Source organism: Aquarana catesbeiana, linkage group LG01 (genome assembly GCF_042186555.1).
Source record: "Aquarana catesbeiana isolate 2022-GZ linkage group LG01, ASM4218655v1, whole genome shotgun sequence".
NCBI classification, from domain to species: Eukaryota; Metazoa; Chordata; class Amphibia; order Anura; family Ranidae; genus Aquarana; species Aquarana catesbeiana.
Window position 1 is genome coordinate 771,016,652 of NC_133324.1, and position 72,089 is coordinate 771,088,740.

Here is a 72,089-nt window from a genome sequence, read left to right on the forward strand (position 1 = left end):
ATATGGTATTAGTGTTTTCATACACCCAAATGTCCCATATGTAGACATGCACTCATTGCACTATAGTAGGGGGTGACTGGCATCACAAACTTTAAAGATAAGTTCAAACAAGGTTTATTCTGCAGGCCAACATCTCCAGACTACTGATAATGTTTGCCAAAAACGCACAGTCTTGAAAATCATGACGATAATTAAAAATCAGTGTTTGATGGATGTATAATGTTTTGTAACATGTGACAATAATGTTTAAAATTTTTGGAGGCTTAAAAAAATAATATTAATAATAATTATGCACAAAAAAAGTTTGTAAAACTATTTCTTTACTTTTTAAAAAAAAAAACCCACTTTGCAATAAAGTTTGAATATTGCATATTTGGTCTGTTGTACTAGTTTTTTTACAAGATAGATATATCACAATTGACGATGTTGCAGGTTATATAGTTGTTGGTATGTACTATTTGGTGTGACCTTTTGATGTGACCGTTCTTTGACATGAATATTTAGCTTCCGGGTTAAATGTTTTTCACCCATGTGCATTAGCAACCATCAGTTTTTTTACGTACGAAAAATGCATTAACCTTGCAGTTTATCGTTCGTTCGGCAGAAGTTTTCCAAACTTGTCGTTCGTTTTTTTGCCACAAATACGTCACAATCAATTACTGATTTGTGCCTATTAACTGGCCGAATAATGAACAAACTGTCCAAATTACAGATTTTCAAATAATTTTTCGTCTAGTATTTGGCCAGCAATAGTTAGTAGAGTTCAATATTAAGTTGGTCCATCCTTTGCAGCTATAACAGCTTCAACGCTTCTGGGAAGGCTGTCCCCAAGGTTTAGGAGTGTGTCTATGGGAATGTGTGACCATTCTTCCAGAAGTGCATTTTTGAGGTCAGGCACTGATGTTTACGAGAAAGCCTGGCTCTCAGTCTCCGCTCTAATTCATCCCAAAGGTGTTCTATAGGATTGAGGTCAGGACTCTGTGTAGGCCAGTCAAGTTCCTCCACCCCAAACTCGCTCATCCATGTCTTTATGGACCTTGCTTTGCGCACTGGCGTGCAGTCATGTTGGAACAGGAAGGGGCCATCCCCTAACTGTTTCTACAATGTTGGGAGCATGAAATTGTCAAAAATGTCTTGGTATGCTGACACCGTAAGAGTTCCCTTCACTGGAACTAGGGGGTCAAGCCCATCCCCTGAAAAACAACCCCACACCGTAATCCCCCTTCCACCAAATGATTTGGACCAGTGCACAAAGCACAATTTCAAAGCCGCATGTTAGTGCAACTTCGGGTGCGACTTGAAAGACATCTGTGCCACTTCATGCACAGATGTCTATTAAAGTCGCACCTGAAATCACCAAAAGTAGTGCAGTAACTACTTTTTCAAATCATTGCGGCACCACAAAGTTGGCATTGCACTGATTGGAACAGTGCCATTGCCGGCAAAAGGCTGCAACTTGTCATGTGATTTGACCTGCCAAATCGCTCCAATGGGAATGAGGGCTAACTGTATTTTTTTTATAGGAAAAAAGGTCTTGCAAGCCACTATGGATCAATGCCTATAAATAGAGGTGACGGTGATATCCAGCTGCAAACGCAGATCACGTTTCATAACCGTGCATATAGTGAAAAAATATAGGTATGTGCGTTGTGCTAGGATAATATACATATATATAAATATCTACAATGAGTGCTCGTATAAAATTCAAAAACAAATAATATATTTGTATGTAGAATCATTGTGTACTTTTACATTCATATATGCACTTTGATTTCAGCGGTATTATATTATATATGCACATTGCACTTTAAATTAACAACACAGTTTGTCACTTTAGAATTTATTATCACTGAATGGTATTATTATTTTTCAATAATTTTTTTTTTTTTTTGGATATATTATTTGTTTTTGAATTTTATACGAGCACTCATTGTAGATATTTATATATGTGTATTTTTTTTTAATGTATCATGTATCTTAAAAAGAACATTTTTTTTCTGTCAAAAATTTTACCAGTAAAAAGTGAGTTTTCTTGAAACAATGGAAAATGTAATTTAGTTACAAACATAGGAAGGTTTACTAACACTGGTACACACAGAATCTGATGCAGCTGTGCATAGTGAACAATCAGCTTATAATTTCAGTTTGTTCAATGAGGCTGGGTTCACACTTGTACGACAAACGCTCCGACATTGGGAGCTCATACCACATGACGTGCGAAAATCAATGTTTCCCTATGAGAGCCGTCTTAACTGGTCCGACTTTGAAAATGCTCCCTGCACTACTGTGGCCTGACTTTGATCCTACTTCAGCCCATTGAATGTCACTGAAGTCGGATCAAAGTTGGATTGCAGTCTTAACTGATCCGACTTTGGCAAGTGACTTGTGCTCTGATGATCTTGAAGGGGAACCCCACGCCAAAATGTAAAAAAACGGCATGGGTTACCCCTCCAAGACTATACCAGACCCTTCAATCTGGCATGGGTTTTAAGGGGAAACCCTCATGCCGAAAAATGGCGTAGGGTCCCCCCAAAATCCATACCAGACCCTTATCCGAACACACAGCCTGGAAGGTCAGGAAAGGGCGTGGGAATGAGCGAGCACCCCCAGAACCATACCAGGCCACATGTCCTCAACATGGGGGGTGGGTGATTTGGGGCCAGGGTTGTCGGGAAGAGGCCTTTGTCCCCATCAAAATGGGGGGAAGGTGCTTTGGGGTGTGGGGCGCAGGGCCAGGGTTGTCGGGAAGAGGCCCTTGTCCCCATCAACATGTCGGCAAGGTGCTTTGGGGTGGGGGGGCTGGCCCCCCCTGCCCCAAAGCTCCCACCTCCCCATGTTGAGGGCATGTGGCCTGGTATGGTTCAGGATGAGGGGCCCTCACTCCTCCCCACCCCCTTTCCTGACCTGCTGGGCTGCGTGCTTGGATAAGGGCCTTGTATAGATTTTGGGGGGACCCCATGCAGTTTTTTCAGCGTGGAGGTTCCCCTTAAAATCCATGCCAGACCGAACGGCCTGCTATGGTCTTGGAGGGGGAACCCATGCCGCTTTTTTTTTTAATTTGGCGTGAAGTTTCCCCTAAAGATTCATACCAGACACAAAGTGCCTGGTATTGTCAGGTATTGATCCTTGTTCATTGATCGTATGACTGTCATGTCGTATTAGTGTGAACCCGGCCTTAAGCTTTGACAATGCAACCTAGAAGCTGATTGGTTTCTATGCGCAGCTGCACCAGATTCTGTGTGCACCAGGTTTAAGTAATCTTCCAATAGTATTCTAATCAGGGGCGGCCCGTCCATCAAGGACGCACGGGCGCCACCCCCTCTCTCCAGCCACCCCCTCTATGACTAATAGAGAGATTCATGCATTGCATGAATCTATCCATGGCCGCTGCCATCACCCCCTATTCAGCCCTTTTTCGAATGCCGGGCGCCTGAATTACAGTGGCGGGGGGTGTATTTTTGAAGCACCTGATTAGAGCCATAGGCTTTAATAGGCTTCAAAAAAGGTGGACTCGAAGCGCAAAGCATTGCGCTCGGAGTCCACCCAGGTGTGTTAGAAAAGCAAATGAATATTCACTTTTCTAACACTGAACCATCTCTCCACCAATCAGGAAGCGCAGGTCTGTTACCCGTCACCTGATTGGCTGAAAGGACAGGCATTGCTATTGGATGCCTATCAGGAGGAGGGGAGGAGATGCATGGAGGACACAGCTCACCGCTGCAAGGTCCCACAGCTCGCCGCTGCCACCCGCTGCCTGACCCACCACCAAGATAGGGTAAGTGCTGGTCAGACGGCAAGCAGGCGGGGGGTCACAGTGGCAACTTTTGATGGGCACCGTGGCAGCATTTGATAGGCACAGTGGCAGCATTTGATGAGCACAGTGGCAGCATTTGATGGGCACAGTGGCTGCAATTGATGGGCACAGTGGCAGCATTTGATGGGCACAGTGGCTGCTTATGATGAGCACGGTGGCAGCATTTGATGGCACAGTGGCTGCAATTGATGGGCACAGTGGCTGCAATTGATGGCACAGTGGGGCTGCAATTGATGTTTTTTTTTAGTATTTTTCATAATTTTTTCAGTTTGTTTGCTCCCCCCCCCAAAAAAAAAATGTTGAGCACCAGCCACCACTGGTTTTAATATAAAGTAGCAACTATTGTAGGAATTCAATAAATCACATCCAGGAATGGCCCACTAAAATGGCATGTGACCGATTAAAAAAATCCTGCCACCCTTTTCTGCAGCTATACTGACCCCTGTTTTAGATTCAGGTAGTTCTTAATAGTGCCATTTTTTACAAAGTGGCGCTATTAATGAACCAGTTACCTCCATTTCATAGATAACGAACTTCAAGGTAATTAAGACCAACTCTAAATTGGAGTACAAAAGCAGGGTATCTGTTTCTCTATGTTGTGTAACAGTGTAACAACCTGTTGCTGGTTGTTAAGGGCACTGTTGGTTTCACAGTGAGTGGAGCTTGATGGGAAAGTTGAGGGATTGGTTCCCTAGCAGGGTTACTCTTACCTTCTGATTGACAGCAGGAGGTGAGTGGATTCTATAATCAATAGCAGGCTTTCTATTGGCTAAAGATCAGTTCACTACCTTCTGTTAATACTAAGGGATCAGTCATCTGCTGGAGAACAAGTGCCTGTGAAATCCTGATTAGGCGCCGCTCACCCAGCTTTAAAACTCTTCGGCACTGCATTGTCTGTGTGACAGCTGCAATTGCAGGAGGGAGCACAGCTGCATTGAGGATGGAGTGTTCATATGGACACTTTGGTCTCAGTGCGTCTACATACACTGTAGCCCAGTGTTAGCCCAAGTAAAAACAGCACAGTGGCTAAGTGGTTTGCACTTCTGCCTAGCAGCACTAGGGTCGTTGGGTTGAATCTCAACCATGGCAGTACTTGCTTGGAGTTTGCATGTTCCCCCTGTGCCTGTGTGGGTTTCCTTCAGATACTCCAGTTTCCTCCCACACTGCAAAAACATACTAGTAGGCTAATTGGATACTGTCTAAATTGGTCCTAGTATGTATTAATGTGAGTTAAGGACCTTAAATTGTAAGATTCTTGAGGGCAGGGACTAATGTAAATGTGCAATATATACAGGTGCATATCAAAAATTTAGAATATCATCAAAAAGTTACTTTATTTCAGTAATTCAATCCAAAAAGTGAAACTCCTATATTATATAGATTCATTACACACAGAGTGATACATTTCAAAATTTCTTTTTTTTAGTTTTGATGATTATGGCTTACAGCTAGTGAAATCTCCAAATTCAATATCTCAGAAAATTGGAATATTGTGAAAAAGTTCAATATTGTAGACTCATGGTGTCACACTCTAATCAGCTAATTAACTCAAAATACATGTAAAGGTTTCCTGAGCCTTTAAATGGTCTCTCAGTCTGGTTCAGTAGGTTACACAATCAAGGAGAAGACTGCTGACTTGACAGTTGTCCAGAAGACAGTCATTGAAACCCTCCACAAGGAGGGTAAGTCACAAAAAGTATTTGCTAAAGAATCTGGCTGTTCACAGAGTGCTGTATGCAAGCATAATAATGGAAAGTTGAGTGGAAGAAAAACAATGTGGTAGAAAAAGGTGCACAAGCAACAGGAATAACCGCAGCCTTGAGAGGATTGTGAAGCAAAGACCATTCAAAAATTTGGGGGTGATTCACAAGGAGTGGACTACAACTGGTGTCAGTGCTTCAAGAGCCACCACACACAAACGTATCCAGGACATGGGCTACAACTGTCACATTCCTTGTGTCAAGCCACTCCTGAACCAGAGGCAATGTCAAAAGCGTCTTACCTGGGCTAAGGAGAAAAAGGACTGGACTGTTGCTCAGTGGTCCAAAGTTCTCTTTTCGTATGAAAGTAAATTTTTATTTTCATTTGTAAATCAAGGTCCCAGAGTCTGGAGGAAGAGTGGAGAAACACAGAATCCAAGTTGCATGAGGTCAAGTGTGAAGTTTCCACAGCCCATGATGATTTGGGGAGCCATGTCATCTGCTGGTGTTGCTCCACTGTAATTTATCAAGTGTAAAGTCAGCGCAGCCCTCTACCAGGAAATTCTAGAGCACTTCATGCTTCTCTCTGTTGATCAGCTTTATGAAGATGCTGATTTCATTTTCCAGCAGGACTTGGCACCTACCCACACTGCAAAAAGTACTAATACCTTGTATACTTTCAATATTTTTTATTGCTAAAGACCAAAAAGATTTACAACGTGAAGCATTGCAAACATAATAAACATCATCCGTAACAAATTAGGATTTGAACATTTAGAACAATTTTACAATTAAGGGATGTGACTTTCGACAAGTATATCAATTAGAGATCATATCCACAGGTCAAGAAATAATTCTCAGGAGTGGGGAAAACTCCCGCTCCCCCCAGAGAAGAAGGCATTCCTGCCAAGAGGAGCACCCTTTTACTTGACCAGATCTAAATGTATTAGCACTCATATGATCATATAATTTGAAAAAAGAAGAATGAGAAGAAAAGTTGAGAACTAAAGAAAAGAAGGGAGAAGTAGAGAGTCAGTCAGCTTTGAGAAGATACAGGCATCCAGGGATGATGGACATCGTATTCTTTAAACCGGTTCATAGGGGTTGATGTATGTATATACTCCAAGGTTCCCATACTGCTTCATATGCTTTGGAGGAGGCCAAAAGAGAGCCAACCATCTTCTCCTGGACCATTATCCAAGATATCTTTCATTTTGCTGCTAATTTTGGCTGTTTCCATGCAGAGGCTATAGTAATTTTAGCACCTATCAGGATAAAGTGAATGAGTTTCAATAGGTTTTTAGAGCATCCAACTGGCTTGCTATTCAGCAAGGCAATCTTGGGAGTTTTAGGTATTGCCATACAGGTGACCCTGTGCAGCAAACCAAAAATCCTACTCCAAAAACCCCTAATGCAGGAACATTCCCACCAAGTATGGAAGAGTGATCCCACATGGCCACACCCTCAAAAACAAAGAGGGGATGTGCCCAGGAAGATTTTTGCTAATCAGGAGGGCACCCAATACCATCTTGTGATGATTTTAACACATGCCTCAATCAGGGAAATATTTACAATTTCTATAAATGCTCTTTGGAAAAGTCTGTGCCAGGTGTTAATCTCCCAGTTGATCTTCAAATCCCACTCCCAGCTCAGTGCATATGATGGCTTTCCTGAGCTCTCTGCCAAGGCTGCATAAATCAGGGAGATGCCACCTCTCTGGTCCATAACCTGGGAACACCACTGCTCGTAGGCTGTGAATCTAAGGGGATCGGGTTTAGATCTCCACAGAGTGAAGAGATGGTGTCGATTTAATGTAGTCTGAATCTCTCAGATTGGGGTATTTCAATTTTATTAACGCAATGGGCCCCAATACCCTGTTTAATAATTATGGTATCACTGTGCTTGATTGTCCAGCAAACTTGACTGACCTAAACCCCTTAGAGAATCTGTGGGGTATTGTCAATAGGAAGATGAGAGGCACCAGACCCAGCAATGCAGACAAGCTGAAGGCCACTATCAAAGCAACCTGGGATTACATTGCACCTCAGCAGTGCCACAGGCTAATCGCCTCCATGCCACACCGCATTGATGCAATAATTCATGCAAAAGGAGCCCCGACCAAGTATTGAGTGCATACTGTACATGGGCATACTTTTTCAGTAAGCCAACATTTCTGTATTAAAAATCCCTTTTATTGGTCTTATGTAGTAATGAGCCTGATGTTCAAGTCAAACATAAGTTTCGACTTGAACATCGGGTGTTTGCCTATTCACCGAACATCGAACATTATGTGGTGTTCAGAGCAAATTCGAAAGCCGTGGAACACTGTTAAAGTCTATGGGACACTAACATGAAAAACCAATAGTGCTAATTTTTAAGGCTTATATGCAAGTTATTGCCAAAAAAGTGTATGGGGACCCGGGGACATGTACCAATGCAAAAAAAAGTTTTAAAAACTGCCGTTTTTTCAGGAGCAGTGATTTTAATAATGCTTAAAGTGAAACAATAAAAATTAAATATTCCATTAAATATCGTGCCTGGGGGGTGTCTATAGTTTGCCTGTAAAGTGGCACAGCTTTCCCGTGTTTAGAACAACCACAGCAAAATTAAATTTCTAAAGTAAAAAAAGTAATTTAAAACTATTTGCGGCTGTAATGAATTGTCGGATCTCAGCAATATAGATAAAAACCATTGAAAAAAATGGCATGGGTTCCACCCCAGTCCATTACCAGGCCCTTCAGGTCTGGTATGGATTTTAAGGGGAACCCTGCTCCAAAATATAAAAATGGCGTAAGGGTCTATACCAAAATCTATACCAGGCCCTTATCCGAGCATGCAACCTGGCAGGCCACAGGAAAAGGGGGGGGGGGGGAAGAGCTCCCCCCTCCTGAACAGTACCAGGCCACATGCCCTAAACATGGGGAGGATGATTTGGGGTCCCCTCAAAGCACCTTATCCTCATGTTGATGGGGACAAGAGCCTCATCCCCACAACGCTTGCCCGGTGGTTGTGGGCGGGGGACTTATTGGAATCTGGAAGCCCCCTTTAACCAGGGGACCCCCAGGTCCCGGCCGCCCCCCATGTGAATGGGTATTGGCTACATCATACCCCTACACATTCACCAAAAAAAGTGTCAAAAAGGTAAAAATGACAGTAGACAATTTGGGAAATCTTTAAAAAAAAAAAAAAAACTGTCCATTCATCTTCGATCACAGTGTCAGTTGACCTGAAAAAAAAAACAAAACAAAAAAATGCAACAACTCTCCCGCTGACTGAAGCCTCTTCGCGATGACAGCTGTTATATAGCTCAGGGTGGGGCCACGCGGTGACGTAAATGGATGACCCCACCTTCCTCTGATGTCTGATGCCCCCCTGCCCACAGACCCCCACAATCACCAGACAAGGGTTGTGGGGATGAGGCCCTTGTCCCCATCAGCATGCGAACAAGGTGCTTTGGGGGGACCCCAAAGCATCCTCCCCATGTTGAGGGCATGTGGCCTGGTACGATTCAGGAGGGAGGCTCTCTAACGTCCACCCCTTTTCCTGCAGCCTGTCAGGTTGCGTGCTCAGACAAGGGTCTGGTATGGATTTGGGGGAACCCCTATGCCATTTTGTTTTTAATTATGGCGAAGGTTCCCCTTAAAATCCATACCAGACCTGAAGGGCCTGGTATAGATATTGGGGGGAACTCTACACCATTAAAAAAAAATTGCACAAGGTTCCCCTTAATATTCATACCAGACCCAAAGGGCCTGGTAATGGACTAGGGGGGGAACCCATGCTGTTTTTCAATGCTTTTTATCTATATTGACCAGGATCCGACAATTCATTACAGCCGTGAGCAGTTTTAAATGGGATTTTTTTCCTTTAGAAATGTCATTTTCCTGCGGTATTGTTCTAAATGCGGGTGTACCAGTAAATACAGTATCCCATGAAATTTGGTATCACTTGCCTCTACTGCGCATGTGCCGGTTTCAGACAAATAAAACCGAGTGCAGAGCTACTGCCAACAAACACAGCTTAGTTATATTAACTCCTCACACGCTGATGGATCGGCTGCATCATGAAGACACAGCGACATGAAGACACAGCGAGACACCTCGGCTACATCTGATTGACAGTGGGGGACACGACAAGGGGTCACAGGCTCACGGGGGGGCAGTCTGGATGTCACATGGGGGGCCACTCTGCATGTCATAGGGGGGCCACAGACTGGATGTCGTAGGGGGGCCAGTCTTGATGTCACAGGGGGGGGCAGTCTTGATGTCACAGGGGGCTGAATGTCACAGGGGGGCACAGGATGGTTGCCACAGGCTAGCTGGATGTCACAGGCTGGCACAGGCTGCACTGGCTTGATGTCACTGGGGGGCACACAATGGTTGGCACAGGCTGGCTGCATGTCACAGGGGCCACAGGCTACACTGGCTGGGTGTCATGGGGGCCACAGGCTGCATGGCACAGGAGGCACACGATGGTTGCCATAGGCTGGCTGGATATCACAGGGGGCCACAGGTGGGCACAGGCTGCACTGGCTGGATGTCACGGGGGGCCACAAACTGTATGGCACGGGGCCACATGATGGTTGGCACAGGCTGGATGGATGTCACAGGGAGGCACAGGTGGCCTGCATTATTAGAGGGGGATCCCTATTTTCACGGCCTGCATTATTAGAGGGGGAGATACCTATTTTCACGGCCTGCATTATTAGAGGGGGATACCTATTTTCATGGCCTGCATTATTAGAGGGGGGGATACCTATTTTCATGGCCTGCATTATTAGAGGGGGAATACCTATTTTCACAGCCTGCATTATTAGAAGAGGGTATACACAATTTCACAGTCTGCATTATTACTATTGTGGGAGGACACAATTTTAACTCACCAACTGCCATAGAGGTCGAAAAGCAAGCCGCTAGCAAGCAGTTATCATTGTCTTTATTTTGGGGGTGACGTGTATTAGTGGCAGTGGCTCAGTCTGGTGTTTCAGTTGAACGGGGGTCAGTTTGAGGTGTCAGTATTCTGTTTTGTGGGTTGTCAGTCTAGGGGGTGGTGATCTATCAATGTGTGTAGCCAGCGGTGGGGGGAAATTTCAAATTATTTTTTGGTTTGGAGTAAGTAGGTTTCCTTACTCCTCAGTGTACTTATAATATTTAAATTAAACACAGGCTGCATGGCACAGGGGGGCACAGGCAACACAGTCTTGGTGGCACAGGGGGCACATGCTGGATGTCACAGGGGGGCACAGACAACACAGGCTGCATGGCACAGGGGGCACACAATGGATGTCATGGGGGGCACAGACAACACAGGCTCCATGGCACAGGGGGCACACGATGGATGTCACAGGGGGGCACAGACACAGGTTGCATGGCACAGGGGGCACACAATGGATGTCGCGGGGGGCACAGACAGCACAGGCTGTATGTCACAGGGGGCACACAATGAATATCACGGGGGCGGGACACAGACAACACAGGCTGCATGGCACATAGGGCCACAGGCTGCACACAATGTTTGGCACAGGCTGCATGGCACAGGGGTCACAGGCTGGATCGGAGGGGACAGAATTTCATGGCCTGTAATATTATAAGAGGGGATGCTGAATTTCTTGGCCTGTAATATTATAGGAGGGGATGCTAAATTTCATAGCCTGTAATATTATAAGAGGGGATGCTGAATTTCATAGCCTGTAATATTATAAGGGGTACAGAGTTCCATGGCCTGTAATATTATAAGAGGGATGCTGAATTTCATGGCCTGTAATATTATAGGAGGGGTACAGAGTTTCATGGCCTGTAATATTATAAGAGGGGTACAGAGTTTCATGGCCTGTAATATTATAAGAGAGGTACAGAGTTTCATGGCCTGTAATATTAGAAGAGGAGATACAGAATTTCATGGCCCTGTAATTTTATAAGAGGGGATGCTGAATTTCATGGCCTGTAATATTATAAGAGGGCTGCTGACTTTCATAGCCTGTAATATTATTATAAGAGGGGATACAGAATTTCATGGCCCTGTAATATTATAAGAGGGGTACAGAATTTTATGGCCTGTAATATTATAAGAGGGATGCTGAATTTAATGGCCTGTAATATTATAAGAGGGGTACAGAATTTCATGGCCTGTAATATTATAAGAGGGGTACAGAATTTCATGGCCTGTAATATTATAAGAGGGGATGCTGAATTTCATGGCCTGTAATATTATAAGAGGGGTACAGAGTTTCATGGCCTGTAATATTATAAGAGGGTATACAGAATTTCATGGCCCTGTAATATTATAAGAGGGGTACAGAATTTCATGGCCTGTAATATTATAAGAGGGGTACAGAGTTTTATGGCCTGTAATGTTATAAGAGGGGATGCTGAATTTCATGGCCTGTAATATTAAAAGAGGGGATACAGAATTTCATGGCCCTGTAATATTATAAAAGGGGTACAGAATTTCATGGCCTGTAATATTATAAGAGGGGTACAGAGTTTCATGGCCTGTAATGTTATAAGAGGGGATGCTGAATTTCATGGCCTGTAATATTATAAGAAGGGATTCAGAATTTCATGGCCCTGTAATATTATAAGAGGGGATGCTGAATTTCATGGCCTGTAATATTATAAGAGGGGTACAGAATTTCATGGCTTGTAATATTATAAGAGGGGTACAGAATTTCACGGTCTGTAATATTATAAGAGAGGATACAGAATTTCATGGCCTGCATTAGTACTATTGTTGGAGGACACAAATTTAACCCCCCAACTGCCATAGAGGGGAAAAAAAAGGAAACCGGTAGCAGTTATCATTGCTGGGGCTGACGTGTATTAGTGGCAGGTGCTCAGTCTGGTGTTTCAGTTGGACAGGGGTCAGTCTGAGGTGTCAGTAGTTTGTTATAGGGGGTGTCAGTCTGGGGGGTAGTCTATCCATGTGTGTAGCCAACGGTCGGGGTAATTCCTAATTTTTAGTGGTTTGAAGTAAGTAGGTTTCCTCACTCCTTAGCGTACTTATTATATTTTAAGTAAACTATTTTTTACAAACTTTGTGACCGGGTTCACACTATTGCGAATTGGATGAGAGTTTCCCCGCATCCAATGAACATAGCATGAGATTGTGACTCTCTATGGAGGCGGTTCACACATCTCTGCAGCGGCTCCGGTACGAATTGCACAGGAGTCCTGTGCGTCTTTTAATCAGTTTCAGGTCCACATTCAGCAAAAAATTTCAGGCTGAAATCGGACCTGAAACGGTGAATGGAGACGCACCGGACTCCTGCTGTCAGCTGCTGCATTCTCCATGTGAACCCAGCCAGTGCTAAATGGCCCACCCATTTTTTAGTTAACCAAAGTTAAAGAGGTATGTTACAATGTATTTCTAAATTTGTCAGTTTCTGACTCTTAGATTTTTTTTTTTTTCAGCTTCCCCCATCTGTTTTGGCTGTCGCCATGCAGATCTGCAATTTTCTCATCCACCCGTGATTGGCCGTGTACTTTTGGATTGGAAATGTATATACCAATTCTTTATAGAGCTCACCTTTTATATTTTTCCAATCTTGTATCGTCTGTCAGCAGAAATGGCTTTCCAATCAAGCTGACCTGGTCCACCCTTCCTTTTCTAATCCTAGCTATTCTTTGTTAGGGATATTGGTGCCCACTTTTTTTGATAAACATTGTGATTAAATACTTAAATGAACTATTGTTGTATAGCTTGAGTTTTGCTGTCTGAGCTTTGGTGTCAGGTATTTATTCACTTTTATTTTTGTTTTCATGCCACATTTTTTGAATAAAATTCATTGTTTTTAAAAGTTTAAAAATGATACGCTTTTAACATCAATAAAATGGTCAGTGCTTATTTTTGCTCATACTTTTGTCTTGTTGCTTATTTCTGTTTTTGTTTTTGACCTCCGGAAGGTTTTACCCCCTTTATGACCATAGTATTGTTTTCTATCCAGCACTGTGCTACTTTCACATTGGGGCGCTGGGGGGAGTTGGCGGTAAAACGCCACTATTTTTAGCAGCGCTTTACCTTCGTTTTTACGGCGCTATTCGGCCACTAGCAGGGCACTTTTAACCCCCGCTAGTAGCCAAAAAAGTGCTTTGCTGGTGGCACTGCCCATTGATTTCCCCATCCCTCCCCTACCCAAATACCCCCCCCCTTTCCTCTGTTGATGTTTGTTCTTGTCCACAGACCACCAGTTATACCCACTACTAGAACATTGTATTTTTTTATTTTAGTTACTGCACCATCAAGTGCCTCCCCTGTCCGCCGTGGGGGGATTTACCTGCATTGGGTGCCTCTCTTTTGTGTTGTCCATTGGGCCTTCATTTGTAAGCCATGCATGACTATATAAATCTCTAACATTATTAAGTTTATTGCATAAAATCTGTTTTTCTAATGTTCAAACACATTTTTGACCATGTAACTATGAGATTGTATTTACTTTTGTAGATGTTTATGGGTGACTCCTCCTGAAGAAGCAGCCAAAGCTGCAAAACATGCAGAGGACTAGGTCAGGACATACATCTCAATTCCTCACAATACCTGTGAGGTTTACCTATTCTTTGTGAACCATTTATATCAATTTTGCAACAACTGTTTATGTACTGCTGTACAAAATGTTTTTAATTATGTTTACCTTCTTAAATTGACATTTTATACTTACTTTGGCCTAATCCTTGGATACTGAGATAGTCCTCAACTTTCGCAGTGCCGCGGGGCAAGTTTGGAGCAGCCCCTGGCACACCCCCTTTCCAATATCCTAATACAAAGGATTTTGGTACCGGCCCCTATCCCTAGACATAACTAATTGAGGCAATATTCTATATTGTACATTGATGTACACTGAATAAAAGTCCATGCAGTACTGTACACAACAATGAAAGGGAAATGATCACTAACACAGCGATAAACAAATAACACACAGAATTTTAAAAAAATTGTTTAATTTAAATATTATAAGTACACTGAGTGAGGAAACCTACTTACCCCAAACCAAAAAATAATTAGAAATTTCCCCCCACCGCTGGCTACACACATGGATAGATCACCACCCCCTAGACTGACAACCCACAAAACAAAATACTGACACCTCAAACTGACCCCCGTCTAACTGAAACACCAGACTGAGCCACCGCCACTAATACACGTCACCCCCAAAATAAAGACAATGATAACTGCTTGCTAGCGGCTTGCTTTTCGACCTCTGTGGCAGCTGGTGGGTTAAAATTGTGTCCTCACACAATAGTAATAATGCAGACTGTGAAATTGTGTATACCCTCTTCTAATAAGGCAGGCCATGAAAATAGGTACCTCCCCTCTAATAATGCAGGCCGTGAAAATAGGGATCCCCCTCTAATAATGCAGGCCGCCTGTGCCTCCCTGTGACATCCAGCCAGCCTGTGCCAACCATCATGTGTCCCCGTGCCATGCAGTTTGTGGCCCCCCTGTGACATCCAGCCAGTGCAGCCTGTGCCCACCTGTGGCCCCCATGACACCCCAGCCAGTGTAGCCTGTGGCCCCTGTGACATGTAGCCAGCCTGTGCCAACCATTGTGTGCCCCCCAGTGACATCCAGCCAGTGCAGCCTGTGTCATCCTATGACATCCAGCCAGCCTGTGGCAACCATCGTATGCCCCCCTGTGACATGCAGCCCCCTGTGACATCCAGACTGCCCCCCCTTGTGACATCCAGACTGCCCCCCCTTCTAAAATCCAGACTGGCCCCCCTGCGACATCCAGACTGGCCCCCCCATGACATGCAGACTGCCCCCCTGCCCTGTGACATCCAGACTGGCCCCCCTTGTGACATCCAGACTGCCCCCCATGACATCAAGACTGCCCCCCCCTGTGACATCAAGACTGGCCCCACTTGTGACATCAAGACTGGCCCCCCTGTGAAATCCAGACTGCCCCCCTGTGACATCCAGACTGCCCCCAGTGACATGCAGACTGCCCCCCATGTGAGCCTGTGACCCCTCGTCGAGTCCCCCACTGTCAATCAGATGTAGCCGAGGTGTCTCGCTGTGTCTTCATGTCGCTGTGTCTTCATGATGCAGCCGATACATCAGCGTGTGAGGAGTTAATATAACTCAGCTGTGTTCGTCAGCAGTAGCTCTGCGCTCAGTTTCTTTTGTCTGAAACTGGCACATGTGCAGTAGAGGCAAGTGATACCGAATTTCATGGGATACTGTATTTACTGCTACACGGGAAAGATGCGCTACTATACAGGCATATGAAGGACACCCCCAGGCACGATATTTAAAGTAATATTTAATTTTTATTGTTTCACTTTAAGCATTATTAAAATTACTGCTCCTGAAAAAACTTTTTTTGCATTGATACATTTCCCCTGGGGCAGGACCCAGGTCCCCATACATTTTTTATGGCAATAACTTGCATATAAGCCTTTAAAATTAGCACTTTTGATTTTTCATGTTTGTGTCCCATAGACTTTAACGGTGTTCGCCTGGAGGTGTTCAGCTCATCTTGGGTTTTCACTAGCTGTAAGCCATAATCATCAAAATTAAAAGAAAGAAATGCTTGAAATATATTACTCTGTGTGTAATGAATGAGTTTTACTTTTTGAATTGAATCACTGAAATAAATTGCCTTTTTGATGATATTTAATTTTTTTGAGATGCACCTATATATGTAAAGCACTGTCTAAATTTACAGCTCTATATAAGAACCTGAAATAAAAAAAAAATAAATAAGTACATATCACCCACTCACACATTTGTTTTGAGGAGGTATGTCAGAATTCTAAAGTGTGTTTTAGACACACTGTATGAATTCCCCTATATATTTTCACCTTCCTGCACAAATCAATGACAAAATTGATTATACAAGTGACCAAAAATCCTCTTTCAATGTTCTAATTGCTTTAAACATTTAAAAAAATAAACATACACTGCTTGGTAGGTATGCATATAATTCAAACTGAAGGTTTCTTTTAAGGGTAGAAAAAGACAGCTTTTAAAATAATTGTATCTTTCGTCTTGTCAAATGCATAACATTAAAAATATCAGAAATGAGTACTTGCTTTAAAAAAGTTTAAACAGGTTTAAAAACATTTTGAAAAAAAAAAGAACATGAAATGCAACAGAACAATCATGAAACACAACTGAGTACATTAGAAATGAGTACATTCTTTATAAAAGCTCAACATTGTAATGATAAGAACATGAAGTGCAACAGAACAATCATAAAGCAGTAACAGTATTAAAAAAGAAGCAGTAATGGTGAAACCATAATATGGGGACCTCGTAAGTGAGTTAACATCCTACTTATCCCCATTCAAGAAATACCAAGAGAATAGTACAAATGTATAAAAAGGTCCGTATGAGTTTTGAAGAAGCATGCTAAATTGTAAACGATATTCTACATGGTCAGATATGATTATCAGTTCATTTAAACTGACTTGTAATAAGATATTCAAATGTAGTTAAATGATGCAGTGCTATCAGACATTGCACCTTGTGTTTACTTTAGGGCTGCAGTGAATGAGGGCTGCATTTACCCTAATCACTTCTATGGGCCAGTGCCTATAGCACACATATAAATGTGATCATTTTTTTCTTATTTTGTTTTCCTCTATTGGACACCCCTAGATTCAGTGTGAAATATAGGGAAAAGATTGGCCCTAGGAAATGAAAAGTAAAAAACTAAATATAGTTAAAATATATAAAGCCATCTTTCCTTGATCTTGTTTATTGGTATGTACAGGTAAAGCCCAATTGAAATGCTTTATATACATTTGGAAAACAGTACATTCTCAGCATCTTACCATTATTTTTCGTTGTAGTAAGACAGTAGAAAATCCCGTGTCATTTATGTGTAGAGAATGAGCGCTGCTCTGTATGGAAGCAGCAGTTTCTCTGCTGTGGCCTGAGTCATAGCTAGAGTCCAGCAATCAGCATGGAGCATGAGTTTTACTGATTGCTGGGCTCTAGATGTGACTCCCCGAGGGAGTAATGACCTTCTACAGCCTAGTGCAGGACATAGGATTTTCTACTCACATGAAGGCTGCTTTACTGGAAAAACGTAGAAATCCTTTCCTTTGAAACTTCATTTGGGTTTCAACACTTACAGTATCTCACAAAAGTGAGTACACCCCTCACATTTTTGTAAATATTTTATTATATCTTTTCATGTGACAACACTGAAGAAATTATACTTTGCTACTATGTAAAGTAGTGAGTGTACAGCTTGTATAGTGGTGTAAATTTGCTGTCCCCTCAAAATAACTCAACACACAGCCATTAATGTCTAAACCGCTGGCAACAACAGTGAGTAGGTGGTGTGAATGGGGAGCAGCTGTGCAAAATTTGGTGTTATCGCTTTCACTCTCTCATGCTGGTCACTGGAAGTTCAATATGGCACCTCATGGCAAAGAACTCTCTGAGGATCTGAAAAAAAGAATTGTTGCTCTACATAAAGATGGCCTAAGCTATAAGAGGATTGCCAAAACCCTGAAACTGAGCTGCAGCACGGTGGCCAAAACCATACATCGGTTTAACAGGACAGGTTTCACTCAGAACAGGCCTCGCCATGGTCGACCAAAGAAGTTGAGTGTATGTGCTCAACGTCATATTCAGAGGTTGTCTTTGGGAAATAGACATATGAGTGCTGCAAGCATTGCTGCAGAGGTTTAAGGGTGGGGGGTCAGCCTATCAGTGCTCAGACCATACGCCGCACACTGCATCAAATTAGTCTGCATGGCTGTGGTCCAAGAAGGAAGCCTCTTTTAAAGATTATGCACAAGAAAGCCTGCAAACAGTTTGCTAAAGACAAGCAGACTAAGGACATGGATTACTGGAACCATGTCCAGTTGTCTGATGATACCAAGATAAACTTATTTGATTCAGATGGTGTAAAGCGTGTGTGGGGGCAACCAGGTGAGTCAAGCATGGTGGTGGGAATGTCATGGTCTGGAGCTGCATCAGTGCTTCCGGCACTGGGGAGCTACAGTTCATTGAGAGAACCATGAATGCCAACATGTACTGTGACATACTGAAGCAGAGCATGATCCCCTCACTTCGGAGACTGGGCCGCAGGGCATTATTCCAACATGATAACGCCCCCAAACACTCCTCCAAGACGACCACTGCCTTGCTAAAGAAGCTGAGGGTAAAGGTGATGACTGGCCAAGCATGTCTCCAGATCTAAACCCTATTAAGCATCAGTGGGGCATCCACAAACAGACGGTGGAGGAGTGCAAGGTCTCTAACATCCACCAGCTCCATAATGTCATCATGGAGGAGTGGAAGAGGACTCCAGTGGCAACCTGTGAAGCTCTGGTGAACTCCATGCCCAAGAGGGTTAAGGCAGTGCTGCAAAATAATGGTGGCCACACAAAATATTGACACTTTGGGCCCAATTTGGACATTTTCACTTAGGGGTGTACTCACTTTTGTTGCTAGTGGTTTAGACATTAATGTCTGTGTTTTGAGTTATTTTAAGAGGACAGCAAATTTACACTGTTATACAAGCTGTGCACTCACTACTTTACATTGTAGCAAAGTGTAATTTCTTTAGTGTTGTCACGTGAAAAGATATAATAAAATATTTGCGAAAATGTGAGGGTGTACTCACTTTTTTGTGAGATACGTATATTCCCTGCCAGCATTTGTTTTCACCATGAAATGGTGGAGCCAGTACAAAAGAGTTAAATCATTCAGGTATGCCTAAGGCAGCATGATGTCTAAATACAACTTGATCAGCCATACAATAATCTGCATGCCACAAACACAGCAACACTGAATTATTTCCTACAATACAACAACACACAAACTCCCAAACAAGGCATTTTATACTATAACTTAACAAATGGTGCATGACTGCTTTGTGGGAAAGTAACATATAAATAATTACAGCTACCTGTTGTGTAGGATGAATAATACAGAAGAGATAGCTTTAGGGAAAACACAGCAACCTTATTCATCGTCTTTCTACATACGGAATTCTGCTGAGGGTCCTGAGAACTGTAACCTGAGAAAATATGACTGACAGAATGATTCTGTCAGATAGCTTTGCTTTTTCACAACATTGATTTTTGGAAGTTTATTTTGTCTGATCTAATAAATTAGACAGGACAGGTACAATGTAGCGCAGGCAATATGTTATTGTATATTTAGACCTTGCATGACAAACTGATATTCAAGTCCTTCTTTGACCTTCTCTCACTCTTTGGAAGTCTTTATTGCTATCCTTAAAGCCTATTTTTAATCACAAATGAAAAAACAAAAATCAGCACGCTGTAATCTTCTGGTCTGGCGGGGGTTAATAAGTCCATCTTCTCCATTCATAGATCACATTTCATTCATAGAAGCTATAGCATGGCTTCTAAGAATAGGGGAGCTGGGCAAAAAGGGTGGGCATAGTTGGCACTCTTGATGAGTGCCTATCACAGGTCCATCAGCTCTAGCAACCCAAGCTGCACCAGAAAAGATTGCACCAGTGGGGTGGGTGGGTCAAACGAGGAACATTTTATGTAATGCAAAAGCGAGCAGCACATAGGACAAATGCTCTTGACTGTTAGTAATGTTTCTCATGTGGGTTTTTGTTTTTTCCTTTGTGACTAAACTTAGGTTTTAAAAGAGAAGTGTGGGAAATTAAAACAAACAAACATTAATGCTTACCTAGATGGCTGCAACATTGATCCGATACTGCAGATGTCCCCCACCACCTCTACACCGAGACATATAAAAGAAAGAAAGGCGCCTCTAAGTGCAATATTAAAAGATTTATTCAAGTGCACAAGGGGTTAAAAGCACTTTCAGGATCGTGGATTGGTAAAAACATGTAACATGGAGTCCTCCTTTGGTAAGTGGATCTGTCCTCTGTCCGCGAATGGAGAGCCAAGTAACGCCATCCAGCAGCTGTCAGATTACTTCCATGCGTGCAGGAGCGAGGAGGCAGTGAGGCCGGTGGCGTCAGTGAGGGGTGGTGGGCAGTAATGCGTTTTGGAGCATGTGCGGCTCCTTCGTCAGACCTACGCCCATATTCCTCAGATGGACTTATGAGGAGTGAGGGGGAGGAGTAAGGGGAGGAATGTGGGCTGGGTAATGGATGATTAATGGGACTAGGGGTATGTATTGTTGCAGACGCGCCCTGAGAGCGGCCAGAGCAGCAATACACACGCAGATATGTTCAATATTACCACTGTTGGAGATTATTGAAAGAATTGGAAAAAAGACATAGTTGATGGGAAAGTTTAACTTTGATGGGATATAGTAAATATACCACTGATAATACAGTATGAGTGACTGATGGATGGTAATGGATGACAAATTATAGCATAATATAATATGATTCTAAGGGGATATATAGGGTGTGTTGGGTGCCATGATCAGACACACGGGACCGGTGATTAGTAGCAGATGACTATTTTGTGATTTTTTTTAGCGATTGTTACAGGATATATAGCAGACATACAGGATGCAGCATGATAGATAGGTCTACTTACCATCCTGCATTTCTGCTATATACACATACCCCTAGTTCCATTAACCACTTGAGCCCCGGACCATTATGCTGCCTAAGGACCAGAGGTCTTTTTCCAATTTGGCACTGCGTCCCTTTAACTGCTAATTGCGCGGTCATGCAATGCTGTACCCAAACGAAATTTGCGTCCTTTTCTTCCCACAAATAGAGCTTTCTTTTGATGGTATTTGATCACCTCTGCGGTTTTTATTTTTTGCGATATAAATGGAAAAAGACCGAAAATTTTGAAAAAAAATGATATTTTCTAATTTTTGTTATAAAAAAAATCCAATAAACTAAATTTTAGTCATACATTTAGGCCAAAATGTATTCGGCCACATGTCTTTGGTAAAAAAAATGTCAATAAGCGTATATTTATTGGTTTGTGCAAAAGTTATAGCGTCTACAAACTAGGGTACATTTTCTGTAATTTACACAGCTTTTAGTTTATGACTGCCTATGTCATTTCTTGAGGTGCTAAAATGGCAGGGCAGTACAAAACCCCCCCAAATGACCCCATTTTGGAAAGTAGACACCCCAAGTAAATTGCTGAGAGGCATGTTGAACCCATTGAATATTTATTTTTTTTGTCCCAAGTGATTGAATAATGACAAAAAAAAAAAATATTTACAAAAAGTTGTCACTAAATGATATATTGCTCACACAGGCCATGGGCCTATGTGGAATTGCACCCCAAAATACATTCAGCTGCTTCTCCTGAGTATGGGGATACCACATCTGTGGGACTTTTTGGGAGCCTAGCCGCGTACGGGGCCCCGAAAACCAATCACCGCCTTCAGGATTTCTATTGCCCCGTACACACGGTCGGACTTTGTTCGGACATTCCGACAACAAAATCCTAGGATTTCTTCCGACGGATGTTGGCTTAAACTTGTCTTGCATACACACGGTCACACAAAGTTGTCAGAAAATCCGATCATTCTGAACGCGGTGACGTAAAACATGTACGTCGGGACTATAAACGGGGCAGTGGCCAATAGCTTTCATCTCTTTATTTATTCTGAGCATGCGTGGCACTTTGTCCGTCGGATTTGTGTACACACGATCGGAATTTCCGACAACGGATTTTGTTGTCGGAAAATTTTATAGCCTGCTCTCAAACTTTGTGTGTCGGAAAATCCGATGGAAAATGTCCGATGGAGCCCACACACGGTCGGAATTTCCGACAACACGCTCCGATCGGACATTTTCCATCTGAAAATCCGACTGTGTGTATGGGGCATAAGGGTGTAAATTTTTGATTTCACTCTTCACTGCCTATCACAGTTTCGGAGGCCATGGAATGCCCAGGTGGCACAAAACCCCCCCAAATGACCCCATTTTGGAAAGTAGACACCCCAAGCTATTTGCTGAGAGGCATATTGAGTCCATGGAATATTTTATATTTTGACACAAGTTGCGGGAAAGTGACACTTTTTTTTTTTTTTGCACAAAGTTGTCACTAAATGATATATTGCTCACACAGGCCATGGGGATATGTGGAATTGCACCCCAAAATACATTTAGATGCTTCTCCTGAGTATGGGGATACCACATGTGTGGGACTTTTTGGGAGCCTAGCCACGTACGGGGCCCCGAAATCCAATCACTGCCTTCAGGATTTCTAAGGGTGAAAATTTTTGATTTCACTCTTCACTGCCTATCACAGTTTCGGAGGCCATGGAATGCCCAGGTGGCACAAAACCCCCCCAAATGACCCTATTTTGGAAAGTAGACACCCCAAGCTATTTGCTGAGAGGCATGGTGAGTATTTTGCAGCTCTCATTTGTTTTTGAAAATGAAGAAAGACAAGAAAAAAACATTTTTTTTTTTCTTTTTTCAATTTTCAAAACTTTGTGACAAAAAGTGAGGTCTGCAAAATACTCACTATACCTCTCAGCAAATAGCTTTGGGTGTCTACTTTCCAAAATGGGGTCATTTTGGGGGGTTTTGTGCCACCTGGGCTTTCCATGGCCTCCGAAACTGTGATAGGCAGTGAAGAGTGAAATCAAAAATTCACGCCCTTAGAAAGCCTGAAGGCGGTGCTTGGTTTTCAGGGTCCCGTACGCGGCTAGGCTCCCAAAAAGTCTCACACATGTGGTATCCCCGTACTCAGGAGAAGCAGCAGAATGTATTTTGGGGTGTAATTTCACATATTCCCATGGCATGTTTGAGCAATATATCATTTAGTGACAACTTTGTGCAAAAAAAAAAAAAAAATGTGTCTCTTTCCCGCAACTTGTGTCGCAATATAAAATATTCCATGGACTCGACATGCCTCTCAGCAAATAGCTTGGGGTGTCTACTTTCCAAAATGGGGTCATTTGGGGGGGTCTTGAACTGTCCTGGCATTTTATGCACAACATTTAGACACTTATTGTTTACATGAAAAAGTTTTTTTTTTTGCAAAAAAATTACTTTGAACCCCCAAACATTATATATTTTTTTAAAGCAAATGCCCTACAGATTAAAATGGTGGGTGTTTCATTTTTTTTTTTCACACAGTATTTGCGCAGCGATTTTTCAAACGCATTTTTTGGGGAAAAAAACACACTTTTTAAAATTTGAATGCACTAAAACACACTATATTGCCCAAATGTTTGATGAAATAAAAAAGATGATCTTAGGCCGAGTACATAGATACCAAACACGACATGCTTTATAAAATTGCGCACAAACGTGCAGTGGCAACAAAATAAATACATTTTTAAAAGCCTTTAAAAGCCTTTACAGGTTACCACTTTAGATTTACAGAGGAGGTCTACTGCAAAAATTACTGCCCTCGATCTGACCTTCGCGGCGATACCTCACATGCATGGTGCAATTGCTGTTTACGTTTGACGACAGACCGCCGCTTGCGTTCGCCTTAGCGCGAGAGCAGGGGGCGACAGGGGTGCTTTTTTTTTTTTTTTTTCTTTATTATTTTTTTGCTTTTTTATCTTATTTTTAAACTGTTCCTTTCATTTTTTTTTTTTTTAAATCATTTTTATTGTTATCTCGGGGAATGTAAATATCCCCTATGATAGCAATAGGTAGTGACAGGTACTCTTTTTTGAAAAAATTGGGGTCTATTAGAACCTAGATCTCTCCTCTGCCCTCAAAGCATCTGACGACACCAAGATCGGTGTGATAAAATGCTTCCCCAATTTCCCAATGGCGCTATTTACATCCGGCGAAATCTAAGTCATAAAATGCCCGTAGCTTCCAGTTTCTTAGGCCATAGAGATGTTTGGAGCCACTCTGGTCTCTGATCAGCTCTATGGTCAGCTGGCTGAATCACCGGCTGCATTCTCAGGTTCCCTGTTGAGACAGGAGAGCCAGAGAAGAAGACAGTGGGGGGGGGGGCATTCCCTCCCACGGTCTAGAGGCTAATTAGCCGCTAGGATTGCTTTTACATGAAAGCCGACCGCTGGCTGAAAAGAATGATACCAAGATGATACCTAAACCTGCAGGCATCATTCTGGTATAACCACTCAAAGTCGTGAATGGCGTACCTGAAGACAAAAAAAATGGTTAACAATAAAGCACAGTAAACGGTAAAGTATAAAAAATTGCATACCTGAAAAGCAAACATGATAAAACATAATAACAATAAAACATTGCAGAATAGAATACAGTAAAAAAGAGCAGAACAATAGAGAGAATAGAGAGAGAGAGAACAATAAAACGACAACTATTTTTTTTTATTTTATATATATATTTTTTTTTTACACTTTTTTTGTAACTAACTTTTATAACGGTAACCGGTTCCAGGTTCGGGTCTCTCAAAATGCGATGGCATCTTGGGAGACCCTGTGAAAGTGTGCCTAGTCTGTGGAATGCTGTACCCTACGCTAATACTCAACTAGTGAATGGTAGTGTTCAAAACATTCACCAATGCAAAGACCAGGATTGTCAGGACAGGAGGGACAATAATAGCGGGTGTCACGCCTATATCCGCGCTTGCTGCAGACACAACATCTTTTTTGGGGGGGTTTGTTGGGTAGGGGTACTCGGGAGGACATAAAGAAAATGATTCTCATGCAGCCGACTGCATTTGGTTGGGGATGTGAATGGGGGAAGTACGGGCGCTGCAGAAGTGGTGGGTTCCCAATTAGGATTGGCGAATGCAGCAGGAAGGGCACTATGGGCACGACGGGCCTGTGTTTGTCTTCTTGGTGGCAGCGGGACACTACTTGTGCTTGCCACCTCACCAGCTTGAACTGCACTTATGGGACTCGCCACATCACCAAGTGTTACTGCAGGGCTGGTTTGACCACGACCGGGGTGTACTAGGCCGCTGGTGCTTGCCAGTTCAATAAAAAGCTACCAAAAAAACTGTTAGCGATCGCAGGGATCAGGCCTGACTCTGCGAACGCTGCAGTTATGCGTTAAGTGTTTTGTAAGTGACAGTGATCGATCGATACTGCATTTGGGTGGGCTGAGCTGGGCCGGGCGGAGGGGCAAAATGTAGGTGCTAGCAGGTATCTGGGCTGATCCCGCTAACACTGCGTTTTTGGGAACCCTAAACTGCTGGGGACGCTAGTATAGATCTGATCGGATCAGATATTGATCCATTCAGATACTATACCACTAAGGGAGGTGTATGCTGCGTGCGTGGGTGTTAGCGGTACTGGCGCTAACCTGACGCTGCTTGGGGCTGGTGCTTGCCAGTTCACCAAAATACTACCAAAAAAACTGTTAGCGATCGCAGGGATCAGGCCTGACTCTGCGAATGCTGCAGTTATGCATTTAGTGTTTTGTAAGTGTCAGTGATCGATCGATACTGCACTTGGGTGGGCTGGGCTGGGCCGGGCGGAGGGGCAAAACGCAGGTGCTAGCAGGTATCTGGGCTGATCCCGCTAACACTGCGTTTTTGGGAACCCTAAACTGCTGGGGACGCTAGTATAGATCTGATCGGATCAGATATTGATCCGATCAGATACTATACCACTAAGGGAGGTGTACAGTGCGTGCGTGGGTGTTAGCGCTACTGGCGCTAACCTGACGCTGCCTGGGGCTGGTGCTTGCCAGTTCACCAAAATGCTACCAAAAAAACTGTTAGCGATCGCAGGGATCAGGCCTGACTCTGCGAACGCTGCAGTTATGCGTTTAGTGTTTTGTAAGTGACAGTGATCGATCGATACTGCACTTGGGTGGGCTGGGCGAAGGGGCAAAACGCAGGTGCTAGCAGGTATCTGGGCTGATCCCGCTAACACTGCGTTTTTGGGAACCCTAAACTGCTGGGGACGCTAGTATAGATCTGATCGGATCAGATATTGATCCGATCAGATACTATACCACTAAGGGAGGCGTATGCTGCGTGCGTGGGTGTTAGCGGTACTGGCGCTAATCTGACGCTGCCTGGGGTGACGCATATCACCGCCGGGCGATCAGGGGGCTAAACCTTTATTCAGTAATAAACGGCGGGTGTCCTGACACTATAAAAAATAAAGGAACTAACCAGCGTCAACCGTAACACTTATACGGTGATCAGTGGTGAAAGGGTTAACTAGGGGGCAATCAAGGGGTTAAAAATTTATTCGGTAGTATATGGGGGTCCCTTGCGCTATAAAACGCTGACGGCGAACCTAAATATTTATGTCCCTAACTAGCGTCACCAGCGACACTAATACAGCGATCAGAAAAATGATCGCTTAGTGACACTGGTGACAGGGGGTGATCAAGGGGTTAAAACTTTATTAGGGGGGGTTAGGGGGGTATCCTATACCTAAAGGGGGCTAACAGTAACTGTACTAACACTATAACTGTCACAAACTGACACCAATACAGTAATCAGAAAAAAAAAAGAAAAAACCTGCTTGGTGTCAGTTTGTGACAGGGGGGTGATTGGGGGGTGATCGGGGGGGGGGATCAGGGGGGGGATCGGGGTGTTTTGTGTGCCTGGCATGTTCTACTGAGTGTGTAGTGTTGTGCACTCACATTTCAGTCTTCTCTCCTCGGCGCCGGAACGGAAAATACCGAGCCGAGGAGAGATGACATAATTTCCTTTGCTGCTGTTTAGCATACAGCAGCAAAGGAATGTTCCCATTGGCCGGCGGCGATCGCGAGGGGGGGCACGAACGGATGGCCTCCCCCTCACCTCCGATCGCCGGGGAACAAAACACGACCACCTCGGGCACCGGGGGGGGGTCCGATTGGACCCCCCACCCGCGGAAGGCAAATCACGTACATGTACATGATTTTGCCTGTCCGTGCCACCTTGCCGACGTACATCGGCGTGAGGCGGTCGTCAAGTGGTTAATCATCCATTACCCAGCCCACATTCCTCCCCTTACTCCTTCCCCTCACTCCTCATAAGTCCATCCGAGGAATATGTGCGTAGGTCTGCCGAAGGAGTGGCACATGCTCTGAAACGCATTACCACCCACCAACCCCTACTGATGGCACCGGCCTTCTGCATCCCAGCATGAACCCGGAACCCAGGCCGCCTTGCTGCCTCCTCGCTCCTGCACGCATGGAAGTAATCTGACAGCTGGTAGATGGTGTTACTTGACTCTCCATTCGCAGATAGGGGACGGATCCACCTACCAGAGGAGCAGTCCATGTCAGCTTTTAACAATCCATGATCCTGTAAGTGCTTTTACCCCTCATGCACTTGATTAAATCTTTTAATATTGAACTTAGAAGTGCCTTTCTTTCTTTTATATGTCTTCAGAGTTGCTTCTCTTCACCCAAAGTGCTGCCTGAAGTGCCACCCAACCATCTCCTCCCCTGACCAGCCATCCACCTCCACCAGAGCACCCTTACCTCCTTTTCTGTTTGCACCTCTACACAGAGAATTGTGGAATTAAAGACAACTAATCACTTAGTTCTTGGTCTTCAGTAAACAGAGAGTTGGTGACCGTCTGTCTGCCCCTCTCTGTCCCTCTTTGCACCTCCAGTGCTCACTGGAGTGCCGGGCTGTGGTGGGTTGAGAATGACTAGCTCAGGCTTTCTGAGGTGAACTGAGAGGCTGAGCCACCTGTTAGTCAGGCACCTGGGTAGATTCTGACATTAAATTCTCTCCAGAGCATGGACTGGCTGAGTGATGTCAGCTGACAGTGGACTTTAGCCTGCTGTCAGATGAATCTGGACCACTGGAAAGCAGAACTAAGTGCACTCCTTTGACCCACAGGAGAAGTATGACCAAAGGAGCTTTGGCCCTACTTCTCTTTTATTATTGCTTTCTAACCACCTGCTGAACGGGCCATAGCCAAATGACAGCTAAAGCGTGGACGGCTAATTCTGGGAGGGCGTACAATGACGTCCTCCCAGAATCACGCTTCCTGTGTGCTCCCTGGGGCCTGCCCCCGTGAATGTTAATGACCGTTGGGTCCTCCGGGCTCAGGGCATGATGGAACGGGGTAAAGGGCCAATGACAGCGGCCCTTTACCATGTGATCGCTCCGTCATTGGACAAAGCGATCACTTGTCAACAAAAAGGAGCATGTCCAGTTCAGCTTCTCCCCTCTCCTCACACCAATCGGTACAGTGTGCGAGGAGAGGAGGGAGCCAGTGCAGAAGCGCTTGTGGGGTAGATCTGAAGTGCCCACAGCGCTGATCTGTGCCATCCATGGCTAATCCATGCCTCATATATGCCCATCCATGCTCATACAATTCATCCATGCTCATATATGCCCATCCATGCCCATCCATGGCTCATTCATGTCCATTCATGGCCCATTCATGCCCATCCACGGCTCAATCATGTCCATTCATGGCTCATTCATGCCTCATTCATGCTCATCCATGGCTCATCCATGCCCATCCATGCTCATCCATGCCCATCCATGGCTTATCCATGCCCATCCATGGCTCAATTATGCCCATCCATGGCTCATTCATGCTCATCTATGGTTCATTCATGCTCATCTATACCTCATCCATGCCCATCCATGCCTCATTCATGCTCATCCATGGCACATCAGTGCCAATCCATGCTACATCAGCGCCCATCCATGCCACATCAGTGCTCATCCATGCCACATTGGTGCTCACCCGTGCCTCATCCATGCCACATCAGTGCTCATCCGTGCCACATTCATACCACATCAGTGCTCATATGTGCTACATCAGTGATCATTCGTGCCACATCAGTACTCATCCATGCCACATCAGTGCTCATCCATTCCACATCAGTGCTCATCCGTGCCACATTCATACCACATCAGTGTTCATTCATGCCACATCCATGCCACATCAGTGCTCATCCATGCCACATCAGGTGCTCCCTGCATGTTGGGCCTCTGTATGTGGCCAGGCTGTGGAAAAGTCTCATACATGTGGTATTGCCATACTCAGGAGGAGTAGCAGAATATATTTTGGGGTGTAATTTTTGCTATGTACATGCTAAGTGTTAGAAATATCTTATACATGGACAACTTTGTTTAGAAACAAATGCGTTTTCATTTTCTTTCCACATTTTCCAAAAACTTGTGAAAAAAATGACACGTTCAAAAGATTCATTATGCCTTATAGATTATACATTGGGGTGTTTACTTTCCCAAAATGGGGTCATTTTTTTCTATTGTTCTGGTGCTCCAGGGCCTTCAAAAGTGTAAGAGGTAGCCAAGAAATGAAATGTGTAATTTATGTCCTTAGCACACCTGATGGTGCTCCCTGCATTTTGGGCCTCTGTATGTGGCCAGGCTGTCTAAAAGTCTCACACATGTGGTATCGCCATACTCAGCATATGCTGTGTGTGATAAATAACCTGTTAATATGACAATTTTGTGAAAATAAAAAAAATATATAAAAAAAATCTTCATTTTGCAAAGAATTGTGGAAAAAAATTACAACTTCAAAAAACTCACCATGCCTCTTACTAAATACTTTGGAATATCTACTTTCCAAAAAAGTAGATCAGATAAGGTATAGTATGGACTTTGGTGGGACCCCATACTGTTTTTTAACATTTTTCTATTGCTGGCTATTGTATTGTATTGCCGGCAATTTAAATGTCATTTTTTTCCTTTATAAATGTCAGTTTTGCTGCAGCAGGTTCTATACATGGTACAGATGTGCCACTTTACAGGCAGACTAATGGGATCCTCCAGGCACTATATTTAAAGGCATTTTTCATTTTTATTGTTTCACTTTAAACATCATTAAGATCACTGCTCCTTTAACCACTTAACAACCGGCCCATAGCCGAATGACGGTTGCAGGGAGGTTGCATAACTCTGGGAGGGCGTACAGTGACGTCCTCCCAGAATCCCACTCTCACGCACCCCCTGGGTCGCGCACCCGAACACATCCATGACTGCTGGGAGGACCCGGTGCATCACGGATTATGGTAAACGGCTGCTGATCGCAGCCATTTTACCTGTGATCGCTCTGTCAATTGACAGAGCGATCACATGTAAACAAACCGGCGTGATATCCGGTTCCTCTTTCCCTTCTCCATCCAGTGTGAGCGGAGAGGGGAGAGATCGGTGGCAGCAGCGCTGTGGGCTGGATGTGTAGTGCCCACAGTACTGCTCAGTGATAAATCCATCCATTCTCAGCCATGCACACCCATCCATACTCTGCATACCCATCCATACTCTGCATACTCATCCATACTCTGCATACCCATCCATCCATCTATACTCAGCATACCCATCCATACTCTGCATACACATCCATCCATCTATCTAGCCATACTCAGCATACCCATCCATACTCTGCATACCCATCCATCCATCCATCCATACTCGGCATACCCATCTATACTCGGCATACCCATCCATACTCAGCATACCCATCCATCCATACTTGGCATACCCATCCATACTCGGCATACCCATCCATACTTGGCAGACCCATCTATACTCAGCATACCCATCCATACTCTGCATACTCATCCATATTCTGCATACCCATCCATCCATACTCGGCATACCCATCCATACTCGGCAAACCCATCCATACTCGGTATACCCATCCATACTCGGCATACCCATCCATACTCGGCATACTCATCCATCCATCCATACTCAGCATACCCATCCATACTCAACATACTCATCCATCCATCCATGCTCACCCATCCATACTCAGCATACTCATCCATCCATCCATGCTCACCCATCCATACTCAGCATACTCATCCATCCATGCTCACCCATCCATACTCAGCATACTCATCCATCCATGCTCACCCATCCATACTCAGCATACTCATCCATCCATCCTTATCCATCCTCAGCATACTCATCCATCCATCCTCATCCATACTCAGCATACTCATCCATCCATCTATTCTCATCCATCCTCAGCAATACTCATCCATTCATCCATGCTCAGCCATCCCATTCACTCCCATATATAATTAGCCATACCCATCTATACTCAGCCATACCCAGCAATATTCAGCTGTACCCAGCCATACCCAGCCGTACCCAGCCATACTCAGCCGTACCCAGCCATACCCAGCTGTATCCAGTCATACCCAGCTGTACCCAGCCGTACTCAGCCATACCCAGCTGTACTCAGTCGTACCCATCCATACTCAGCTGTACCCAGCCATCCCATCTATACCCAGCCATACTCAGCCGTACCCATCCGTACTTAGCTGTACCCGGCCATACTCATTCATGCTCAGCCATCCCCATCCATGGCTCATGCAACCCCATTCATGCTCATCCATGCCACATCAGTTATCATCCATGCCACATCCATACCACTACAGTGCCTCACAAAATTGTAATAGGTAGTCAAATTAGATTTTAAACTTATGCCCCTAGAACACCTGATGGTGTTCCCTGCATGTTGGTCCTCTGTATGTGGCTAGGCTGTGGAAAAGTCTCACACATGTGGTATCACTGTACTCAGGAGGAGTAGGAAAATCTATTTTGGGGTGTAATTTTTGGTATGTACATGCTATGTGTTAGAAATATTGTGTAAATGGACAACGTTGTGTAAAAAAAAAATGCGCTTTCATTTTCTTTACACATTTTCCAAAAACTTGTAGAAAAAAATGACATATTCAAAAGACTGGATATGCCTCATAGATTATACATTGGGTTGTTTTCTTTCCAAAATGGGGTCATTTTTGGGGCGTTTCCATTGTCCTGGTTCTCCAGGGCCTTCAAAAGTGTAAGAGGTAGTCAAGAAATTATATGTGTAATTTATGCTCCAAGAACACCTGATGGCGCTCCCTGCATGTTGAGCCTGTGTATGTGGCCACGCTGTGTAAAAGTCTCACACATGTGGTATCGCCATACTCAGGAAGAGTAGTAGAATGTGTTTTGGGGTGTAATTTGTGCTATGCATATGCTGTGTGTGAGAAATAACCTGCTAATATAACAATTTTGTGGAAAAAAAAAGAAAAAGAAAAAAATCTTGATTTTGCAAAGAATTGTGGGAAAAAAATTACAACTTCAAAAAACTCACCATGCCTCTTACTAAACACCTTGGAATGTCTACTTTCCAAAAAGGAGTCATCAAGTCCAACCTATGTGTGATTATGTGTCAGTATTACATTTTATATCCCTGCATGTTCTGGTCATTTAGGTGCTTATCTAATAGTTTCTTGAAGCTATCAATGCTCCCCGCTGAGACCACCGTCTGTGGAAGGGAATTCCACATCCTTGCCGCTCTTACAGTAAAGAACCCTCTACGTAGTTAAGGTTAAACCTCTTTTCTTCTAATTTTAATGAGTGGCCACGAGTCCTGTTAAACTCTCTTCTGCGGGTCATTTGGGGGGTATTTGTACTTTCCTGGCTTGTTAGGGTCTCAAGAAATTAGATAGGCCATCAGTACTTCAGGTGTGATCAATTTTCAGAGATTGGCACCATAGCTTGTGGACTCTATAACTTTCACAAAGACCAAATATTATACACCAATTTCAGTTATTTTTACCAAAGATATGTAGCGGTATAAATTTTGCCCAAAATATATTAAGAAAAATTACTAATTTGCAAAATTTTATAAGAGAAACAAAGAAAAATGAATTTTTTTAACAGAATTTTTGGTCTTTTTCTTTTATAGCGCAAAAAATAAATAACCCAGCGGTGATTAAATACCACCAAAAGAAAGCTCTATTTGTGTGAAAAAAGGGCAAGTAATTGTCATTCAAACTGTGAGAGCACCGAAAGCTGAAAATTGGTCTGGTTAGGAAGGGGGTTTAAGTGCCCAGTGATCAAGTGGTTAAAAACAATCTTTGTAAAAAAAAATTTGTAGCATTAGTACATGTCCCCCAGGGCGGTAGCCGGGCCCCCATACCCTTTTTATGGACAATAACTTTCATATAAACCTCCAAAATGGGGACTTTTGATTTTTCAAGTTCGGGTCCCATAGACTTTAATGGCGTTCGGAGTTTGGGTCTGAACTTTTGCGATGTTCAAGAGTTCTGGCACGAACCAAACCTGGGGGTGTTAAGCCCAACTCTACTGGTGAGTTTATTTATTTATTTATTTTATTTATTTCACTGTGCATACTATATACTTTAATTGTGAGCGCATTTTAGGATGGAAATAAAGTTCTTTAAAATTCAAATACTGAAGGAGGAAAAAAATTTAACATGACTAAAACTTTAATATAGCTGACAGAAGAATATCTCTTATTTTAGGGTCTTGTTTGTCACCATGATCACAACATAGATAAGGTCTGGTAAGAACTGGTTTTGAAATGATGTCTTCAGACAAAGTCAGAACATCTGCATTACAGTAAAATTATGTTTTTAGATCATATCAACCGTCAGCTATATTACTAGTTTGGACTATTCAATGCAACAGAACAAATACTCTTGCGCATAAATGTGTTAGCCCGACAGTTCAAGGTTCAGAATGGACGGTAGCTTTAGGCCTTGCTGCCCTCAAGGATAGGGATATCCTAGCGATCAAACAAGAAAACAGAAAAAAGAGTGTAAGGGTAGTGGTCAACTGGTCAACTGGTCAAGTGCGCCCCCAAACCTTTTCCTTGCTCGAGCTGAACTTGGACATCAAGAAGGCCTCTTCAATCGATTGGAATTCTGATATGAACGACACCACACAAGTCAGTTGGATATCGCAAATATATCTTTATGTTTCTCTTTCCCTGGTATATATGATAACAATTCAATATACATCATAAGGGGCAAACCAAGGGGCGGTCCCTTAGCTTATCCAATCACAAGAGTACAAGTATCACAAGTTACATGGTATATGGCATATAGAAAAAGGACAATGACCTTTCTGCTAGATGACGTGCTTAAAAAGTACCTAATAAAAAAAATTACCCCAAAGATTCCTTATCAAATATATATATATTTATTTTTCTTAGCTTAATTCCTACAAAAGAGAGTAATATAGAAATAACCTTTAAAGGTACTTTCGATAAGGTGCCTCCTGGCATTAGGCCCAGACTTGTGGTGAGATGTCCTGTCTTATTCTGGTACATATTCTAAGGAACCTGTCATCACAAGTTTCTATTTTGCAGACAGCTCGCACAATGAAAATTTCCACTTAAACTTTGTCAAAGCCTTGCAAAAAAAAGCGCCTCACCTATCTTGTAAAATATAAGAAATCAGGCCTCTTAAGAAATATATATATATTGAACCAAAGTGCAGCCATTTTCCTTACAACCCCTCCTTTGATCAGGGAGGATTTTATTCTCCCTGATCATTAATTGCCTAAACAACTAAAACAGTTAAACCCTAATGTTTGGAGTACCAGGTATGTTCTGTGTAGAACATAGCTGTGGCTTCCTCTGGCTCAATGTAGAGAGGGTCAATGTAGAACATGGCCATGGTTTCCTTGAGCTCAGTGTCCGGTTTAATCTTTGCTGTAATATCAGGGACTTTACTGGTTATATAGAATAGGAATTTAATAGTGGCATAAATGGCGATACCCAGGAGTACTATCATGATAAATATCATGCCTGCCTTTTTAAAGAAACCCATTACACTATCCCAAAATGATCCGAACCAACCGCCAATTCCTGAGAGTGGGTTCCAAGAGTCTCCCAATCTCCTCATTTGTGTCTGCAACTTTGCCCTTTCCTCCTAGTGTCCTTTGATTATATCATAATAATCTGGTACCTCTAAATCTTCACTGGGTTTGGTTAAGTTGTTCATCTATGTGCAACATAGGCTTTTATCCCCTGTCACATCACATAGCCCTGTCAGTACCATCATCATCCTTTCTTGACGCTGCTTGATTATTTCTTGTTCAAACAGGATTTTCCTCAATTCCTCATTGATGAAGCCCACATCAGCTGATGTTTTATTCATCCAGGAATCTACTAGTTCCCCAAACTCATCTACCTTTGTTAGTGCATTGTACATGCCTGCCCCTCCCATGGAAGCAAATACCTTGTCCTACCAGGTTGTGACCTCTCTTTTGTGCCTCCCAAACTCTAAATGACCATGTGCTGGTATCATCTCAACAGGGGAGTCCCCTGGAGTAGCACCCATGAAAGGAATCATTTCTACCAGGGTGCACCACCCTGAGGTCTTTCTATCAAGGGGATATGGGATGGTGGTGTGGCACCTAAGGCCGCAGCACACCATCCATCCGTGGGGCATATGAGGGGCGGGAACATCCCCAGTTGAATGTAGGTTGAACCTTAGTCCCACTAGGCACATCCAGTCCCCTATGGAGGGTGCCTCATCCTCCCGCTCCTCCATCCATGAACTATTCATATGTGTGCTGATAAGCCAAGATTCTGTGATCGAGCTATTCCCTTTCATACAATTTGAAATACTGTAGGAGGACATGTTCCCAATGCGTTCATCAGGGTCTGTTATGTTGTGTGTGAGAAGTCCCTCTATATCTAGTGTCCCATTGGCTATGAGCCCCAAATCTACCAGTGTAAAATTTACTACTGTGTCTCTGCAAAATCTACCGTTATACAAGTCTTTACCTGCTCCATTAAGATTAAATTGTGGACTCCTGGTGTATCCTGTAAAGAGAAGGGGTTTACTATTGGTTGTGAGGTCCCGGGTACTGAATAAGTTTCAGGATCTAGCTGTGCCCCATTATTAATACTTCTAAAGTCTGGTCTTAGGAGTTCCCTTCTGGATTCTAAAAATTGGAATTCTGATTTGGGGGCCTTTTTCATACTAGTATCATTTAATGGTGCAAAGGGAGCATAATTTGATCTTTTATTTTGAATAACTTGGCTGATTCCTATATCTCTGAGTTTGGCCTTTTTAAACTTGGACACCAGGCTCTGACTTGGTTTATGATTGGGATCCATACACCAAGTCCTTTCTACTCCCTTATATTTGGCTGTAAAGACAATGGCAGCTATGTGACAATTCCCATCCCTCCTTTGAATATGATACCCCGTAACGGCTTGAGTTTGGGCTTTGGACATCTGTCCGGCTATTTGAGTGCAGCAGGGATAAATAGAATTTCCCATAAAACCTCGCCGAGTACGGTTAGTATAATTAGAAGGGAGCTGAAAATTACAACTGTTAGTCATCCAACATACAAAGGTAGTTATCAGAATAATCTTAAAAGTAACCAGGATGGCAAAGACTAAAATTATTTGAGTGGTACATTTCCAGGGCTGTTCAGGTGGGTCCTGGGAACCTGGGGGAAATACCTGAACATCTATTACTCGAATGTCATTAGGTCTAAGGTCTCTGGGGCTCCGGAGTCCTTTAGGGAGGGTGCTGCAGGGGGTTTGCTTAATGTTTCTGGGGCTCCCAAGTCCTTTAGGGAGGGTGCTGCAGAGGGATTGCTTAAGATCTCTAGGGATTGGGGGGGGGTTGGGGGGCTTTCGGGTGGAGATAGTAGAGGGCTTGGGCAGGGGTTTGAGTTCAATGTCTCTTTCTTTTGTGGTCCTTGGCTTGCTTCTAGGCTTGGTTTCTTTTTCTTTCGTGGTCCTTGGCTTGCTTCCAGGCTTGGTGCTTTCTTTATCCTTGATGCGTGGATCCATTGTGGTCCTTGGTCTGTGAGGATAGCAGTTCGGGTTGCTTTGAGTACTTCAAATGGTCCTTGGTAGATGGGCCCTGGTACCTTCCTTGCTGCAAGCTGCTTTATCAAGACTCTGTCACCGGGTATGAAGGGGTGTGTAGGTTCTGTGGAAAGAGGAGGAAAAGTGACAGCTACCTTGTCATAGTTTTCAGTAAGGCTACTTACCAGATGTTTCACGTGCTCTTCCTGTAAGGAATAAAGATTAACCTCCTCTCCCTCAATTGCTTTCTTTTGGGCCGGCCTTCCCATTAGTATTTCATATGGGGATAAGCCTGTCCTACTGTGGGGGGTGGTCCTTATCTGGAAGAGGACCCCTGGCAGGTATTTTAGCCAGTCCTTCATAGTACCGTTAGTAGCCTTCTTTAGTTTGTCTTTGATTGTTCTATTCATTCTTTCCACTACCCCTGAACTCTGTGGGTGGTATGGGATGTGTAGCTTCCACTGTATCCCTAATACCCTTGTCAATTCTTTCACCAATTTTGAAGTAAATGCTGGACCTTGGTCAGAGTATATGGTGGCAGGAAGTCCGTATCGACTGATCCAATGATTGATCAGACACCGGGCTGCAATGCCTGCGGTTTCCCCTGTAACGGGTATTATCTCGGGCCAACCTGAAAATTTGTCCACCAGCACGCACAAATATTTGAGATTACCTCTCTGCCTGGGCATATGTGTGAAGTCTATCTGTAAGTCTTGTAGTGGGCCTAGTGGTGGTGGTCAGACAGGAAGAGACAAGCTGTTGTACTAATTCATATGCCTTGTGTGTGCTAAAACAGTCTTCATACTTTTTTAAGAGTGGTCTGGGTCCTATATGTCCTGGGCCGTGGAGATAAGACAGCAATAGGGGCGCTGCTGCTCTAGGTATCCCTATGACTCCCTCCTTGTTTGTCCAGAGACCTGTAGGGTCTCTGGTCAAAACCTGAATCGCTCCAGTAGTCCAGGTCATCAGCCGATGCCTGTTTTTGCAAGAGTGCAGATGTGTGTTGGAACGAGGGGGTGTTAAAGTCATTCTGGAATAATAGGAGCTTTGTGTCATGTGGTTGTGGCTGCCTTTCTGCTGCAGCTTCTGCTACTCTGTCTGCTAGAGCGTTTCCCTGTGACTCTAGAGATCCGTCAGTGGCATGTCCCTTAACTTTGATAATGTTTAATTTATCGGGCTGTTGTATTGCATTAATTAGATCGTACACATAACCACTGTTATTTATTTTTTTGTTATCTGCGGTGCAGAATCCACGTCTAAACCAAATCATACAATAATCGCGCTCGACTCCGAATGCGTACCTACTGTCTGTGTAAATGTTCACCTTTTTTCCTTTGTGTATTAAACATGCCCTGGTGAGTGCATACAGCTCAGCTTGTTGTGCGGAGGTTGCGCCAGTAAGGTAACCATCTTCTAGAATGAGATCCGGTAGCATTACCACCGAATAGCCTGTCTTGTATTGATTGTCTGCTGGACGTGTGCAGCTACCATCTATAAAGACATTAGGGTAGTCTGGATTAGGCACATCAGTGAGATCTCTTCGAGGTGCTGTGACAGTGAGAAGTTCTTGTGTACAGTCATGACAGTCTTGGGGAGTGACTGGGAGTTTTAGCAAAGTGTGTAAGAGTTTGATTGCCGGTGTTACTTCAGCACAGCTTTTGACAGTTAAGTTGTGCGTGTTTGTAAGAATGATTTCATACCCTGATGAACGTTGCGTAGTCATGTGTTGGGTGTTCATGTTTTGTAACAAATGGAGGACACTGTGTGATGTGTATAGGGTGGTTGGAGTCCCTAAAGTGATCTTTTGTGCTTCTTTTACAGTCATTGCACAGGCTGCCAGCGCTTGCAAGCAGCCCGGCATCCCTTGGACTGTCACTGGTAATTTTTTTGAGATGTAGGCTACGGGGCGGTAGTGGGTGCCATGCATTTGGGCTAGAACTGCAGCAAAGGCATGACCCCTGACCACACAGTATAGGGCATAGGGCTTTTCATAATTTGCCAAGCCGAGGGCCGGGGCCGAGGCTAGTGATTTCAAAAGAATTTGAAAGGCTTCAGTCATTTCTGGGGTGTATGTGATCAGCTTTGGCGCCTGTGCTGTTGTAGCCTGCCTTAGCAGAGAGTCATAGTAGGAACAATCAGGAATCCACTGTCTGCAGTAAACTATTGAACCTAGAAAGGACAATAGTGATGCTTTGTCCTTTGGTGGGCCGAGACAAGTGAGGGCTTCGACCCGTTTTGGAGACACCATCCGTGTTCCCTCTGCAATGACGCACCCCAGGTACTCTACCTGCTCTTGGGCCCATTGAATCTTCTTTCTAGACGCGAGATGACCCTTGAGTGCTAGGTGCGACATCAGACTCTCGGAATCGACCTCACATTGTGCCCTACTTTCACTATATATCAGTAGATCATCAACATACTGCAAGAGTGTGGATTTCATTGGGGGGACCCAGTCATCCAAGGTGGCTTTAAGCACCATTGAGAAGGCTGCCGGACTGTCCACATAACCTTGCGGAAGCCTGGTCCAGGTTAGTTGCTGGCCAACGGCCTGCTCGGTGGACCATGTGAAAGAAAAGATGTCTTGGAAGTCCTCATGCACTTCTATACTGAAAAATGTGTTTGACAGGTCTAGTACCGTGTATATGGAGGACCGTGCAGGAATATTGATGAATATCCCTGAAATGTCTGCCACTAGTGGGGGTAAGGGTTGTATACTTTTGTTGACTACCCTAAGATCCTGCACCATCCTCCATTCCCCGTTAGCCTTCCTTACTGGATTAATTGGTGTGTTCCAGGGACTAATTATAGGCCTTAGAATACCTAATGTTAGGTATTCTTCTATCAGAGGCTGAAGTCCCATGATCTTTTCTTTTGGCAAAGGGTATTGTTTCTGGAATGTGGGTACTGTGTTTGGTTTGAAGGTAGGTACATATGGTGTACAAGGTATGTGTCCTACATCGGTTTTGGACTTTGCCCAGATGGGATGTGTTTCTAAGTATGTAGGAACTGACATGAAGTAACACAGAAAATCTTGTCTTTTTGGCATCTGTAAATCACAGTGAGGGGATTTGGCATTAATCCCTCCTTCTGCTGTAAAAGTTATATTCAGTTTTAATTTAGACATTAGGTCCCTGCCCATTAGGCATAGGGGACATTGTGGTAATATTGCAAACTTAGATTTGGTTAACACTCTGTTCTCCAAGTCACAGACCTCTAGGAGAGGTGTAATTTTGTGTACCACATCAGTTCCATTGACCCCTATAGAGCAACCCTCCGTACAATCTTCACATAAAAAAAAAATTTTCATCGTTTTTTTTTTTTTTTGAAGACAGACTTTAATAAGTCTGTATTAAAAGACTGTGTATTTTATCTTAAGTGTTAAATCTGGTGTGTAATGAAAGGAAACCTAGAGCACTAACTAACTGCGTAGTTATTTCCTTTTTTTTTTTTTTTTTTTCTCTGTGCTTTCTGCTTGCTTTAAAACTACGTGTTTTGTATTCTGACTTTCTACAACGTGTGCAGCCTCTGCAGCTTTCAATTTCTGCATTGTGGTATGTAAGATTTAAACCTTAATTTACCATCCCATGACTCTGCTAAACCCATCATGAACAATGTATGGGCTAGGATACTATAGGGAGCCTCAGTCCAGCCGATCTCCACAATATATATTTATTTTTTTCTTTCTAAACATTGTAATTAGATACTGAGTCTCTTTATTCCTTTTTGCAGTATGCCAACAGGTTCAAACAGTGCCTTCAATTGCGGTAGTACTAATGCCGCAAACAATTCCCCACCATCTATTACAGTCAGTGAGATATTAGTACTTGTACCCTGTTGGCAAAAAGCAAAAGTCCAAATTTTGCACCTGACTTCCTCTTTGCAAGAGATGTCAGTAGCAAAAAGAATTATTCAAATAACATGTTTTAATCAAAAGTTAGCCTTACCAATTTATGTATTACCTTAAAAGAGTGTTAACGCTCTACCCATATTTTAAATGGTAAAAACGTCCCTAATGTCACAATACTTCAAAGACCGAGGACAGACTTGATAAGTCTCCCCTGCTCTTCCAATAAGTGACATTACTCCCTTCACTGTCAATCCTTCTTGAAACACAAATTTGTGTAAACCAGTAATACAATCAGGACACTTTTTTTTTTTTTTAACTTTCCCTAAGATGACACCGAACGCCTGATTACAGCAAGGCAAAGAAAATAATAAATAATAAATAATAAAGAAAATAATTCTTGCAAAGAAAATATTTTTACTCACTGCATCAATGCCAGAATCACCCTGCCAACTATATATATCTTATACTTTAGAGTCAAAGCATTTATATATAAATCATTAAAAGTCAGCATCAATACATCACCAAATATTATAACATCACTCTACGTTTCATTATAATACAATGATAATACAATGCAGTGGAAAGGTGTCATCTTACCTTATGACACCTGACAAATTCCACACAGACAAACAGATTACCTTATTTTATGTACTTATTTTATCTCCTAAGCGAAAGAAAGGCAAGCAAAGAGGTTTGGGTTTTTCTGGCACACTCCATCAGATATCTTTATAAAACTTCTTACAGCACCTACTGTCTTAAAGGAACCTGATTATGACACAAATAACAATCCAAGACTAAAATTATCGCAGCGTCCTGCGTGATATTTTTCACCCTTGGTGGCCACCTTAATTTCAATTAATACATCAATACATCAATACATGCATCAATACATTATAGACGTTCTTGATGTCCAGTCCTATTTCTTAGTAAAATATTTACAATATTCTACCAGTCCTGGCCAACCTAGCGGGGACACTTATACAATAACTTTCCTATTATATTTTGACGAGCTACTTGACCTTACCAGATCCGACCTTACATATTCTGAAGTCCGGTCAAGCACAAGAAAACCACCTTGCAAAAGAAATTTAAAGAGACCTTACCTTTTTGGCTTTGGCCAAAATTCTTTTGGCTTTGGCTTGACCACCGGACTTCAGAATTTGTACCCCACTTCTGGTATCATCTGTAAGGGTAGTGGTCAACTGGTCAACTGGTCAACTGGTCAAGTGCGCCCCCAAACCTTTTCCTTGCTCGAGCTGAACTTGGACATCAAGAAGGCCTCTTCAATCGATTGGAATTCTGATATGAACGACACCACACAAGTCAGTTGGATATCGCAAATATATCTTTATGTTTCTCTTTCCCTGGTATATATGATAACAATTCAATATACATCATAAGGGGCAAACCAAGGGGTGGTCCCTTAGCTTATCCAATCACAAGAGTACAAGTATCACAAGTTACATGGTATATGGCATATAGAAAAAGGACAATGACCTTTCTGCTAAATGACGTGCTTAAAAAGTACCTAATAAAAAAAATTACCCCAAAGTTTCCTTATCAAATATATATATATTTATTTTTCTTAGCTTAATTCCTACAAAAGAGAGTAATATAGAAATAACCTTTAAAGGTACTTTCGATAAGGTGCCTCCTGGCATTAGGCCCAGACTTGTGGTGAGATGTCCTGTCTTATTCTGGTACATATTCTAAGGAACCTGTCATCACAAGTTTCTATTTTGCAGACAGCTCGCACAATGAAAATTTCCACTTAAACTTTGTCAAAGCCTTGCAAAAAAAAGCGCCTCACCTATCTTGTAAAATATAAGAAATCAGGCCTCTTAAGAAATATATATATATTGAACCAAAGTGCAGCCATTTTCCTTACAAAGAGGGCGCACCGTCCTTGTGCATTATCCTTTAACGAGTTTATTTAAAAGAACACATAATAAAACTATTCACAAAGGTAGATAAAAAAATTACGCTTAAGATAATTTTTGACTTATGACAGTCTGTCCACTGATAGCAGTCTCCAGATCCTACGAAGAGGACGTACAGACTGCTGCTGGCTGACGCGTTTCGAAGGTTGCATTTTCTTCTTCAGAGCCTAACAGTGTTCATCTCTTACGGCTAATTAATATTAAATATTAAGTAGCTGTAAGAGATAAACACTAGTTTAGGCTATGTCTGAGATGCTAGATGTTTGTATAGGAATTATGTGTCATGTGATGAACTCTGTCCTCCCTCCCTCCCTCCTATGTCTTTAAGTTGTGCAATATTCTTTGTCCAAAATTTGTATAAATATGTGATATATACCATTAAAACCAAGCATTCATTAAATGACTATCTTGTCTGCATTGAATGCTTCCGGAGCTCTGAAAGAATTCTACTGATTGTCCAGGTCTAAGCAGAATTAACCCTTACAAATACATATTGCGCTAGGAGTGTATCCCCCTTCTATATTTTAATAGCACCTGAAGTAGAGGCAGCATTGGCAAGCCTCTTAAAGGGGACTATGCGGCTGAAGTTGGTGTGAATAGCCGAATAGTGGATCCGCAAGGCTAACGTTAATAAAGTGATGGTAAGGTGAGCGAGCATTCCACCCAGAGGTGATTGGTGTTTTTGGCTTTCCTGGATGATCCACTGGAGCACATTATTTGTTGTTTATTATATATTGTGGACACTATAAGCACTGGATTCATATGAAGATCTGATACAGTATATGTGTGAATGTGGTCACTTTAGAGCACTTTGTACATAAGTGTATTCATTTGATATTTATGTATATGCATGATATATCATATTTTTCACATATGTTGTGAGCTAATATTTTGACTGTATATTTGCATTTTCTCAAACCCACATCACTCTTTATAATGTTTTTGTTTTTTTATAGCTGAGTTTATTTTTCACAAACGTTTAAAGGAACAGCGCACCGCTAAATTCACTCACAATTCTTTTAGGATAGGTGTTGGCAACAGTGCAAGGCTTCATTAAGGAGAGAGGTTGTCTCCAACCAGGGGTCAAGGTGGGAGTGCAGCTAGAGATGCCTGTTCAGAGAGCACAGAGTTTGGCATTTTGTCTGGAGGATAGAGATGTGTACAACTGAAACATTTGTTTAATTTCAGACTCATTTGTTAAGTAAATAATTTTGTTTCATCATATTCATTATCTTGACAAATGATTTGTTTTCACAATTCGTTGCAAATATTCAGATCTGTTTGCTTTATTCGTTGTTATGAATCAATTTCATGCTACGCTTACTAGAATAAAAATCAATGGATCAGAATCAGTTGAGATCATTCATTATGTTGCTACGTTATTTCGAATGCCTCAAACATTAGCAAAAGGCCCAAACTATCGCATCATGTCTCCCGAGTAAAACAAATGAATATGAACAAATTCATTGTTTTCATTATAATTTGTTTCGGATTCATTGAAATTTGTTACTATTGTGATTCAAAGATTTGTATACATCAGAATCTTTAAATTTAATAAACAGAATGCAACAAAACAACACACATATCAGTACAAAAAAATAATCTAAAATATATTAATATGTTTAAAATTATTTTGTTTAATTTGTTAATAATGCATACATTACCACTCCAAAGGTTCAATCATATATTTGATTAGTTACCCCATTTTTAGATTTCTTACTAAGAAAATGATGACTTTTGCTTTATAGCCAGAATATTAATGAATGTTCTTCTTCATTACTGTAACTTCATACTATTAAAACCAGCATATGGCTAAATTGTCACCTTGAGCAAACATTGCAAATGACTGCACTTATTCTAAACCTCCCACCAACTTGCCAGCTGACTTTCTCCACAACTTTATTAATTTGTGAATTCTTTAACCTTATTTATGTTGTTAGTTGTTGCATCTCAATAGGGGAGATGCAATGAGCAAAGACACATATTAGAACTTCCCAGAGAGCAAAACCTGTCCAGATGATCTGTTGTATTTTTCAGTATTTTAAGAAATATTTTAAAATGATTCACATTGATAGATATAACTTGCAAACAAATCTTAAAACAAGGACTTTAATCTTTATATAATCTGCCTTTTTTATCACTCTCTTCTTAGAATACAAATAACACACGTGACAAATCATGAAAATTGTGATGTTAATGACTTTGGCTAAGCTTTCTTTCTTTTCTGTTAAACAGTCATTCCACCCAATTGTTATATTTTGTAAATGCTGTTGTTCATGAACTCACTAATGCCACTTGATGTAAATCCAGCAATGTATTCCACATCAGTTTTGGCATTTAATGAAAATCCATCATGATGGCCTAACACCCACCAATGTGCACATCACAAAATTCCTGATCTCTATCACTGCTGTAATGGAAACACAGAATCCTGGGTGATGTCACTTACCAAATATGGTCATGACCAAGTACAGTCATTTACAGCAGCACCAGGAATTCTGGTAGGTAAATGGTGGAAAACCCAGGTTCAGCACAAACCCAATACCCATCCTTCTGTTCTTTGGTAATGCTGGACACTGCAATGCACATGTACAGGCCATGGTGTGAATGAACGCCCTAAACTGAATTCACTTCCTGCAAGTTATTTCATAAAGCAGTGAAAGATTGGACTCCCACAATTAGGTACAGGATAATATAGTATCCAGATGATTAATATCTGAATGCAGTAAAAATAGAGTTATAAAAAAAGCATATTTTGCTAAGCAAATTCTTGTGCCCAGTTACAACCCCTACTTGTATGTTTGAATCATGGAGCAACAAAAGAGGCAAGTGACACAAAGTACTTGTCAGGGCTGGGCTCAGCCCGCCCTTCTCAGTGCTCAGGTTGCTCAGCTGTTGATTAATTGCCAGTACTCATCATTCCACATTGGCTCACCTGGTGATTATTTCCTGCTCATCAGCCAGCCCCTTCTGGCTATTTAAACTGCCTGGTTCATTCCTTCCATGCCTTTGCCTTGGTCACACATATCTGGAGACTCTCTGCTGTGTTCCTGTTGAATATTTGCCTGGCTGATGTCCCTTCGGGCTTTGGCTACTGAACCCTGGCTATGTTTTGACTACGTTTACTGATTTGTTCCATTTTTACCATTATATTAAAAGGTGTGATTTTTACTGCATTTACTCTTTCCGTCTGATTCATGATTCCTGACAGTACTGTATATTAATAGGCAAAACATTTTTTTGGCTAGGGAAAGATTAGAACCCCTGTCAGGTTTTGATCATTGTCTGTGACTCTGCTGTGGAGATGCACCTCTCTATTTGTAATTGAAACCCTTGTGAGATTTCAGAATTTGACAATTGTCACCAGAAAAAAAAAGGGGCAAAAGAAATCTCTCAATGCAGATATCTGTTCTGGGGACAGCTGTCTAAGAGTGGATTACTCGCCCTTTACTCACACTATAAAGAGATTTCCTTTCATTTTCTGTTGTAATTCCAGAACAGGAAGTGAAGTGAAATTTACCCAACCAGGACCAGACAGCAAGAAAAAGAATGATGGGGTTCAACCATTACCTAATCTATAAAACAAGTTTTAATTTTAGATACATTCTAAGATTACATTTGCATGTCTTTATATGGTTGGATGCTAATAGATTTAGTCACCACCCAGCTTATAAATGCTCTTGGGAACTCTGATATTTACACACAGCACCCAGGTCTAGCAATTTCAATGAGACCTCACTATATTTTATTAGTGCTACATTAATAGAATTGCAGGATTGGCATTGCTACAACAAATTGAGTGAGACATCATGATTGGGGGCATGCACTATAATTCTAGTGCAAATCACCAGAGTCTCTGAAAATCTAGGAAGCCAATGGAAGATTAAATTCACGTTTCCTTAAACTGTTGCCGCCCGTCCACCGTCATATGATGGCGGAGCGGTGCGGCTCTTGTTCTGGGCCGCCGTCATATGACGGCGGCTGGTTTACACAGGGCATGCGCACGATCGTGGGCGCGCAGCCCTGCTCTGTCGGTGTCGCCGTGTCCCCGGGACACAGCGCGTCACCGACAAGGGTGAACAGCCATTGGGCATGACTGTTCACCATGTGATCGGCCGCGATTATGTCACGGCCGATCACAAAGGGTATTCCCCGCTTTCGGGAGCGCGCAGCGCGGTCACGTCGGTGGCGGCGTGTTCCCAGGAACACTGCTTGTCACTGACAAGGGTAAACAGCCAATGGCTGGTGGCTGTTTACCACATGATCGGCTGTGATCCATTCACAGCCGATCACTAACTGTAAACATAGACCGGTTACTAGCTGTCACCGGCTCTTCTCTCCTCACACACCGTTTCCAGTATGAGGAGAGAAGAGCTAGGAGCAGTGAGTGACCGATCTATGTGTGTTCTGTAGTGTACTGCACCAACACCACAAAGAGAACCTGTCACATCGCCCCCCCCAATTACAGCTGTCACCCAACAGTCACCACATCAGTACTTATAAAAGTGCACCTGTCACCCATCAGTGCCCACAAAGTGCACCTGTCACCCGTCAGTGCCCACAAAGTGCACCTGTCACCCGTCAGTGCCCACAAAGTGCACCTGTCACCCATCAGTGCCCACAAAGTGCACATGTCACCATCAGAGACTGCCGTCAGCGGTGCACCTGTCACCCTTCAGTGACCATCATCAGTGACCGTCATCAGTGACCGCCATCAGTGACCGTCGTCAGTGACCCATCCGTGACCCTCATCTGTCACCTATCAGTCCAATAAAGTGCACCAGTCACCATCAGAGACTGCCATCAGTGACTGTCAACCATTACCTGTCACCTGTCACCCACCAGTGACCGTCGCACATCACCGATCACCTGTCACCCATCAGTGACTGTCACCTGTCACCGATCACCTGTCACCCATCAGTGACCGTCACCTGTCAACCATCACCTGTCGCCCATCAGTAACCGTAAATTGTCACCTGTCACACAGCCCATCAGAAAAAATGTCCAAAAGATTTTATACAAGTGAGGAGGCGTTCCAGATCCTCTCCATGACTGATGAGAGCAGCGGGGAGCTCTCATCAGATTCAAATGCCAATTCCGATTGTGAATCAAATTCAGCATTTGAACCGATCGAAAGTAGTGGATTGGCAAACGATTCAGAGGAAGAATGGATCCCTCCTAAAAGAGCACGGCGCTCTGGAAACCAGGCAGCCACCAGCAATATACCCCAGGATCAAATTCCCAGTACTAGCGCTGCTGCCAGCGATAGACCCCAAAACCAAAGGCCCAGTCCTAGAGCTGCCGCCAGTGAAAGGCCACAAGAAATGCCCAGTATAAATGGCAGCATCATGCCCAAATGCCAGCACAGGAACTCCAACTACCAGCACTGGAGTGCCACATCCCCCAAGAGCCAGGGCCGCTACATATCTCCCAGAAGGTCTTGCCAATCCAACATGGCTGCCTTCCGACTCAGGATCAGCAAGAATTCCCCCTTTCACGGCACAGCCAGGTGTGCAGCCCAATACCCAAAATTTTTCTGCAATTGATTGTTTTAATTTATTTTTGCCCAACACTTTGCTGCAACTCATCGTGGACCAGACCAATTTATATGCCCAGCAGCATATTGCCAACAACCCCCAATCTTCTTACGCCCGTCCATTCGAGTGGAACGATTTGACTCTAGAGGAGTTCAAAATGTTTATGGGCCTCACCATAAACATGGGGCTTACAAAAAAAATGAAGGACATGCCTATTGGTCCACCCACCCCATTCACCACATGCCCATTTACTCTTCTGTAATGCCCAGGTCCCGATACGAAATTATAATGCGCTTCCTTCATTTCAATAACAACACCCAGTGCCCTCCCCGCAATCATCCAAATTACGATAAATTATATAAACTTCGCCCACTCATTAATTTCTTTTCCCAACGATTTGCAGAACTCTATGTCCCCGATAAGCATATATGTGTAGATGAGTCCCTGGTACCCTTTTCTGGCCGGCTAGGAATAAAACAATACATTCCTAGCAAAAGGGCCAAATACGGAGTGAAATTTTATAAGCTTTGCGAGAGAGTCACGGGATATCTGTATGCGTTCCGCATATACGAAAGAAGAGATTCCCAGCTCCAGCCCCCTGAGTGCCCGGCCTACATGGGCACAACTGGTAAAATTGTATGGGACCTGGCCTACCCACTGCTGAAGAAAGGTTACCACATATACCTGGATAACTTTTATACCAGCCTGCCTCTTTTCAAACACCTATACCTCGCACAAACCCTGGCCTGTGGAACCTCCAGAAAGAATAGAAAGGGCTTCCCACAAGCCATAGTAAACAAGAAATTGCGAAGGGGAGAAAGAGCAACTTTGAGATGCAACAAAGTGCTGGCCTTGAGGTGGAAGGATACCAGAAATGTGTACATGATGTCCACTATCCATGACGACACTACAGTTGAAGTTCAGAGAAGACAAGGTCCCATTGTAAACCCAAGATGTGTACAAGATTACAATCTGTACATGGGGGGGTGGATTTCAACGACCAAATGCTTCAGCCCTATTTAGCAATAAGGAGGTCCCATTTCTGGTACAAGAAAGTAGCACTCTATTTAATTCATTTGGCCATTTATAATGCCTACATAATTTACACCAAATCCACCGAAAGCCCTGCCCACTTCCTAAAATTCATTGAAGAAGTTGTCACGTCCCTCATCTACTATCAAAGACCCCCCCAGAAAACCTTCGCTCTGATGCTGTAAGCCGACTGCATGAACGCCACTTACCGGACCACATTCCCCCATCTGAAGCAGGCCGAGGACGCCAAAAAAGATGTCAAGTATGCAGCAGTAAAGGATTTCGAAGAGATACTAGCTACCATTGTCCCCAGTGTCCCCTTGAACCCAGCCTTTGCATTGGTGAATGCTTCAGACTATATCACATATCCCTTAAATATTAGCCCATATTCTTAACCACTTCCCCATTTTCATGATCTGTGCTGACCATTTCCCATGCTTCCTCAAATAACCATTCCACTGCCTTCTATGTGAACTGACCCTGGCCTGTTTTTTGACTATGCCTCTGCCAACCGTTTGGACTGCTTACATGTGAACCGACCCTGGCCTGTTTTACCAACTATGCTTCTGCCTACTGTTTGGACTGCTTTCATGTGAACTGACCCTGGCCTGTTTAACCAACTATGCTTCTGCTTAATGTTTGGACTGCTTACTAGGGATGAGCCACATTTAATTGACCACTGAGGAGTAGGGATGAGCCGAACACCCCCCTGTTCGGTTCGCACCAGAACATGCGAACAGGAAAAAAGTTTGTTCGAACACGTGAACACCGTTAAAGTCTATGGGACACGAACATGAATAATCAAAAGTGCTAATTTTAAAGGCTAATATGCAAGTTATTGTCATAAAAAGTGTTTGGGGACCTGGGTCCTGCCCCAGGGGACATGGATCAATGCAAAAAAAAGTTTTAAAAACGGCCGTTTTTTCAGGAGCAGTGATTTTAATAATGCTTAAAGTCAAACAATAAAAGTGTAATATCCCTTTAAATTTCGTACCTGGGGGGTGTCTATAGTATGCCTGTAAAGGGGCGCATGTTTCCTGTGTTTAGAACAGTCTGACAGCAAAATGACATTTTGAAGGAAAAAACTCATTTAAAACTACCCGCGGCTATTGCATTGCCGACAATACACATAGAAGTTCATTGATAAAAACGGCATGGGAATTCCCCAAAGGGGAACCTCGAACCAAAATTAAAAAAAAAAATGACGTGGGAGTCCCCCTAAATTCCATACCAGGCCCTTCAGGTCTGGTATGGATATTAAGGGGAACCCAGGCCAAAATTAAAAAAAAAAAATGACGTGGGGTTCCCCCTAAATTCCATACCAGACCCTTCAGGTCTGGTATGGATTTTAAGGGGAACCCCGCGCCAAAAAACCCCCCAAAAAAACGGCGTGGGGTCCCCCCAAAAATCCATACCAGACCCTTATCCGAGCACGCAACCTGGCAGGCCGCAGGAAAAGAGGGGGGACGAGAGTGCGGGCCCCCCCCCTCCTGAACCGTACCAGGCCACATGCCCTCAACATTGGGAGGGTGCTTTGGGGTAGCCCCCCCAAAACACCTTGTCCCCATGTTGATGAGGACAAGGGCCTCATCCCCACAACCCTGGCCGGTGGTTGTGGGGGTCTGCGGGCGGGGGGCTTATCGGAATCTGGAAGCCCCCTTTAACAAGGGGACCCCCAGATCCCGGCCCCCCCCTGTGTGAAATGGTAAGGGGGTACAAAAGTACCCCTACCATTTCACTAAAAAACTGTCAAAAATGTTAAAAATGACAAGAGACAGTTTTTGACAATTCCTTTATTTAAATACTTCTTCTTTCTTCTATCTTCCTTCATCTTCTGGTTCTTCTGGTTCTTCTGGCTCTTCTGGTTCTTCCTCCGGCGTTCTCGTCCAGCATCTCCTCCGCGGCGTCTTCTATCTTCTTCTCCTCGGGCCGCTCCGCACCCATGGCATGGGGGGAGGCTCCCGCTCTTCTCTTCATCTTCTTCATCTTCTTCTCTTCTTCTTTTCTTCTCTTCTTCTCTTCTTCATTTTCTTCTCCGGGCCGCTCCGCACCCATGCTGGCATGGAGGGAGGCTCCCGCTGTGTGACGGCGCTCCTCGTCTGACAGTTCTTAAATAACGGGGGCGGGGCCACCCAGTGACCCCGCCCCCCTCTGACGCACGGGACATGACGGGACTTCCCTGTGGCATTCCCCGTGATGTCACAGGGAAGTCCCGTCAAGTCACCGTGCGTCAGAGGGGGGCGGGGTCACCGGGTGGCCCCGCCCCTGTTATTTAAGAACTGTCAGACGAGGAGCGCCGTCACACAGCGGGAGCCTCCCTCCATGCCAGCATGGGTGCGGAGCGGCCCGGAGAAGAAAATGAAGAAGAGAAGAAAATGAAGAAGAGAAGAAAAGAAGAAGAGAAGAAGAGAAGAAGATGAAGAAGAAGAGAAGAGCGGGAGCCTCCCCCCATGCCATGGGTGCGGAGCGGCCCGAGGAGAAGAAGATAGAAGACGCCGCGGAGGAGATGCTGGACGAGAACGCCGGAGGAAGAACCAGAAGAGCCAGAAGAACCAGAAGATGAAGGAAGATAGAAGAAAGAAGAAGTATTTAAATAAAGGAATTGTCAAAAACTGTCTCTTGTCATTTTTAACATTTTTGACAGTTTTTTAGTGAAATGGTAGGGGTACTTTTGTACCCCCTTACCATTTCACACAGGGGGGGGCCGGGATCTGGGGGTCCCCTTGTTAAAGGGGGCTTCCAGATTCCGATAAGCCCCCCGCCCGCAGACCCCCACAACCACCAGCCAGGGTTGTGGGGATGAGGCCCTTGTCCTCATCAACATGGGGACAAGGTGTTTTGGGGGGCTACCCCAAAGCACCCTCCCAATGTTGAGGGCATGTGGCCTGGTACGGTTCAGGAGGGGGGGGCGCACTCTCGTCCCCCCCTCTTTTCCTGCGTGCTCGGATAAGGGTCTGGTATGGATTTTTGGGGGGGCCCCACGCCGTTTTTTTTGTTTTTTTTTGGCGCGGGGTTCCCCTTAAAATCCATACCAGACCTGAAGGGTCTGGTATGGAATTTAGGGGGAACCCCACATCATTTTTTTTTTTTTTAATTTTGGCCGGGGTTCCCCTTAATATCCATATCAGACCTGAAGGGCCTGGTATGGAATTTAGGGGGACTCCCACGTCATTATTTTTTTTAATTTTGGTTCGGGGTTCCCCTTTGGGGAATTCCCATGCCGTTTTTATCAATGAACTTCTATGTGTATTGTCGGCAATGCAATAGCCGCGGAAGTTTTAAATGAGTTTTTTCCTTCAAAATGTCATTTTGCTGTCAGACTGTTCTAAACACAGGAAACATGCGCCCCTTTACAGGCATACTATAGACACCCCCCAGGTACGAAATTTAAAGGGATATTACACTTTTATTGTTTGACTTTAAGCATTATTAAAATCACTGCTCCTGAAAAAACGGCCGTTTTTAAAACTTTTTTTTGCATTGATCCATGTCCCCTGGGGCAGGACCCAGGTCCCCAAACACTTTTTATGACAATAACTTGCATATTAGCCTTTAAAATTAGCACTTTTGATTTCTCCCATAGACTTTTAAAGGGTGTTCCGCGGCATTCGAATTTGCCGCGAACACCCCAAATTGTTCGCTGTTCGGCGAACTTGCGAACAGCCAATGTTCGAGTCGAAGCTCATCCCTACTGCTTACATGTGAACTGACCATGGCCTGTTTTACCAACTATGCTTCTGCCTACCACTTGGACTGCTTGCACGTCATCTGACCCTGGCCTGTTTTATGGACTTTGCTTTTGCCTACCGCTTGGACTGATCTGTTGCCCTGCTACTGTAGGACACAGGGGTCTCACATGTGAGGGGCTCCAGAAATGTTTTTCCAGATGGAGAAAACAATTTTTTTTGTTGTCTCCGGGTTTCGTAATTTCCGGATTAGGGTCTGGAGTCCGGAGGCTTCATAGAGATTTGGGTGGGTCAAAGCCTCTACCCCTGTGCCCCTGTGCACAGGTCTTACCTGATTGCGGCCCTCAGCCTGCTGCTGACTTACTGCCGCCATCCCCCTGCCTGCAGCATAAACTGACCACACCTCTGCCTGCTACCTGGACTATGGAAATAATTAGCTGTAGCAAGAGGCAGTATGTTTATGAAGGTCTGGAGAGCGGTACAATAATGAGTGCAGGGAGGTAACGGTGTACCAGGACCAATATTATGGCTGTGTTGGCTGTCTCTGCCTGGACAATTTCTATGGACAAATGTTTTGGCTGTGCTGATGATATCCTTGTGCTGACTATAGACAATATTCCTGCCTGCTGCCTGGATAATTACTATTGTTGCTAAGCACATCCCTGCCTGCTGCCTGCACCAATTCTCTCCTCTGGGGACACTACTAAAGCCACAGGTAATACTTTTTTTTTACCCTTTCCTCAATAGAATTTATTTTGGAGTGTAATTTTTGGTATGTAAATGCAATGTGTTAGAAATATAAGGGCCTTCAAAAATAATAGGTTGTCAGGAAATTAGATGTGTAATTTATACTTGTAGAACGCCTGAAGGTGCTACTTCAATGGTGGGCCTCTGTATGTGGTCAGGCTGTGTAAAAGTCTCACACATGTGGTATCGCCATACTCAGGAGGAGTAGTAGAATGTATTTTGGGGTGTCATTTTTGCTATGTACATGCTATGTGTTGGAAATATCTTAAAAATGGACAACTTTGTGGGAAAAAAATGCGTTTTCATTTTTTTTCCACATTTTCCAAAAACTTCTGGAAAAAAACGAACCGTTCAAAAGACTCATTATGCCTCATAGATTATACATTGGGGTGTCTGCTTTCCAAAATGGGGTCATTTTGTGGGCGTTTCCATTGTCCTGGGGCTCCAGGGCCTTCAAAACTGTAATAGGTGGTTGAGAAATGAGATGTGTAATTTATGCTTGTAGAACGCCTGAATGTGCTACTTGGATGTTAGGCCTCTGTATGTGGCCAGGCTGTGTAAAAGTCTCACACATGTGGTATTGCCATACTCAGGAGGAGTAGCAGAATGTATTTTGGGGTGTAATTTTTGCTATGTGTTGGAAATATCTTAAAAATGGACAACTTTGTGGAAAAAAAATGCGTTTTCATTTTTTTGCCACATTTTCCAAAAACTTCTGGGAAAAAATGAACCGTTCAAAAGACTCATTATGCCTCATAGATTATACGTTGGGGTGTCTGCTTTCCAAAATGGGGTCATTTTGTGGGCGTTTCCATTGTTCTGGGGCTCCAGGGCCTTCAAAGCTGTAATAGGTGGTTGAGAAATGAGATGTGTAATTTATGCTCCTAGAATGCCTGAAGGTGCTACTTCTCTGGCGGGCCTCTGTATGTGGCCAGGCTGTGTAAAAGTCTCACACATGTGGTATTGCCATACTCAGGAGGAGTAGCAGAATGTATTTTGGGGTGTCATTTTTGCTATGTACATGCTATGCGTTGGAAATATCTTAAAAATGGACAACTTTGTGGAAAAAAAAATGCGTTTTCATTTTTTTTCCACATTTTCCAAAAACTTCTGGAAAAAAAAGAACAGTTCAAAAGACTCATTATGCCTCATAGATTATACGTTGGGGTGTCTGCTTTCCAAAATGGGGTCATTTTGTGGGCGTTTCCATTGTCCTGGGGCTCCAGGGCCTTCAAAACTGTAATAGGTGATTGAGAAATGAGATGTGTAATTTATGCTTGTAGAACGCCTGAAGGTGCTACTTCCCTGGCGGGCCTCTGTATGTGGCCAGGCTGTGTAAAAGTCTCACACATGTGGTATCGCCATACTCAGGAGGAGTAGCAGAATGTATTTTGGGGTGTCATTTTTGCTATGTACATGCTATGTGTTGGAAATATCTTAAAAATAGACAACTTTGTGGGAAAAAAATGCGTTTTCATTTTTTTTCCACATTTTCCAAAAACTTTTGGAAAAAAATGAACCGTTCAAAAGACTCATTATGCCTCATAGATTATACATTGGGGTGTCTGCTTTCCAAAATGGGGTCATTTTGTGGGCGTTTCCATTGTCCTGGGGCTCCAGGGCCTTTAAAACTGTAATAGGTGGTTGAGAAATGAGATGTGTAATTTATACTCCTAGAATGCCTGAAGGTGCTACTTCTCTGGCGGGCCTCTGTATGTGGCCAGGCTGTGTAAAAGTCTCACACATGTGGTATCGCCATACTCAGGAGGAGTAGCAGAATGTATTTTGGGGTGTCATTTTTGCTATGTACATGCTATGCATTGGAAACATCTTAAAAATGGATAACTTTGTGGAAAAAAAAATGCGTTTTCATTTTTTTCCCACATTTTCCAAAAACTTCTGGAAAAAAATTAACAGTTCAAAAGACTCATTATGCCTCATAGATTATACGTTGGGGTGTCTGCTTTCCAAAATGGGGTCATTTTGTGGGCGTTTCCATTGTCCTGGGGCTCCAGGGCCTTCAAAACTGTAATAGGTGGTTGAGAAATAAGATGTGTAATTTATGCTTGTAGAACGCCTGAAGGTGCTACTTCCTTGGCGGGCCTCTGTATGTGGCCAGGCTGTGTAAAAGCCTCACACATGTGGTATCACCATACTCAGGAGGAGTAGCAGAATGTATTTTGGGGTGTCATTTTTGCTATGTACATGCTATGTGTTATAAATATCTTAAAAATGGACAACTTTGTGGAAAACAAATGCGTTTTCATTTTTTTCCACATTTTCCAAAAACTTCTGGAAAAAAATGAACTGTTCAAAAGACTCATTATGCCTCATAGATTATACATTGGGGTGTCTGCTTTCCAAAATGGGGTCATTTTGTGGGCGTTTCCATTGTCCTGGGGCTCCAGGGCCTTTAAAACTGTAATAGGTGGTTGAGAAATGAGATGTGTAATTTATACTCCTAGAATGCCTGAAGGTGCTACTTCTCTGGCGGGCCTCTGTATGTGGCCAGGCTGTGTAAAAGTCTCACACATGTGGTATCGCCATACTCAGGAGGAGTAGCAGAATGTATTTTGGGGTGTCATTTTTGCTATGTACATGCTATGCGTTGGAAACATCTTAAAAATGGATAACTTTGTGGAAAAAAAATGCATTTTCTTTTTTTTCCACATTTTCCAAAAACTTCTTGAAAAAAATGAACCTTTCAAAACACTCATTATGCCTCATAGATTATACGTTGGGGTGTCTGCTGTCCAAAATGGGGTCATTTTGTGGGTATTTGTACTTTCCTGGCTTGTTAGTGTCTCATGAAATTAGATAAGTCTTCAGTACATCAGGTGTGATCAGGTGTGATCAGGTGTGATCAATTTTCAATGATTTGCACCATAGCTTGTAGACTCTATAACTTTCACAAAAACCAAATAATATACACTAATTAGGGTTATTTTTACCAAAGATATGTAGTCGTATAAATTTTGGCCAAAATTTATGAAGAAATATTACTAATTTATGACAGAAACAAAGAAAAAGGCATTTTTTCACCAAATTTTCAGTCTTTTTTTATTTATAGCACAAAAAATAAAACACCCACTAGTGATTAAATACCACCAAAAGAAAGCTCTATTCGTGTGAAAAAAAGGGCGCAAATTTCATTTGGGTACAGTGTTGCATGACAGAGTAATTGTCATTCAAAGTGTGAGAGCGCTGAAAGCTGAAAATTGGTCTGGGCAGGAAGGGGGTGAAAGTGCCCTGTAGGCAAGTGGTTAAAGATGAACATAGACATCCCAAAAAACTGTCAGATGTTTTGGGGCTGATTTAGTAACATTAAATATGCAGGTTCTTTTTTTTTTCCAGAATTTAATTTTATTTATGTATAAGAAACACATACAGAAGGCTTGGACAACAGTTGTACAATGAAAGTTTTTAGAACAACAAAATATAGTTAAAGTCGAGATTTGGTCACTTCTGCATAAACCTTAACGAGGTGAGTTCGGGCCCACAATTTGTTTCAAGATATGCAGCATTTCTTTGTTGAACGTTTCCTAAGGTAGGTATCCAAATTATTTCTGGATAGCTCCATAGTTCCTTGGTAAAGGATTAGGAAGGGTTGGTGTTTTATGTAAAATGAGTGGTTATGGTATAATCCCATATGGGGGGAGCAAGACTAGTAGTTAGGAAAGATTTGTCATGTGTTAGGTGCATGCAAGGCTTCATAAGAGGGTCAGATGTGGTGTATGCAAAGTGGATTCAGCGGGTGATAAAGTGGGTATATTAACTGAATACGTGAGTGAGATGGGAGGGGGGAGAGTGATAAGGGGATGAGAGAAGAAGAAAAGAGACAGAGAGGGAAATTTAAAAAAAGGGAAGGGGGGGCTGTCTCTGACTTCCCTCCTCAGTAGGGATGAGCTTCGAGTTCGAGTCGAACTCATGTTCGACTCGAACATTGGCTGTTCGCAAGTTCGCCGAACAGCGAACAATTTGGGGTGTTCGCGGCAAATTCGAATGCCGCGGAACACCCTTTAAAAGTCTATGGGAGAAATCAAAAGTGCTAATTTTAAAGGCTAATATGCAAGTTATTGTCATAAAAAGTGTTTGGGGACCCAGGTCCTGCCCCAGGGGACATGGATCAATGCAAAAAAAAGTTTTAAAAACGGCCGTTTTTTCAGGAGCAGTGATTTTAATAATGCTTAAAGTCAAACAATAAAAGTGTAATATCCCTTTAAATTTCGTACCTGGGGGTGTCTATAGTATGCCTGTAAAGGGGCGCATGTTTCCTGTGTTTAGAACATTCTGACAGCAAAATGACATTTTGAAGGAAAAAACTCATTTAAAACTACCGCGGCTATTGCATTGCCGACAATACACATAGAAGTTCATTGATAAAAACGGCATGGGAATTCCCCAAAGGGGAACCCCGAACCAAAATTTGAAAAAAAAAATGACGTGGGAGTCCCCCTAAATTCCATACCAGGAAGAAGAAGAAGAGAAGAAGAGAAGAAAAGAAGAAGAGAAGAAGATGAAGAAGATGAAGAGAAGAGCGGGAGCCTCCCCCCATGCCATGGGTGCGGAGCGGCCCGAGGAGAAGAAGAAAGAAGACTCCGCGGAGGAGATGCTGGACGAGAACGCCGGAGGAAGAACCAGAAGAGCCAGAAGAACCAGAAGAACCAGAAGATGAAGGAAGATAGAAGAAAGAAGAAGTATTTAAATAAAGGAATTGTCAAAAACTGTCTCTTGTCATTTTTAACATTTTTGACAGTTTTTTAGTGAAATGGTAGGGGTACTTTTGTACCCCCTTACCATTTCACACGGGGGGGGGGCGGGATCTGGGGGTCCCCTTGTTAAAGGGGGCTTCCAGATTCCGATAAGCCCCCCGCCCACAGACCCCCACAACCACCGGCCAGGGTTGTGGGGATGAGGCCCTTGTCCTCATCAACATGGGGACAAGGTGTTTTGGGGGGCTACCCCAAAGCATCCTCCCAATGTTGAGGGCATGTGGCCTGGTACGGTTCAGGAGGGGGGGCGCACTCTCGTCCCCCCCTCTTTTCCTGCGGCCTGCCAGGTTGCGTGCTCGGATAAGGGTCTGGTATGGATTTTTGGGGGGGCCCCACGCCGTTTTTTTTTTTTTTTTTGGCACGGGATTCCCCTTAAAATCCATACCAGACCTGAAGGGTCTGGTATGGAATTTAGGGGGAACCCCACGTCATTTTTTTTTTTAAATTTTGGCCGGGGTTCCCCATAATATCCATACCAGACCTGAAGGGCCTGGTATGGAATTTAGGGGGACTCCCACGTCATTTTTTTTTTAAATTTTGGTTCGGGGTTCCCCTTTGGGGAACTCCCATGCCGTTTTTATCAATGAACTTCTATGTGTATTGTCGGCAATGCAATAGCCGCGGGTAGTTTTAAATGAGTTTTTTTCCTTCAAAATGTCATTTTGCTGTCAGACTGTTCTAAACACAGGAAACATGCGCCCCTTTACAGGCATACCATAGACACCCCCCAGGTACAAAATTTAAAGGGATATTACACTTTTATTGTTTGACTTTAAGCATTATTAAAATCACTGCTCCTGAAAAAACGGCCGTTTTTAAAACTTTTTTTTGCATTGATCCATGTCCCCTGGGGCAGGACCCAGGTCCCCAAACACTTTTTATGACAATAACTTGCATATTAGCCTTTAAAATTAGCACTTTTGATTATTCATGTTCGTGTCCCATAGACTTTAACGGTGTTCGCATGTTCGAACAAACTTTTTTCCTGTTCGCATGTTCTGGTGCGAACCGAACAGGGGGGTGTTCGGCTCATCCCTACTCCTCAGTGGTCAATTAAATGTGGGGATTCTGACTGGAATTCATGTGCGCGTTGGAGGACAACCCTCAGAGGGTGAGGAATGCCAAGCAGGATTTTGGGTACCAGGGGAGAGGGATTACAGGTTCCGGAAAACAGGATGTATAGTGAGATTAGATATGTCCTTATGTGAGTGAATTGTGTATGCTTAAGTATTTTTTTTTTTTAAAGATATTTTTATTGATTTTAGGTTCAACACAAACCAACAGACACAAAACAGTCACAAATAAAATAAAAACAAAAACAAAACACACATGAGTATCTGATCCATTAAGTATACAAAAGTGGTGTCCAATTAGTAGTTAGATCACACAAGTCATTGTAAGCATGTCATTTCATTTCAAGAGAGTTGAGATATTGGTAATAATAACAGTCAGATATAGGCACTTTTACACGACATAACCATATTAATAGACCTGGTATTGAAGGTCCCTATGGCACGGTCCATCAATGATCAATTGTATTCAATTTTTAGAAAGAGTTAGCGGACTAGCCAACCATTTTCCCCAAATTTTATAAAAGGTTTTATTTCGTTTGCGAATTTCAAAAGTTAGTTTGTATAATGGAATGGAGTCATTGATAAGTTTTAACCAGAGGGACTTCAAAGAGGCCTGTGCACCTTTCCAGGACAGTAGAATAGATTTTTTAACATAAAAGTAAAGAATACGGAGCAATCTCTTGGCATGTGATGGTATATGAAAATCTCCAAATACTCCCAACAAGCAGTTCTTAGGGTGGATTATGTTAGGAAGGCCCAACACAGTCGAAATAAAGGCACCCACTTCCTCCCAGAAGTCACTAACTATCGGGCACGACCAGAAGCAATGTAAGAAGTCTGCCTCCTGGCCACAGCCTCGGAAACAGACAGCTGATGGCAAGAGACCCATTTTATACAGTCTGGCCGGAGTGAGGTGGGTCTGATGAAAAATTTTAACTTGTATGATACGGTCACGGGTGGAAATGACAGAGGTTTTATATGTGTCACTAAATTCTGTCCAGTCGTCGTTTACTATATCAATATCCAATGAATCCCACTTCTCCTGTGCTCTGTGAAACCTAGGGTTAAAGTCAGTCATTAAGGCTGCATAGTAAGTGGAAACTAATTTAGAGGGTTCTGGTTGCCTAAGTAGTCTTTCCAGTGGAGGCAGATCAGTGATATCATCTAAGGTACCAAATTGGGCATGTATGGCATGTCTAAGCTGATAATAATAAAATAAGTGTGATCTTTGCAAATCAAAGTCCGTACTCAACTGAGAGAAAGTTTTAAAGCCCTGTGTAGTATATAAGTGACATAGATATTTAACTCCCTTTGAATACCAATGATTGGCATCTGGAAAAGAGTATAATTCTTGCAGATTGGGATTAAACCACAAGGGGTTGTTAGGGGATTTCAGCCAAGAATGTTTCGATATTTTTGTGGTAATGTATTTAAACAGTGAGAGGGAGACTGAAAGCAGAGAAGTTCGAGGGCGGTCTGGGACCTGGCCTCTATATATTATGTTATGTAAAGTTTCATGGGAAGAAGCGATAGCCCCCTCTGTGGCTGTACAGGCATTATCTGGATCTGGGTTCATCCAGTCATGTATGTGCACCAGTTGAGATGCCATATAGTACAGGAAAAAGTTAGGGAATGCTAGACCTGCCAGATGGGCTGGTCATAGGTGTGCGCAGACCATGGCATTAGGGTGTGCACCCAAAGCTCAAACACGTGTGTGTGTGTGTGCTATTTTTTACAATTTTATTGAATAATATATTATTATTCTTAATATTTTTTTTATATACATTTTTTAGGAGCTCCATTGGGGGGCTTTGGTGAGATATCAGAGGTCTAAATAGACCCCTGATGCCTCACTTTTAAGACAGAGATTCCCCAGTCCCTTCTTCTGCAGCCAAGTAGCAGGGGGAATCTGTGCAGAACAGCGTGATTAGGGTGTGCCCAGGCACACCTGGCACACCCTGTGCGCACGCCTATGGGGCTGGTAGTCTCAAGGTCTCAAGTGCCACTTTGGGGGATCCGCCCTTCCACAGGAAAGAAGTACATATCACATCTATGTGTTTGAAAGTAGCTTTTGATATTTTACATGGGGAGTTAGAGAGGATATAAAGCAGTCTGTGTAAATAAATCATTTTAAGAATATTGGCCCTACCCATGAGGTCCAACGGCAAATCCATCCATTGTTTAGTTTGTTCCTGGAGGCGGGTCAGCAAAGGGTCAAAATTATTAGTAGCATATAAAGATAAGGGAGCCTGAACCAACACTCCAAGATATCTAAAAGAAGACACCACCTGAAGCTTGGAGTCCGGGTGCACCTGAGGAGGGTCATTCACATCCAAGGGAAAAAGGCTGGACTTGTCCCAGTTAACCCGGAATCCAGAGTAGTCCCCAAAGGTGTTGACCTCCTCCAGTAGAGCCCTCAGAGACTTATTAGCATCTGCTAGGTACACCAGTGTATCGTCTGCGTAAAGAGAAATGCGTTCCTCTATATTTGCAATTGGGAGGCCTTTAATTGTAGGGGAGGAGCGAATGCGAACTGCAAGCGGCTCCATGGCCAGGGCAAACAACAGGGGCGACAATGGGCATCCCTGTCGAGTGCCCCTAGTGATTGGGAAGGGATCAGTAATAGATGAATTAACCCTTATCCTAGCCGTTGGGGAGGTGTACAGAAGTTTTATCCATGCTATCACACGGGGACCAAAACCATACTTCTGTAGCACCCAAAAAAGGTATGGCCATTCCACACTGTCAAATGCTTTACAGGTGTCTAAGGACACAATGACACGTGTAGACAGGCAGTCATGTGGATATTGCAAGTTGTGGAACAGTCTGCGTATGTTCATTCTTGTAGACCTGCCAGGGATAAATCCACCCTGGTCACTATTAACCAAGGATGTAACCACAGTATTTAAACGGTTTGCTAATATTTTGGCCAGAATCTTAATGTCCACATTTATAAGAGAAATTGGACGATAAGATTCACAGTGAAGTGGGTCTTTTCGGGGTTTTAACAGAAGAACTATCAAAGCCTCCCTCATCGATGGGGGAAGGATCCCAGTCTCTAGGGCTTTGTTATAGGTTCGGAGAAGGAGGGGGGATAAAAGGTCCTTGAACTTAGCATACCATTCAGTCGGGAAACCATCAGGTCCAGGGGTTTTATGTGCAGGCATTTGGGAGACCGCTGCTGCAATCTCCTCGGCCGTGATAGGCTCCTCCAAAATGTCCCGTCCCTCATCTGACAAGGAGGGAAGAGATATGTCAGCCAGATAGTCAGACAACTGTGAATCATCATAGTCGACCCTGGAAGTGTACAGTCTAGGATATCTCCTGGGTTGTCACTAATAGTACCTTGAGTAGTAAGGATTTGTGGTATAGAAATGGGGGTATGGTCAGGTTTGGTCAGATATGCCAAGAGACGTCCTGCTTTATTACCATATTCAAACGACTTTTGTGAAACATACAACATGCGTTTTTGTGTGAGATCTAGCAGACGGATTTCATATTCCCTACAGCTCTGTAACCATGTCTCCCTAGTGTCAGAGGCAGGGTTAGAGGCATAAGCAGATTCCGCACATACCATAGCATTTTCTAATTCCTCAGTGCGCATTTTGTTGTTTTTACGTAAAATCCCTGTAATAGACATAAAGGTACCTCTCAATGTAGACTTAAATGCGTCCCATTCCGTGGAGGCGTCTACTTTATCTAAATTATGCTTCCAGTAGTTAGAAATACTCATCCTACACTCACTCTGTACCATCTCGTCTTCCAGCCAGTATGAGTTCAGGCGCCACAAAGCAGGTCCCGAACCTGGAAGGAGGAGGAGAGACACCGACAAAGGGGCATGATCTGAGACTCCCCTGGGCAGGTATGAGACGGCGGAGACAACGGGAAGGGTCTCCGTCGACGCAAATGCCATATCCAGCCTAGACATAGTATGGAAGGAATCCGAATGGCAGGAAAATTGGCGGTCATCCGGGTGTTTCCATCGCCATACCTCGGTCAGACCATGGACCTGGGCCCAGTCTACAAAGGAGGGGAAAGATCTGCTTCCCAGCTGATCAACTCAGCTGGAAGGGATTTAGCCAGGAGTATAGATACACCTCTTGAGTATTTAGTGTGAGTGTCATGGTATAGCTTGGATAGCCATGGGTGTTTTAGGGCCCTTGTCTTAGAACCTGTCAGGTGAGTCTCCTGGAGGCAAATAATGTGAGGGTGACATTTTTTTAACACAGAAAAAACCAAGGATATTTTCTGGCCTTGCCACAAGCTGGTAAGGGGGTAACATGGGGTCTGGTGAGGCTCCCAACTAATGACCGAGGAGAGAGGGAAAAAAAAAAACAAAAATCTTTCCCCCCCAGTAGACATGTCCTGTTGAAGGGTAGATGAGCTGTTTGTTCATGTGGAAAAAGTTGTCCGGATGATTGTTCTGGTATGCAGGTCACCATGAGTTGTAAACCGTACCAATGCAGGGTGGAATGTAAAGATGAAGGTCAGGAAAAAAAAAGGGGGGGAAAGATTTATAATGAAGAGACATGCAGAATGTTGACACTGTAGCTTGCATAGCAGGGTGTATATCTTTCCTTGCAGGTTAAGGGTGACTTCAGTCTCCTCTGCTTCTGTGTGCTGCACCATAGTGATCATTCAGCCACTTCATGGCCTCCTTGGGATTGGTGTAGAAATGAGCCTTACCATCGTGGATAATGCACAATTTAGCAGGGAAGAGCATGGCGTAGGAGAGGCCTTCCGTGCGCAATCTAGACTTCACTGTTGAGAAGGAGATCCGCTGGCGTTGAACTTCAGCAGAAAAGTCCGGATAAACAGAAATATTATTGCCATTTAATGTAAACGGGCCTTTTTCTCCTGCCAGATGTAGGATGGCCACTTTATCTTGAAAATTGAGGATACATGCAATGTATGCACGGTGGGGCACCCACTGGAGGGGGACGAGGAGGAGTGCGATGCACACGCTCTATAACATGTGAGAATGAGGGTGGGTCTTTACCAAAAATGTCCCGCAGCCATGAATAAAGAAACTTTTCAGGATAGAAACCTTCCACATGTTCTGGAAATCCCACAAATCTAAGATTATTCCTGCGAGAGCGATTTTCCAAATCATCGATTTTAGCGTGTAATGCCGCCATCTCACTTGTAGTATCACATATAGTAACAGACATGGGGTGTACAGTATCTTCTAATGTACTGATCCGTTCCTCAGCCTGGCTAAACTCAGCAGAATGCTGTGATTCTTGTGTCTGCAGGGGTTCTGTAAGTGTGTGGAATATAGCAGGAATTGATGCACTCACCCCTGTTACAGAGTCCTGGATGACTGAGGAGGAGGGCTGCAGCGTGTCTGAGTGCCCTGCATGTGTCTGGGCATCATTTTGCCTCCGGAACTGCGCCAGTTGTTCTGCTGTGTGTGAGGGCCGCGGCGGCCCGTATTTCACCATGTCAGCCAGTCTGGTGGGTGCCCACAGCCGTGGGGAACAGAATGATACCTTCCACAAGGATTTAGGTCCAAGGATAGCTGCAGGATGGTCGTTGGGAGCCGGAGCTGTGTGTCTATGCGACTACTCTCTTCACCATCCGGCCACGCCCCCACATGCCCATTTTTTAACGAATTTTGTTGGGGTGTCATGTGAGATGTGAATTAGTTCTTCCATTTCAACGACTTTACGGATTCTATTTAACCATTCTTTGAGTGAGGGTGTCTGAAGAGAGCCCCAGTGTAGGGGGATGCATTGTTTTGCTGCATTAATCATATGCATTGCTAAGGATTTGTGATAGGATTTGTGTGGTAGGGGTGAGTGGTGAAGCAGGAATTGAGCTTGGGGCAATTCTAGATGATAATTGGTTACCTGGGAGGTGATGCGACATACCTCTTTCCAAAAAGTTTTTAGGGGGGAGCAGGATCACCAGATATGTAATAGAGTGCCTCGGTCTTTAGGACATCTCCAGCATGTTTCTGGTGTAGTAGGGCTGAATTTGTTTAGAAGGGCTGGCGTGCAGTACCATCTAGATTGGATTTTATATCCGTTTTCCTGTGTGGTGACATTTGTTGATCCTTTTATAAATATTCAGAAAAATTTGTACCCAGTTCTCCCTTGAAAGTGATAGGGAGAGATTGTTATCCAAATGTTTGCAAGCTGTACTATCATTGGATTGTAGAGTTGCAAAAAGTAGGGTGTGTGTGGTAGATATAAGATGATTTTGGGGTGTTTTCTGAGTGCAAAGCATTTCAAAGGGAGTGAGCTGTCTTGAGCATAGTGCGTTTTTGTCTAGAGATTTTAGGTAGTGTGCAAGCAGTAAGTATGTCCGGGGGGATAGGTGGCTTTTTCAGTTGGGTGGAAAGGTGTGAGGCAGACAGGAGTTTCCCTTGGTGAAAAAACTGATGTGCCCGAATTTGATCTTGCAACCAATGATTGGTAAAAAAGTGGCGACGCATTCCTGGGGGGAAGTCTGGGTTCAATTTTATCGAGGTTAGTGGTCCAGGCATAGATGATAAAGTGGTTTGGGTACACATCCTGCAGAAGCATTGCAAGGTGGATCCAAATAATGGGTGAAGACGTGTTTCTGATGGGATGTGACGTGGGGTTGCCCATGGTAGATATTCAAAGGAAAGGGTGGTGATCGATGCTTCCAGAGGGACCCAGTCTTTGTAGGAGGAATGGACATTCTAATCTACAATTCTGGAGAGATGTACAGCTGTATAGTAGTTTAGGAGGTCCAGAAGGTCTATCCCCCCTATGCGTTTGGGTCGGGTAAGCTGCTTGAAACTGATTCTGGGTTTATGCTCACCCCAGAGAAATCTGGAGCATATATTTTTATATGTTTTGAAAAAGGCTGGTAGGACTTGTATGGGAATCGTCTGTAGAATGTATAGCAGTCTTGGCAGAGCATTCATCTTTAAGATTGCCGCTCTACCAAACAATGAAAATATCCGTTTATTCCAGTTTTTGAGGTCAGAGGTTAGCTTATTTAGGAGTGGCATGTGGTTTTTCATGTACAAGTCTGAAAGTTTGGAGGGGAGTTGTATGCCCAAGTATGTGATTGAATCTTGCTTCCAGTGAAATGGAAAATTTTCCTTACATTGTCTACTAGGTGTTGTGGTAAGGATATGTTGAGGGCAAAAGATTTGGTGAAATTGATTTTGAGGTTAGAGATTAGTTGGAAGTGTTGGAATTCTGTTAATAGTATTGGTAGAGTGGTCACTTGTTTTGTTAGGAATAATGATATGTCATCTGCGAATGCAGAGTATTTATATTCTCTATTAGCTGCTTTAATCCCTTGAATATCTGGGTTGTGTCTTAGATTGCAAAGGAATGGTTCCAGCGTAAGTACAAAAAGGATGGGGGATATGGGACAGCCCTGTCTTGTCCCGTTATGGATGGGGAAGGCACTTGACAGAGTGTTGTCGACTCACACCCTGGCTGAGGGATTAGCATATAAAGAGAAAATTAGGCCAGTCATGTATGGGCCTATGCATATGGTTTGTAAGACTGCTTTCATGTAATCCCATGCCACTCTGTTGAATGCCTTCTCCGCATCTAGGGACAAGAAAAAGCATTTTTGGTTTGTTTGTGTCAGCAGGTGGTGTAAGTTGATTGCCTTGTTGGTATTGTCTCTTGCCTCATGGCCTGGAATGAAGCCCACTTGGTCTCAGGAGATAATTGAGGGGAGAAGTGGTAGGAGTCTGTGTTCGCTAATATTTTAGAGAATATTTTAATGTCCACATTAAATAGTGAGATCAGTCTATAAGTTCCCTGTATGTGTAGGGTCTTTCTCTTCTTTGGGGATGACCATTATGTGGACTTCAAACATTCCGTGTGTGAGAGGATTTGAGGAGGAAAGGGAGTTGAAAGCGTCCAGAAAATGGGCGTTTAGTGTTTCCGAGAAGGTTTAGTAGTATACCACGGGTAGGCCGTCTGGGCCTGGGCTCTTGCCTGGTTTTAATTGTTTTATCGCCTGTTCCCATTCTTTTAGAGTGATCTGGGATTCTAGTGATTTGGTGGTATCCCCTGGGATTGTTCCAGGGGGCAATTTTGTCCAGACATTATTTAATCTCATTATGCCTTTTTGCATAAAAAGCATAAAAAAAAAATGGCATGGGGTCCCTTTTCAAAATCTATACCAGACCCTTCAGGTCTGGTATGGATTTTAAGGGGAACCCCGTGCCAAAATTAAAGAAAAAACGGTGTGGTATCCCCCTAACAATCCATACCAGACCCTTATCCGAGCACGCAACCTGGCAGGCCACAGGAAAAGAGGGGGGATGAGAGAGCGCCCCCCCTCCTGAACCGTACCAGGTCACATGTCCTCAACATTGGAAGAGTGCTTTGGGGTAGCCCCCCAAAACACCTTGTCCCCATGTTGATGAGGACAAGGGCCTCATCCCCACAACCCTGGCCGGTGGTTGTGGAGGTCTGCGGGCGGGGGGCTTATCGGAATCTGGAAGCCCCCTTTAAAAGGGGACCTCCAGATCCCGGCCCTCCCCCCTGTGTGAAATGGTAAAGGGGTACCATTTCACTAAAAATCTGTAAAAAATGTTAAAAATGACAAGAGACAGTTTTTGACAATTCCTTTATTTAAATGCTTCTTCTTTCTTCTATTTTCTATCTTCCTTCGGTTTCTTCCTCCATCTTCTTCTTCTTCTGGTTCTTCTGGTTCTTCCTCCGGTGTTCTCGTCTGGCATCCTCCTCTGCGGCGTCGGCGTCTTCTTCCCTTCTTCTCCTCGGGCCGCTCCGCATCCATGATGGCATGGAGGGAGGCTCCCGCTCTTCTCTTCATCTTCTGCTCTTCATCTTCTTGTCTTCATCTTCTTCTCTTCATCTTCTTGTCTTCATCTTCTTTTCGGGCCGCTCCGCATCCATGATGGCATGGAGGGAGGCTCCCTCTGTGTGACGCTTCTCCTCTTCTGATGGTTCTTAAATAATGGGGTAGCAGGGCCACCCGGTGACCCCGCCCCCCTCTGACACACGGGGACTTGACAGAACTTCCCTGTGGCATTCCCCGTGACATTAAAGTCTCCCCTAGGATCAAGATCCCTTCCTGGAAAGTGGACAGGTGTTGTGCAATGGTACAGAAGAATGGAACTTGGGATGAATTGGGACTATATATATGTTTGCCAGCATGATCGGTTTGTCTCTTAGAGTACCTTTAAGAAAGATGTATCTGCCCTGGTCGTCGATGAGGGTGTCTGAAATTTGGAGGGGTACGTTTTTGGAAAGGCATATGGAGACTCCTTTAGATTTAGAGATTGGGGAAGTGGCATGATAGCTTTGAGGGAAAAAGTAGTTTGTAAATTTAGGAATTGTCTTGGCATGAAAATTAGTTTCTTGAACAAAAACAATATCTGCTTTCATGCTATGCATGCTTTATAATAATTGTGATCGTTATTCTGGAATATTTAGGCCTTTGGCGTTCAGAGGGATTAATTTCAAGGAGAGGTTTGTGGTTTGCATTTTAGTCGGTGCCATGACGAGTATGGTGCCATGTGGCGTATTAATGGTTTTTTGGTTGTAGCGCACTGAGGGAGGGGAGGCAGAGAGGATGGGGTGGATGAGAGAGGGAAAGGAAAAAAAAAGGGTGAGGGAAAAAGAAAAGAAAAAAAAAGGGGGAGGGGGGAGAGAGAAGGTGTTTTCTAAGTAAGGATAGGGTTTTGATAGTTGGAGGTAAAGGTCAGATGTTTATGGGATGCTTTAAGGGAGAGGGAATGGTAATACGTTGTGGGAGTGGACCTGCGGACCCACCTCATAGGGGAAGGGAGTCCTGTGTGGGTCAGCGGGGTCTACCAGAGTCCACTGTGCGTGGAGGTGCTAGGTGACGAACTACAAGAGGAGAGAATCATGTGTCCCTATGAGGTCAATAGGGCAATGAGGTGTGTTTGTGGTGAGCCCAGTTGGGGGGCCAGAAGGGGGTTAACTTCCCGTCTGGTCCCAACCGTCAATGTTTGAAAAATAGTTTGGCATGAAGAGAAAATGGTTGTTTAGTGTGAGGAAGAATGACAGTTCTAGATGTTGTTATTATCAGGGTTTTGACATCAGAATGTAGGTTAAACTTTGAAACCGAAAGAAAAGACTGGAACAAATTCGTAAATTGTAACATACCAGATTTCAGTGGTACAGTTGGTGTATCCAGAGAGTCTGAAGTCGGTGTAGAACCGTTTTTAACATTTTCACTTGAAACTCGTGGTTTACATGACACATATTGAACAACAAAGATAGATATATGGGGTAAATCCACGCAGTGGTTGAGTGTAGTTAGGATATGGGGCTGCTGCCTCTACAGATACAATACCACCTAAGTGGAGTGTATTAGAATTTGGTAAAAAGCAGGAGTAGTTATGGTGCTGCCCTTGTGGGGTTAGAAACTTTTTTTTTTTTTTCTATTAGTGGACAATTCCACTATATATTACCTGGTGTACATAACTCCTATAGATCTTGAGTATTATTCTTAAAAATTATATTTATGAGCGAAAAAAAAAAAAAAACCCATATGTACCAAAATAACGTGAGTATTTTAGATCTGGAATCTGTGACTGGTGCTCGGTTACTAATAATCACATTGTAATAAAAGTGAAATATCAACATGAAATTATTTCCACAAAGTGCATTTGTCTTAAACCAGTGCTATAAATGTCATAAAGTGACTGCTGCTAAATCATACAGAATCATACAAAATGTCCAGTGCTATGAGTTCCATAAAGTGACCGGTGCTAGATCATACAAAATCATACTAAATGTCCAATATAAAAGGTGACTGATGTGTTTTTAATTTGGTAAAAAGCAGGAGTAGTTATGGCGCTGCCCTTGTGGGGTTAGAAAATTTCTTTTCTATTAGCGGACAATTCCTCTATATATTACCTGGTGTACATAACTCCTATAGATCTAGAGTATTATTCTTAAAAATTATATTTATGAGCGAAGCAAAAAGAAAAGAACTGCTGCTAAATCATACAGAATCATACAAAATGTCCAGTGCTATGAATTCCATAAAGTGACTGGTGCTAAATCATACAAAATCATACTAAATATCCAATATAAAAGGTGACTGATGTGTTATTAACCAGTAATCTTGGATAGGAAAAGTTCTTTTTGGAGTATTTTAGGATGTTCAATCTCTGAGAAACAGATTTCTGTGGGAAAACTTCTTATCCAGGTGCTGGCTTTTTAATTAGTGCCTTATCTGGAATCTGGAATTCATAGCACTGGACATTTTGTATGATTCTGTATGATTTAGCAGCAGTCACTTTATGACATTTATAGCACTGGTTTAGCACAAATGCACTTTGTGGAAATAATTTCATGTTGATATTTCACTTTTATTACAATGTGATTATTAGTAACCGAGTACCAGTCACAGATTCCAGATCTAAAACACTCACGTTATTTTGGTACATATAGGTTTTTTTTTTTTTTGTTTGTTTTTCGCTCATAAATATAATTTTTTATAATACTCTAGATCTATAGGAGTTATGTACACCAGGTAATATATAGTGGAATTGTCCACTAATAGCAAAAAAAAAAAAAAAAAAAAAAATTTCTAACCCCACAAGGGCAGCGCCATAACTACTCCTGCTTTTTACCACATATTGAACAACATTAACAATAACAGTAATACCCATAGATATTATGTGTAATGCCCCGTACACACGGTCGGATTTTCCGACGGAAAATGTGTGATAGGACCTTGTTGTCGGAAATTCCGACCGTGTGTAGGCTCCATCACACATTTTCCATTGGATTTTCCGACACACAAAGTTTGAGAGCAGGCTATAAAATTTTCCGACCACAAAAAAATGTTGTCGGAATTTCCGATCGTGTGTACACAAATCCGACGCACAAAGTGCCACGCATGCTCAGGATAAATAAAGAGATGAAAGCTATTGGCTACTGCCCCGTTTATAGTCCTGACGTACGTGTTTTACGTCACTGCGTTCAGAACGAACGGATTTTCCGACAACTTTGTGTGACCGTGTGTATGCAAGACAAGTTTGAGCCAACATCCGTTGGAAAAAATCCTAGGATTTTGTTGTCGGAATGTCCGATCAATGTCCGACCGTGTGTACGGGGCATTAGTTTTCTGAGTTCGAGGTAGATTTACTCAAGCTTGGTTCAATAGACAAGAATTTGTATTTCAGTCATCTATTCCAGATTGGTAAGTAGTTAAAGTGGCCTGATAGTAGAGGTCTGGGGGTATGTGTATGTTCAGCGAGATACAGAAGTCCAATGTACCATTTAAGGCACTTTGAAACCAGTACCTGTGTATATCACCCTAGGACATCAGATTATACGGCGATAACTGGAACATAATGGAGGCATGTACCATGATCATCTATCTCTTGGAAGATCATAATGACACATTACTTGGTCATGTAATTACTACTCAATCAACTTGCTTGTAGGGAGAGAAGGGTATGGGAGGATATAGTGTGGAAAAAGGTTGTAGGTAAAGGTGATAGGTATAGATTGGTATATGGCAGAGGAGAGGATAGTAGAGGTGAATGGAGGGAGTTGGGGGGGGTGGGGTGATATCTCAGACTAGGAGGAAGGTGATATTGGGTGTACCGGGTCCTATTCTAGGTGGTTACTAGGGGTGGGACTATAAAGCTGTAAGGTAGGAGTCCAG